The sequence below is a fragment of the Dipteris shenzhenensis genome, chromosome 2, assembly GCF_047967505.1.
Source record: "Dipteris shenzhenensis isolate YYH24624 ecotype China chromosome 2, Dip_SZ_1.0, whole genome shotgun sequence".
NCBI lineage: Eukaryota > Viridiplantae > Streptophyta > Polypodiopsida > Gleicheniales > Dipteridaceae > Dipteris > Dipteris shenzhenensis.
In genome coordinates, this window is record NC_141597.1 from 63,068,844 (window position 1) to 63,140,932 (window position 72,089).

The window sequence follows — 72,089 nt, forward strand, 5'->3', positions numbered from 1 at the left end:
AAGGACAACCCCTGAGAAAGAGTGCTCCCCATCATAGAAAATGTCATACCCACAGAAGTGTCCTGTCTTGCCTGCATAAATATGTTGGTTGTGCTCTTGTAATGCCACTATGTCAAGCTGAAATCTGTTGATGTACAGCCACACAGATTTCCATTTCCTACTGTCACACATGCCCTGGACATTGAGTGTAAAACAGGTGATGTGAGCAGTCATATATACAGATATTTATAGTAATGTAACAACTATGTACAGCAGCAAAAAGTAGAGGTCAACCTTGCATTTCTATCTCAGGGTCGAGGCCTCGCCCCTGAGAAGAAGAAGTCGCCTGAGAAGTAGACAGCAAAGCAGCAACCTCTTCTTCAGGGAAGAGTGTTCTGCTGGCAGTTACTGCAGCCCATGTAATCCCAATTCCTGTATTGATCTCTAGGGTGTTTCCGCTAGAAGATGCACCATTCCAAGTGCCGAGGGGTGGAATTCTTCGAGCAGAAATAACTTTTCTTGGGCTCTGCCAGCCATCAGTTGAAGGTTGCTTTCCTTTGGGCATGGATTGAGTAGCAGGAGGTGAATGTGAAGTGAGATTCGCATTGGTAACTACTGAATCTTTGCCTTTATCCTGACTTCCAGGATGCTGTCTGCTGCTTTTATTTTTGTTGGCAACTGGAGTAGGAGCATCTTTGGTGGGCATGTGGACTGGCAAGGTGACATGAGGCATTTTATGTGGGTTCAGTGGACACTGTGAAGCCATGTGTCCAAACTTTTTGCATTCAAAACAGGCCCCTGCAAATAAACCCCATTTGAGTTTATAAAATGCACTCCCCATGTTCACATTATTCACCGTGACTGAATAAGACTCCGGTGTGGGATTATCAGTATCCCAAAGAATGCAAAATCTGTTTGAATTGCCATTTGGCCGTGGTGGGTAGACCACTTTACCTAAAGAGGCTGCAATTTTAAGCAAAAGTGAGGCCATGCATTGGGGGAAATCAACGACTTCAACCCAAACTGGGCATTTGTGTCTGATTAAAGCCTGAAAGTCCCTTGTGGGAGACCATGGCAAGACATGCACCATTTGCTGCCCAAAAAAGAGAGGTGAATGTTCCAAAAGCATTTGTTTGTGGATCTCATCCACCATGATAACCTCGAAAAAGCCCCTGGCTGCATAGTGTACTTTACGAACAAAAGAGCCAGCCAATGTGCGTGTCAGCCAATTGCCTATCTCTGCAGCAGGTGGCATCCGACCTGGAAAGAATAATATAACTGCATTCTTGGCATACTCTCTGACTGGATCCACAATTTCATCGACCTTTCCATGAGGCCAACTGAGGGAACCGAGTCTTTCCAGTCCTTTCTCGTATCTGCAAATCCTTCATGCATTACATCATATACTAGTTGAGCCTCAAGTGTGTCATGCATCGGGTCATGCTGACCCTCAACCTGCTTTTGCTTCTTCCGGGGAGCCGAGCGCTCCTTTTGAAATGTTTTTTCATATGAATACTCTGCCATGACTTGGTAAGAAAAGGAGCTTGAGGATGATGTACCTGTAAGAGGGTGGCGAAAGCCAAAAAAACAGTCCCAAAGGAAAATTAGAGGAAGCCCACAAGAGAGAAGAGCAATTGTATGACTAGTAAGGAGAGAGCAAAGGGATAGGTAGGAGTTGGCGGAAGACCAGCTAGGGAAAAAAAGCGAAAGGAGACCCCAAAAAGATTCAGACTATACGGGAGGGCTAGGTTTGTACGGAAAAGCACGAAAAACGTACGGTCACCGTACGGTGGCCGTACAGGCGTACGGACGAGGATGGTGCAGAGATTACTAGCGAGAGACGACGATGTTGACGGAAGGCGAACTGATTGAGATGTACGGAAGTGTACGGATGCACAGAGTAAAGGTATGGAAAGAGGAAACGATAGCGACGCACACACACGCAGGGTTGGAGCGAGATCACGCAAAGATGTACAGAAGAAGCAGTATGGTCGTACGGGCTATCCGTACTGACGTACGGTACCTGTACGACAGCCGTATAGGTGTACGGGCAGACGGGGGAGCTGTACGGGGCTCTCACGACCGGATTGCCTCTCTCTCCAAGCACTCACGCTCACGCTCGCTACACGCCTAGAAGGCACTAATACTATAAGTGCTACACTTATGCCTACAAGGCACATACCATGACCTATAGGGCATCACTAGAACCACCAGAAGATGGCCTACAGCAACTAACCACCACACCCTACTCACCTGCACTGCCTAGAGGACACCCTAGCTCTCCTCTAAGTGCACTTCAATTGCATCCCTGTCACAGTTCGGACAGACAATAGCGCTAGCTACCTTTATCACTAAAATTCTTACCTTTCAAGTCCACAGATTCTTTTGTCCTAATGACAGTCTTTTGAAGAATGAGGATTCAGCCTGGAATTTCCATAATCTTTAAACTTACTTGTCTCATGAACCCATAAAAGGTGAAATACTGGAAGGTTTGGGCATTTCATGGATGAAACTTGTTTGTCCTCGTACATGAGAGAACATGTGTGTGTATTACTGTTAAAGAATACACAAAACAATCAGATAAAAGAAATTAATATAAGCAGGTTTCCAAGGTAGACTCAGCCTGGCATCTCCTACACACATACATCCAGTCTTCTGCAGTCTGTGGATCCTAACCTAATGATGATAAACCTCGTGACAAAACTGTGCATTGGTTGTCCTGGTACATGAGAGAACGTGTGTATTTATGTTGAATATAACACAAAACAAGAAAAAAAGATATAAAATATAAGCAAGGTCTATAAAGTCTTCAGGTTACACTCCACCTCAAATCTTCTAGGAACATATCCAGCCTTCTGCAGCCTAACCTAATGATATAGCTCACAACATCCACTGCGCATTTCAGTTAAAAGCATAACTCATGAATGAACGAACCAATCAACACAGGCTTAGCACAGTGCATGCATTAGGAGAGTAGAATAAATTGGGGAAAAAAGACACTTGCATGCCCAAACATTACCAGCAGGCACATGCCAGCACTTGCACAAACACACACACCACTATGCCACGCATGTCTAGATAATGTCAAAAGGATTGTACTATCCAAGCAGTTTTAGACGTGTACACTACAATCTACAGAAAGAAATTGACTTAGTTTGACTACAGAGATGATGAGATTCCATGGCCTGCTCTTTCAACATTGTCCTTGGGGTGTGTTGCTCTTTACCATGTCTAGAAAAGCAATTCATTGAGAGTTTTATATGGCTGTTTTTGAAGTAATAAGCATGCTATGCCCTATCCATCATGCTTAAGCAATAACCCATTGGCTTCTTCAGAAGCTTGCGTTATAAAGGTAAAGATCAATCCCATCTACTCATGTTGAGCTTGAAGGGTAGACACCTGCAATAGACCAATAGAAGGAAGCTACTCCAGCACCAGCAGGAAGCTTCTCTCGGAGGTGGGGTAAACTGCATAATGCAACATTGGGGGCCCAACTCAACTCCATTAGCTGTCACCATGAAGCTTAGCATCTACAGCAACAGCATAACACCATGAGTTGTGTTTTCAAACACATGTACGATTCTCGGGACAAAGGTGAAAAAGATAAATTGATGAGAGTTTTTTGAAGGGTAAATAAATGGTATCGCAACAAGGAGGCGGGCATCACCACAGCCAAGGTCGTACACGAGATCGAAAGAGTGGACACCAGCCAAGTCGAGCATGCAGCAATTGGAGTGAAGGGGACCAAACGCCCAGTAAGGCATCCATAACCACACTAGAACCTCAAACTATCAAGGTGAACCCTTCTTCATTGATACATTATGAGAACCAAGTGGGGACCATCCTATGCTGGTCTTGAATGGTCTCACTTTAAGGGACAACAATCTTGCATGTTCTTATCAAAATATATTCTAGGAAAGCCCTAGGTTTCACTTGGAATATAGCATTTGATTTGTGGTGATGCCATTCTAGCTAGAGAAAGGTAATGACTTTCTTGCACATGGTAGACTTTGAAGGTCTTGCGAATGAAGCACCATGCCAATGACAAGGCTTAGAACCATGCTGATACCCTATTCTCTATATCTATGTGCAATGTTAAGTGCGACATCCGTTAAACAATTTTACTATTAAGAAAGTAGAAAAGAGATATTATCACCTCTAATACAACTCAAAATTTAAATAACAAATGGAAACGTCACATGTTCAAATTCTACACCACCCTACTCTCTTCTATAAGGGAGGGGTAATAGTTGCAGAACAATTTTACATCCACTACCAAAAATTTCCATATGACAGCATGCAGAACTTAAAAACGTCATTACTATGTCCCTTGGTTAAAAGAATCAAAAAATCATGTCACCAAAAAGGGGCAAGTAGCCGCAAGCGTCAGGATACAACCATATGAGACAGTGAAAATTATTGCCTTGAGACATAAAAGGAGTTACGAACCCCACCCTGTGCATTGAGCCAGCCTTCAGGTTACAGCCGCTCAAGGAGGCTCGAGAGGTAGGGGTGTGGGATTCTCTCTCTCTCTCTCTCTCTCTCTCTCTCTCTCTCTCCCCCTGCCTGGTATACGTTCATTTTAGAATAGGAGAACATATTCAGGGCAAAAGGGACATTGAACGTTAAATTCAGCTGTTGGACATAACACAAGTACATACAGACTTCTCAATGCATTACTAATAGTCACAAGACAGCTGCACATATTGTGTTAAAGCTAGCGAAATATTGATGTAAAAACAAACAACGCTTACAATTACTGCATTTGAACACTTCCATTCGCATTTTCAATATCCAATGGCAGAAAATATGGCTCCAAAAAGGGGGCTCTGCAGCAGAACTGCTGAGGGTTTCCACCAGCACTTCCAAAGAACTTCAGATGGAAAAGAAAAAGGGCATACCGTGAAGATTGCATCTCCTTTCGAGTACTTGATATGGAGAAGATATATACAAATGACTCTAAAGCAACCTGCATATACGTATATCTTAGTGAACAGCAGAAGGCAGAGGTCTTGATGCAAAGCTGGAAAACTGTTTCTGCATGTCTTTCAAGCGATCAGTAATTTCTTGAAAAGACGGCCGGCATCCTGGATCACTGCAACAAACAGCCCAATAGAGATATTCATTAACTGTATAACAACCAACTTTAGTATCAACCAATTTTCGCAGTAATCCATAATATTTCAAAGTTGAGAGCAAGAAATGGCGTGCAAAGATTTTTCTAAATACGACTAAGAAACCAAGTCATAGTGTAGTCTTGATGGTGGAGCTGAGAAAGCTGGGAAGGGAACGTGCCACATAAAGGTATCAAGGTTTGCTTGAGAAATGTGAGAAGTAAAAGGAAAAGGACAGGCATACTCTTTTAAAACACTAGTATATGATGCTATTGTAACGTAAAGAAACTTGCTAAATCACATCACTTTTTGAGATTCAATTTCTTTGGGCACATGAAATCATTGTTCATTGTGGTTCAGTAACTGCTCCATCTTGTTCGTACTGTAAAATAGAGATAGAAAGTTCAAGACACGAAGAAGCAGAAACGAAACGAAGGAATAGCATCATGGTTTTGGTGTGGTATTGGCTAATGAAACAAAAAACATGGTAGTGGCATATATAGTCAGCAGGTACCAGGACAGAGAATAGCGCAAAATTGCCTCTATCAGACACGTCAATTACATCAATGCTTAAAGCCGCCTGAACATACACACACACACACATATATAGATATACAGAGAGAAAGAGAGAGAGAAAGAAACACACACACCAGATAGAGATAGATAGATAGATAGAGAGAGAGAGAGAGAGAGACACACACACACACACACACAGAGTGACCATCCTTCTTTGCCACCTCAAAGTTGAATTCTTTTCCCTGTTTTTCACAAAAAAACAATAAAGCATCCCATTTCTAATTTAATTTCATTTATTTTCACAAAAAAAGGGGGAAATAGCTCATGTGCCACATTTGATCCTGACTTGTTTTTTGAAATTGACCATGGATAAGGTTTATTTGATTAATAAACCCCACCAATGCAAAAATCAAGGTACGGACCTGCTCCCCCACTCTCTCCCCCAAAAAATCTCTCTCTCTTTGCCTTATCTCCCTCTTCTCGCCCCCTTCCATCGCGTCCCTTTCTCTGCTTCTCTTGCATTGCTTCCTTTGTCTCCCTTCAGCCCTTTCCTTGCATGAGGCCTCCCTCCCCTTTCACCTCAACCTTCCATCATCCTCCCTCCCTTTTCACTCGTCTCTTGCCCCTCTTGCCTCTCTCTAACCACCTCTCTCCTTGCTCCTCACCCCTCTCTTTTTGCCATCCCCCTTACCTCTGGGTTAGATAAGGTAGCAGTAGATCAAGGCTACGCCTTTAGAGAATCCAGGACAAGAATTATATCGTGAGGCCTAGATTATGCCTATGAGTATCAACAAATTTTCCCTTTGTTAGTAGTACAACTGCAGCTTGTTGGATCGAATCTCCATTAGTTTTAATTTTTTTTGAGTGAAACTGAATTGCAAGACATGGATCCCCCCAAACAATTATTCAACTGCAAGACATAGTTGCAGAAAAATGTTTGCAATGTTTAAATGCTGACCCTGGTTGAAGAAAGCATGGGCATAATAAAATACCTGCAATATATTGAGTTTTATATGATATTTCCCTTCCTGCCTCCGAGTTAAATTCAAACATCACACTCAACACAAAACACAGTAACTACAAACTAGAAAACCAGTGAGTTTTAAGTTTGGACTCTCAAATTAGAACCTGCCACTTGAAAAATACAGGTCAACTGTGAGAGCAACAACATGAGACATTCATGAATTTATGTGTTCTCAGCCTTTGTCACATTATAAAATCCCATACAGCCAAGACTGCTAGGTCTGAAGTAAAGCATAGAAAGAAAACTCAAGCCTAAACACTAATATGATTGCGGAACATCAATAAATGCAAGACATTAGTACCAAACTCTAGGAGACGCAACTCACCAGACGAACAGTAACTCATTGAGCGGCCAATGCTCACGAAGCCCCAAATTTTGCACATTTAAAAATTTACAGGTTTGCAAACACAACTTCAACATTGGCAAACATTTGCCTAAATGAGTTTCTTTGCAACTATGCTGAAAGCTAAGAGGAGTTCTATTATTGAAACTGTCCATGCGTTCTCAGAAACAGAAACCCACAGGAGCAGAAATAGAAAATATCAGCACCATCCCTCATCTCAGGAATTGCTTCCTAGTAGTCATCAGCAATGAATGAAGCTAGACTTTCACACGCTGTCTATCATTCCAGCCATACATATACAAGCCAGCGGCTCTGTGATTGACCTGAGGAGATGCCAGAACTTTCATTCACCAGAGCATGTACACTAATGCGTAAGCATGTGGAGGCCCCAAATATTTGATAGAAAGTGAAGAGCTGAGAAATCTGAGTAGTGGATGTGTCCACAAAGGGTATTATGCTTTGCCTGAGAAATTTGAGAAATAATATATACTAAAAAAGATAGGACAGACAGCTTCTTTAAAGACATTCTAATATGATGTTATTGCAAAGGAGCTTTGATAGGATTGTCCTTGAAGGGAACTGACAAATGGAATAAAGGTGGCCACTTCTGTGTTTCAGCAAAATGCTTTGGCATAAAGTTACAATCCGAAGATCAAAGATCATCCCACAGAACTACCCCTCATGTTTCTATGCAAGCAGCAGCCCTGTACTTTTGCCTCTATGAATGTGCGTTGTTGTAAGTTATTTATTACTATCCAAGGTATGTGTTCTGAGCATGAAACACTAGCCAAAACAGGAAGCCCTTGAATCTATATTGCCTACCCAATGCAAGTCATAAAATCCAAGAGTGTAATCTATGTACTGTACTTAATACCAAGTCCTATGTGCCAGAAATCAAGTCTCACATTTAAAATAATACAGGCGTGCAAGTGAGAAATTATTAAACCTTACAAGGGCGCCAATTCGGATAGGGGCCATCTTGTCCTAGAGAGGAGTCCCTCAACTTATCACCAGGATATAGTACCACCAATTTCATTGCATGGACCTATCTTCTTCTGTGGAAATGGCCTAGAAGATCGTTGCCAGTCTTACTGTATGGCACATATGGACCATCAGATGCACAAAGGCTATAGATGGATCAAACTTTGCCTCTCAGTCACAATATCAAAGGCTATAGTATTCACGGCTTCTCACGCGCTACAGTGGCTAGGAGAAAAGAAAGAAAGAAATTTTATTAGAGTCTTCGGAAGACCGATGGGTCTATGAGACTAAAAGAAAACCTGATACAAATCACAGTAAGGGTGGAGCTACTGAAACGAGCATCATCACCCGTGCTGAACCCTAAGTCTGATCATACATAATCAAATACATCTGGATGTAACAATGAAAAGAAAAGAAAAGGACTGGAGCAGAGCGGAATCCTCTGTATGTCATGTCGCCCTGGCTGGTGCATAGCTGGTGATGGGACGTTGGCGCCCGACGCCCGTCAAGGTGTGCCGTGCGTCTCGGTCTCCTGGACGAGGCTCGACACAAGACTAGAGCCACTGTGACTCCCATGGGACGTATCCCGGGTCTAAACAATGACAGGAGGTCCCCCAGAGTGATCTGTGTCCCCCCTCGATGTCTCGTGTGTCGTGCTACGATCGTCGGGTAAAGGTCTCTGTCACGTCTGCGGCTAGAGACTGGATGATCAATGTCACTCGATGGGAAGAACTCGGTGATCCTGCTCTGAGAGGTGTCTGATGATGTGGCCAAGCCTCGTCGTCGCCTCAGTAAGTACTCTCTATGTCGGACCCCCTCGTGAATAAAGGCCGCGAGGCATCTCTGATCTGGGTAGGCGAGGAATCTAGAAAGGAGCCCAGAGCCGTCTCTGAAGAGGCAGTGGTAGCAACCTCGGATCTCATAGTACACTGGGCACCTGAAAATAAAATGCTCCTCCGACTCAACCTCCTGACAGTCGCACAATATGCATAAGCAATGCTCCCTAGGAATCCCCTCTACTCTGGCGCTCTCTATGCGGAGGCGATGTGATGATACCCGAAACTATTTGATGGAGATCCGTAGTGAGTGAGGCATATGAAGCTCAGTGTATCCTGGTGGTGTGATGAATCCCTCCTCCGGAATACAAAGACAATAATCTCTGTGAAAACTCAGCTTCACTGGGAGCTCCCTCGGCTCCAACCAAGTCCTAAAGGTGTGTAGCTGCTAGAGATCCTCTCGAATGACACATCCTCTAAAAATACAACATAGTGCAGTTTCAATCTCACGATAGTCACTCATAAGATTGAAAACCATAAACTCCATCACGCATAGCAAGGACTAGCTACTATGACATCCCCACTGACGTCATCAACGCCCAACAGTGGGTGTAGACCATAGTATAAAAATATGCTCTCACACATACAAATCCACACACCCACACATACCTAAGCATCCATTTATACAAAGTCTTCATACTGAGTTTCTGTCGGCACTCCGGAGGTGAAGGGCAGACTCAGCCACGACGAAGGCTAGCACTAAAGGAGAAGGCTAATCGAAACGTAGTCCAAAATCTCTTCATTCAAGCTACAACTGCTTGTGAAGTCTAAACAATTTCATTTTAGTCTCTCCCAAACGAGCATCTAAATCTAGTTGATAGGGCAACGCACCATTTAAGATAGAAAGAATTATTGCAATACCAGCAGGCCGCAACTTGGACGAAAACTTCACAAGGTGAAATTTGCATGTCCGCTAATACATGCCCTAGACTAGTCTATATTGTCCAGCAATGCTAGTTCTATTATGTTAAATGATGTTTCCATAATGGAGTATTGTAATTCGAAACATGAATACTTCTCTACTTGGCTAAGGCAATAGGTCTATACTACAATACAATTAGTCGCTATTCATAAATACCTTTCAACTTTTGATGTTGCTATTTGGCTAATAAAATTATGAGGTTATAATAATGTATGTAAAACTTTATGTTACTCTCTAATCCATATCTCTAAATGAATCCAAGAAAATGCCCAAACTCATCCTCTAAAAACACCACACAGTGCAGTTTCAATCTCATGATAGTCACTCATAACATTGAAAACCATAAACTCCATCGGACTAGCTACTATGACATTCCCACTGACATCATCAGAGACCAACAATGGGTGTAGACCATAGTGGGGACATATCTCTTACACATACAAATCCACACCCCCACACATACTTGAGCTGATATCAATCTATACAAAGGTCTTCGTACTGAGTTTCTGTGGCTCTCCAGAGGTGCACAGCAAAGGCTAGCACTAAAGGAGAAGGCTGATCAAAAAGTCATGCCTCCCCTTTGTAAAAACCTTCATGAAATAAACTTCACCATTTTCGTCATTTCTATAGTGAAAAAGCTTCATTATCTCACAAGTGCTTTAAACCAAAGAGCTTCCATTGGAATGCAACTATGTTCAAAGGATTGAGTACAATGTTTTCAAAGTCGGATAAAAACATACACGACTAGATGATTTGTAATACAATATAAATTGATTGAATGATGATTTTTTCACTATATAGGTCATTAGATGTCTGCTTATTCAATAATCCACATAATGAGGTCCTAGGTCCCAAATCCCTAAGAATTAAGGTTAATGGAATTATGGGTTTTCGTGATGGGAGGAATCTTGATGAGATCCTTTTGTCCAATACCATTCATTCTAACAAGTTATCGGATATTGGTTCAGGGTTAATCAAACAAACTCATTGCAATTCGTGTTTAGGGATATCATCATGCAATTCATTTACACTAAGCATAAAAACAGCAGGCATTCATATACAGTCGACGGATACAATTGTAGTACCTATGCCAGCAGCCCTCCATCATGGCAACCCATTGCGAATCCAAAGCCTCAGGTGTATGTAATCTGCGATTCATAAATCCTACAGCTCCAACCACCTGTGCAACAGAAATTGTGGTTAATGTAGGAGTTTTCAACCCACAAGTTGTGTAACAGAACAGGTATAATACCTTTCACCTCAAGTATCAAAGGCTGTTCATTTTATAGCTAAATCTAGAGCTAACTTTAACTACAAAAATCCAATATTCTTAAACCATCATCAGGTAAGATGTTCTCCTCTTGCAAGCCAAAGCTCCAAGATCCAGTCACATGCTAGTAACACTTTCTGCAACCCTTTGTAAACAACCCTGAGTCATATTGACGACAATGTTTGCTTCCATGAACAGTCTACATGTCTCATGCAAAGCAAAATAAAACACCAAAGCTTTAAGCTCATAATAGTCACCCACAAGGTTTAAAGGCATCAACTCCAAGAACTAGCTAGTATGACCTAAAGCAACCACCAGTTGCTGCAGATCTCGCATAAAAAAAAGCTATCGAGTGTCACACATATTCGCACCTACCATGGCTTCCCTTTGTACAGAGGCCTTTGAACTTTGTTTTCATCAATACTTAGGCAATGAAGGACAATGCAGTCATGTGAAGAGCTAGCAAAGAAAAACGCACGATAGTGTACAAAATCTCATCAAGCTACATGTGCTCGTGAAGACACAACCGTGCTTTCAGTATCTCCGAACAAAAATTTCTAAGCAGGAAAGCTTGGAATGGGTAGTACTTCATTAGGCAGCAATGCATCACTGAAATAGAAGCAGGAATCATAGAATCAACACAGTACAACTTGACCCAAAGATCAGATAAAATCTACATCTCTGCTAATATAGCAAGAACATAGATGAGTATTAATGCAAAACATTCCCAAATGCATCTCTCTCCTAGAAACGAACTCTGAAAAAATATAAACTCTGAAAAAAACATATATGTCAGTTGTTCCTCCTAGCACATCTGCTGCTATTTCTTTTTTTCCCTTTCACTACATGTTTTTAACTCTGCTTGCTCGACCAAGCAGCCTCGCCTCTTCCTTTCCCTTTACCTCCTTCCTCCCAAAACATCTCGTTTTCTTCTTTGACAACAAAGAAGACGTTTCTCTCTCACATAGAACTGTTCATCCAATTTTTGCTACCTAAGATAGGCTGCCTACTTTTGGCAGGGGAAATATTTTTAAAATCAAGAAGATGGACCTAAACAGACTTCCCGAATCCCCATATGGCTATGACGGCTACTTCGCTGGCTGAAAGGATGGAAATAGGTGTCAAAGAGTCCGACCATCAGGTAAAGTAATAGCAAGAGAGCTCATACAACAAAGAGTACTAGAATCCTCCAGTAAAGTCTGGAGGAAAAAAATGACTGCCATAGGAAAGAGACAAACACTATGCTGACCCTTCACAACCTTCTCGAGTGGACAAACAAGACAGTTCAAAGGCAATACTGAGAGATGAGGCTGTGCACAAGCTAAGAGACATGAGGGTGTCGGCCGTGGCTATACTCAGAGATGAGGGTGTGTACAAGCTAAGAGAGGCTAGGGGGTCCACATTACTAGAGGAGTGTATAAAGGGCTTAAAAGCATTGTAAGCGCTCCTTAATATTTGTAAGAGCTGAGTGAGACGTACAACACAACCTCAATGGTGTGCAGGTTATAGCCATGTACAAAGAATATATAGCTTCATAAGAGCAGAATATATCCAATCTTACAAAAATTTTATAAACCAAAACAAAAGACAAAGGAAAAAGGGAGTTTGTAAGCGACTTTAAACAGACTTATACATGAGAAAAATAAAAAAATAAAAATAAATTAGTAAGTACATAGCGCTACGCTTATGTTCCCATCAATACCCAAGCATAAGCTGCCATCTAGGTTTTGAGAGATTCCAGAATCTCTTTGCCACTTGGTAAACCCAATGCTTACTAAGCTCTGAAATCCCAACCCAAACAACAAAAACTTATAGCAAAAAGGAAAGAACAAAGATGAAAAAAAGAAAATTGAATATGAATCTAGGTTTTTGAGGGTTTTTATGGATCTAAGCTACACAAATATGAGGAAGACTTGTTTGCAAATGAACCCAAAGGACTTGCAAAAGTTTTGAAGTTCAAAAAAAAAAAAGATTTTGAGGTATAGAACTACTAGCATACGTCTTTGTTGCAGACTTAATCTAAACTAGCGAAGATTGAAAGTAAAACTTTTTACACGTGAAGAAAAAATTATATGAGCAATGTCTGACCATGAAACCAAACAAACAATTCAAGGAGCTTATTCCTAATGAACTTCTAACACACCCTTGATTAGTCATTTTTTGGGAATGTCAAGCTCAAAAAATGGATGAGAGGTAAGACGTGTTCGAGGGACTACAAGGTCAATCTCCATGAAGCCAATCGTGCATGATTGGCAAAAGTCATAGCTATAGAGGTTGCATGGGAAACCATTGCAAGGGGCAACATTGCGATCTTCAATACAGCTTGGGAAGCTAAAGAAATAAATACAATGCCATCTCTGTTATATCTTTGATTTTTATGGTTCTATGCAAGTACTACCTCTGGCTCAGGTATGATGTGAGCACGTGCATGGAATGTAGACTTGTTTCTGTGCGCATTGGTGGCTGACCTAGTTTGTGATTGCTGGTTTGACATACCCTGAATTCTTGAGCTCTAGTATTAACCCTCATTTATAATACTTTGATGCTCAATTTGAATGCTTAGAAACCTACATATTTTTAACGCATACTATAGGGGTTACAAGTTTTCCTTAGGCGGTAACCCCCATTCTTTTGAAAAGTACGTTGGCACCACTATTATTGGTGATTTGACTAAATTGCCCAAGCTTGATCTTTTATTGCTCGAGAGGTATGGTCTGTTTTGTAACAATATAGCCAAGCTTGAGGCTATATAAGTAGTTTGTTTCACTATATGGATGACATTGGTAAACAATATATACCTAGATGAATCCAAGAACATTCCCAAACTCATCCTCTAAAACGATAGTCACTCATAAGATTGAAAACCATAAACTCCATCACGCATAGCAAGGACTAGCTACTATGCAATCCCCACTGACGTTGATAGGTTTTTTTGTGCGACTGGGTTCTTTTTGTATCAGATAAAATAGGCTATGTAAATCACAAATAAAAGCACTCACATGTAGGAGGTAGTAGCACTAATAGGCGCACGTGTAGCTAGCATGGATAGGATAGAAGATAGTAGCTAGAGTATATCACGACATTGGCCCTCTTCATATTTTGGGATGATTTTTGTATTGAACATATATTTTGAAAATAGCCATGAGCTTGTATGAAGAACCTTGATTGCAGGAGATGATGACAAGAACTTTGCCACCAAGTTGATGATTGGATGACCCATGGAGTCGGATGTGGACCTTGGATTTTGCACTCGCACATGGAATGGATGATGGAGGGAGTGGTCACTAAGGCACTGAAGAAGGATTGGTGCTTTTCTCAAAGAAACTACAGATAAGGAGCACTTTGGACAACCACAGATGGAAGGAGTGCGCCACAAGGAAAAGAAAATTAAAGGGATGGCTCCCATTAGTGGTAGAAAAAGGGCCAATCAATGGCCAAGGTTTTGTATGGAAAAGGAAGGACGTGAGTTAATGGAACTACTAGTTGGATCCCTATAAGGAGGATGAATGGCCTTGGTTCAAAGGCATCTTCGCGCTCATCTTGGATTGAAGAGAGCAGTTGATCATTCACTTTCATGAGCTTCTAGCTCATTTCAGTTTGTGGGAGTTGCCCAACTTGTTCATCAGTACTAAGTTGCCTAAGAGATTGTGAGTACGTGAAGAAGGGTGCTGCTGGCACAGTACGCAGTCTTTTGTTTATTCCAGTGGTTGTAAGCTCATGGAAGCTTGTTAGTACGCTACCAACCTTTGTGGGTGGCCTGTGATGGGAAATCTCATTGTTTGTGGTTCATAAGAGGATTCGCGAAAGGTTAAGGGAGCTTGAGGAAGCTCACAACGGTCTATCAGCATCACAAATAATCAAGGGATCTTTGCTCCAGTTTTGTTTTTTAGTACAGGCGGTTAAATTTTTGCTAAGAGGGAGGCTTTGGTCTAGTACTAAAAGGTGGCCGATTTTTCACAGCAGCACGTATGGCGCTGCAGTTAGTCATGCAAGCTTCCGTGTAGATCAGTGGGGTTCATGGGCAACGAACTACAGACAGCTTGTTGCGGTCTGTGATCAAAGCTAAAGCAAGCTCAAGCACATACGGCTGGTTAGCTTCGACTGCAGCTCTTTTGAAGGTAGGTCAGAATAGATTGATCGTAGATATTTTTACCACGAATATATGCTTTCATGGAAGGTTGCAGGCCATTTCCATCTACGACAGAAATCCTTGAGGGTGGCCAAGTTGGTAGAGAAGGTTTTTTGCGCTTGAGAGGCGGTTTAATCGTAAGCATGTATACATTTAGAAGGTCGTGAAGGTCCGGGGATATGGGCGAAGTTCCTGGACGTTCGAAGGGTTCGTGGAGGTCCACAACGACTAATTAAGTACTGCAATAGATCGTGAGGTGAAGAGCGGGAGTTGTGCCTACCTTTTTGCAGAGTCTCTGATAACTATAGTCAGCATTGCGAAGGCTTGAAAATTCTGGGAGATCTTCATACTATAGACCAAGGAAGGTGGTGGTGTTGCGTCAGTATTCTTGGGGTAGCGGCTGATCGTGGGTTTTTAGATCGGAGGGAAACTATGGTGCACAAGTTGCAGGATATGCTGAACATGGATCTAATCAGGAAGCGATAACATGTTTTGAACATATGCAGTTGGATGGCATCTTACCTGATGTTCACATTCGCTTGTGTCTTGAAAGCTTGTGGTAGCATGGCAACTGAAGACAAGGGCCAGCAAATACATGCTGAGCTTGCATAGAAAGGATTTGAAAGAGACCTTTTCGTGGGCAGCACTTTGGTTGACATGTAAGCTAGAATAAAAGACCAAGTGAGAATTGTGAAGGGTAGTGGATTCGCTTAGAGGCTTGCATCCTTGAAGATTTTAAATGTTTCTAAAGCAAAGGAGAAACTCTACAGCCAAGTAAAGAATTGTTGTGAAGGTCCAAGTCCCATCAGAGTTCCAAGGCATCCAGTCGGTCATTTTGGCAAGCAAGGTTCTATCTGATCCTAAAGGGGGTTCTATCTACGAGATTTATGATTTCTAGAAGGTTGTGATCTCTACACATTCCATTGTTGTATTTTCTACAGTTATTGGTGGCTATCAGTATATGGTATTTCTCGGTGTTTTTTTGTTCATGGTGTTTTGAGTTCATCTTGGGATTGTGTTTCATCTCGGTGTGTTTGCAAACGTGACTAGCTATGAAGGCATTTCAGTGTAGCTCTGCCAGTCTCATCACATTTTTGGTGCCTCCACGGAGGATCGGTCTCTGGCTGGACCTTCAGTTTATAAGATCGGAATCATTGGTGGTTGATCATCACAAAGCATGGCTCAGGACTTCTAGTTGTTTCATGGGATACCAAGCGAGGATGCTGAGAAGTTTATGGAACAGTTGGAAATTACTTGTTTGATCAAGAATAGGCAAGATGCAACCTTCATGTTACGGATCTTCACGTACTGTGTGCAAGATGAAGCAAGGAGATGGTTTCATGCTTACGAAGCCGCTCAAGCAGCAAATAATCCACCGGTAGAGGTAACTTTTGAATTGGCAAGGGATGCTTTTTTACAGCATTACAGGAGGGTAGAGGATCCGAATAAGTTGTGGCATGAAATACAAAATTTAGTGCAAAGAGGTCGCCTTGATGCATATATTCAGGACTTCAGCCGCTTGTGGGATCGTTGGTGTGTGCCACGAGAGAATGAGCAGCCACTTGCCATGTTGAAGAAGGAGAAATTCATTTGAGGACTTAGAGGCCCTTTGCGGATGAAGCTTGAACTGAAACCAGTAGCTAATTTCCAAGAAGCTGTGGATCTGGCAAAGGCAAAAGAATGGAAGATGATGAGAATGGAGCAGTTGACCACAGGAGTACAGCAAATGCCGAGGAGGAAGGAACAACCTTCTATAGGCGCTTTGGTTGCACCAGGAGAAACAAAGAATACGGAGAATGACAATTTGCGTAAGGAAATGCATGAGGTGGTTGACATGTTCCAAAACCTTAGTCTCAATCTTTTGGGAGGTGTAGGAAGAGGACAAGGAAGAGGGCCCAGGCCACCGTACCAGAATTTAGGGAACAGGCAGGATCCAAGAGCAAGTAGAGGAGCTAATCAGAGAAGGTTTGAACCCTATAATTGTTATAATTGTGGGGATTAGGGCCATACAAGTCCAAATTGTCATAAGCCTCCACGTAGAGGAGGAGACATGTTTCCTTTGCCAAGCAATTTAAATAATCGTGCAAATGATTATGGAATAGAGATAAAGGGGATGCCTGGAACAAGTGGGATGACACCTGAGGAAAAAGGGAAAGGACAGATAGATGAAAGGCAGCCTAATGTGTCACCGATACACTTAGAGGATCCTAAAGTAATGCCAGTTAAAAGAGCAAGAGAAAAAGAGCCTGAGAATGGACACGGTGATGCAAAGAAGTGAAAACAAAAGGAAGGGGAGTTTGCTTCAAGCAAAAAGAAGTCAAGACCACAAAGACATTTTCAAATAGGGGATTTACCGCTTGGAGGAACTCAAGAAAATTACTCTCTTTAGAAGGATTTGATAGGTAAGAAAGTGGACATTTCATATGGTCAGTTGATGGAGCTTTGCCCTCGGCTAAGGAGAGAATGGAAGCGACTAGTCAAAAGCAGGAGAGGAAGAAGATGGTAAGGGTTCAATCTTTGGAAGAATTGCCCGATATATGTCCTATGATAGATGCTTGGCGTAAGGAAAATTCTATAGGAGAAGCCTATATTGATGGTGGAGCCCAAGTATGCGTAATTACACAGTCTTGTGTTGAAAGGTTAGGCCTCAAACTAAATGGAGTATCGGGGTACAAGATCAGACTAGCAAATCATTCCAAGGTGAAATGCTTGGGGATCCTGAATGATTTGGATGTGAGGGTTTTTGGGGTTGATATGAAGGTCGATTGTCATGTCATGCCAGCCGGAATGGGAGCCTTTCCACTAATTTTGGGTAGGCCATGGTTAAGACTAGTAAAAGCAATCCAAGATTGGGGGAAGGGAACGCTTACTTTGTTGAATAAAGAAGGGTTACATAAAAAGTTCAGCATGGTGGATAGGAAGCTTCTAGAGGAAGAAGAAGAAGAAAGAGAAGATATAGAAACCAGCTCAAGTGAGACTGAAGAAGAGAGTGAGAGTGAAAGTGACATCACAGATTCAAGTGGGGATGAAGTGGGAATGTTGTTGCCAGATGTTGAAGTTGAAGCTGAAGCTAAGGATGGTGAGGATGAGTTGGAAGGTAAAGATGATTCATGGTTTGATTTTATAAAGTTAGTGGAGGAAATAGAGGTAGAACATATGCAAGACGTTCAAGAATGCAATAGTCTTTCAAAAGATGCCAGGAAGGATGACCTTGTAGCAGATAAAGAAAAATATCTTGATGTTGTCAAAAAGGAATACACAAGTGGTTACTCAGTGCAGGAACATATTGAAGATGAAGTGAGGCATAGCAGAATATGGCATCATGAAGACGAAAGCTGGAAACATGAGGGTGTTAAGGCAAGTGAAAAGGTCTTTGATCCTGGAGAATCCATCTCTTCAACAAGCTAAAGCAATGGTCAATTTGATCTTTTCCATTTGATCCAGGATGACGACAGAAGGACATAACATGTGCTGCTGAGCATGTGCATGCTCTAGCAGTTGGGGGGAGGGCAAAATATGATAGGTTTTTTTGTGCGACTGGGTTCTTTTTGTATCAAATGAAATATGCTATGTAAATCACAAATAAAAGCACTCACATGTAGGAGGTAGTAGCACTAATAGGCGCACGTGTAGCTAGCATGGATAGGATAGAAGATAGTAGCTAGAGTATATCACGACATTGGCCCTCTTCATATTTTGGGATGATTTTTGTATTGAACATATATTTTGAAAATAACTATGCGCTTGTATGAAGAACCCTGATTGCAAAAGATGATGACAAGAACTTTGCCACCAAGTTGATGATTGGATGACCCATGGAGTCGGATGTGGACCTTGGATTTTGCACTCGCACATGGAATGGATGATGGAGGGAGTGGTCACTAAGGCACTGAAGAAGGACTGGTGCTTTTCTCAAAGAGACTGCAGATAAGAAGCACTTTGGACAACCACAGACGGAAGGAGTGGGCCACAAGGAAAAGGAAATTAAAGGGATGGCTCCCATTAGTGGTAGAAAAAGGGCCAATCAATGGCCAAGGTTTTGTATGGAAAAGGAAGGACGTGAGTTAATGGAACTACTAGTTGGATCCCTATAAGGAGGATGAATGGCCTTGGTTCAAAGACATCTTCGTGCTCGTCTTGGATTGAAGAGAGCAGTTGATCATTCACTTTCATGAGCTTCTGGCTCATTTCAGTTTGTGGGAGTTGCCCAACTTGTTCATCAGTACTAAGTTGCCTAAGAGATTGTGAGTACGTGAAGAAGGGTGCTGCTGGCACAGTACGCAGTCTTTTGTTTATTCCAGTGGTTGTAAGCTCATGGAAGCTTGTTAGTACGCTACTAACCTTTGTGGCTGGCCTGTGATGGGAAATCTCATTGTTTGGGGTTCATAAGAGGATTCGCAAAAGGTTAAGGGAGCTTGAGGAAGCCCACAACGGTCTATCAGCATCACAAATAATCAAGGGAGCTTTGCTCCAGTATTGTTTTTTAGTACAGGCGGTTAAATTTTTGCTAAGAGGGAGGCTTTGGTCTAGTACTACAAGGTGGCCGATTTTTCACAGCAGCACGTATGGCGCTGCAGTTAGTCATGCAAGCTTCAGTGTAGCTCAGTGGGGTTCATGGGCGACGAACTACAAACAGCTTGCTGCAGTCTGTGACCAAAGCTAAAGCAAGCTCAAGCAGATACGGCTGGTTAGCTTCAAGTGCAGCTCTTTTGAAGGTAGGTCAGAATAGATTGATCGTAGATATTTTTGCCACGAATATATGCTTTCACGGAAGGTTGCAGGCCATTTCCATCTACGACAGAAATCCTTGAGGGTGGCCAAGTTGGTAGAGAAGGTTTTTTGCGCTTGAGAGGCGGTTTAATCGTAAGCATGTATAAATTTAGAAGGTCGTGAAGGTCCGGGGATATGGGCGGAGTTCCTGGACGTTCGAAGGGTTGGTGGAGGTCCACAACGACTAATTAAGTACTGCAATAGATTGTGAGGTGAAGAGTGGGAGTTGTGCCTACCTTTTTGCAGAGTCTCTCATGACTACAGTCAGCATTGCGAAGGCTTGAAAATTCTGGGAGATCTTCATACTATAGACCAAAGAAGGAGGTGGTGTTGCGTTCGTATTCTTGGGGCAGCGGCTGATCGTGGGTTTTTAGATCGGAGGGAAACTGCGGTGCGCAAGTTGCAGGATATGCTGAACATGGATCTAATCAGGAAGCTCTGACATGTTTTGAACATATGCAGTTGGATGGCATCTTACCTGATGTTGTCACATTCGCTTGTGTCTTGAAAGCTTGTGGTAGCATGGTGACTAAAGACAAGGGCCAGCAAATACATGCTGAGCTTGCATAGAAAGGATTTGAAAGAGACCTTTTCGTGGGCAGCACTTTGGTTGACATGTAAGCTAGAATAAAAGACCAAGTGAGAATTGTGAAGGGTGGTGGATTCGCTTAGAGGCTTGCATCCTTGAAGATTTTAAATGTTTCTAAAGCAAAGGAGAAACTCTACAGCCAAGTAAAGAATTGTTGTCAAGGTCCAAGGTCCCATCAGAGTTCCACGGCATCCAGTCGGTCTTTTTGGCAAGCAAGGTTCTATCTGATCCTACAGGGGGTTCTATCTACGAGTTTTTTAATTTCTAGAAGGTTGTGATCTCTACACATTCCATTGTTGTATTTTCTACAGTTATTGGTGGCTATCAGTATATGGTATTTCTCGGTGTTTTCCTATTCATGGTGTTTTGAGTTCATCTTGGGATTGTGTTTCCTCTCAGTGTGTTTGCAAACGTGACTGTTCATCTAGCTATAAGGGCATTTCAGTGTAGCTCTGCCAGTCTCATCAACGTCATCAGCGCCCAAAAGTGGGTGTAGACCATAGTATAAAAATATGCTCTCACACATACACATCCACACATCGACACATACTTGAGCATCCATTTATACAAAGTCTTCGTACTGAGTTTCTGTCGGCACTCCCGAGGTGAAGGGCAAACTCAGCCATGACGAAGGCTAGCACTAAAGGAGAAGGCTAACCAAAAAGTAGTCCAAAAACTCTTCATTCAAGCTACAAATGCTTGTGAAGTCTACACAATTTCATTTTACTCTCTCCCAAACGAGCATCTAAATCTAGCTGATAGGGCAACGCACCATTTAAGATAGAAAGAATTATCGCAATACTAGCAAGCTGCAACTTGGACAAAAACTTCACAAGGTGAAATTGGCATGTCTGCTAATACAACTGAAGCATAAGCTAGATGAATCCAAGAACATTCCCAAACTCATCCTCTAAAAACACAACATAGTGCAGTTTCAATCTCACGATAGTCACTCATAAGATTGAAAACCATAAACTCCATCACGCATATACCTAGATGAATCCACGAATATTCCCAAACTCATCCTCTAAAAACACAACATAGTGCAGTTCCAATCTCACGATAGTCACTCATAAGATTGAAAACCATAAACTCCATCACGTATAGTAGGAACTAGCTACTATGACATCCCCACTGACATCATCAGCGCCCAACAGTGGATGTAAAAGTATGCTCTCACCCACGCATCCACACACCCACGCATACTTGATCATCCATTTATACAAAGTCTTCGTACTGAGTTTCTGTTGGCAATCCGGAGGTGAAAGGCAAACTCAACCATGATGAAGGCTAGCACTAAAGGAGAAGGCTAATCAAAAAGTAGTCCAAAAACTGTTCATTCAAGCTACAACTGCTTGTGAAGTCTAAACAATTTCATTTTAGTCTCTCCCAAACGAGCATCTAAATCTAGCTGATAGGGCAACGCACCATTTAAGATGCAAAGAATTATCGCAATACCAACAGGCCACAACTTGGACGAAAACTTCACAAGGTGAAATAAACAATCTTTAGTGAAACCTCCTTTGGGAGGGTGTTGAAGAGAGACGATACAACTACTAGTAAAAGCAAGGCCATGGTTAAGGCTGCATACAATTCAATACATGTCTCTCATTTTAAGATTTTTTGGGAATAGGTTGAAAAGTACTATATACCTAGATGAATCCAAGAACATTCCCAAACTCAACCTCTAAAAACACAACATAGTGCAGTTTCAATCTCACGATAGTCACTCATAAGATTGAAAACCATAACTCCATCACGCATAGCTGGGACTAGCTACTATGACATCCCCACTGACGTCATCAGCGCCCAACAGTGGGTGTAGACCATAGTATAAAAGTATGATCTCACACATACAAATCCACACACCCACACATACTTGAGCATCCATTTATACAAAGTCTTCGTACATGGGAATAGGTTGAAAAGTACTATGTTGTTAATGCCTATTTTGAGTCTTTTCATACGTGTCTTAGGGAAAAGCAAGATCTCTTTGCTTGCATATGATGTTAAGCCTTCTTTTCTTCCATGTGAGGCTTCCTGGCGCTCCTTGCACTTAGCCCTCCGGAGGATGAGGCGAACCAGGAGGAGCCTTGCTAGAAGCACCTCCACCACCACCAGCCCCGCCATCAAATGCACAAACGACTGCATTGGCTGTGGTAGCAATGATGCAAATCATGAAGGAGATGCAGGCACAACAGTCCAAGAACGTCTGTCCAGATGCTACACCTGCAAACGATGAGAGAAGATCAAGATCACACCAAGAAGGAACAAGACTGGCCTGCCCAAAAGGCCAAGGAAGAGCACATCCAAGAAGCACAAGAAACATGAGACTGCAAGGCTCAAGAAGCAAAAGACGCCTGCATCCAAGACTCAAGAAGCAAAGAAGCCTGTAACTGCAAGACTCGAGGCTGAAGAGGACCGAGAGTGCGAGACTCAGGAGGTGAAGGAAGAAAGGAATCATGCCTACTCCCATGTCTGATCAAACTCAGGCATTAGAGACCATGGAGACGGATCCGCAGCCCACCAAGTTGTCCTTCGGTAGGAAGCTCGACTTACGAGACCAGACGAGAAGCTAAAATGATGGCTTGGTATTCACATTACTGTGGTGAGGGCTACGTTCAGTGTAAGAGACATTAAGCTATACCTAGAGGTCCATAAATGGGCGAGCGAACAAGCTACCACTGTCCATAAATGACGGTTGGCTTGCTCGCGTCAATAGCTAAGCATCACCTCCGACCAGAAATCAGATAAGAAGACCACTTGTGCTGTCTGGCGAGATGCTAACACAATTGTGCTGCTTGATAACTAAGGGAGCGAATCACTAACCCTATAATGCTCGTGCTGCCTAATCCAACAACTATCATGGTCGTGCTTCCTAATAATCGAATTGTCAACAGATTCAAAGTTGAAACCCATAGAGTGAGATGCTTCTAGAAACAACATTCTGGTACCATTCATCTTCACAGCTTAAACGTCCAACCCATACAGCTTCACTGCGGCAGCTAACTCATTCAATTCAATACAGAGCAGCAATATACGCAAATAGCTTCCCAACCACGGCAGCAGGTACGTACAAACACACACAACTCTCTTCTACTCTCTGTCTCTCTATATCTGCATTCATATGCCTCTGCAACTCTACATCTCTGTCTCTGTATATCACTATATGTATCTCAGGAATAGATATTTCGAATATATAGCTGAGACACGTGGATTCAAGATCCAAAGTTTGCAGAGTCAAGCAGCTTCATTAGCTGCTTTCCACTAATCCCTGCTTAAGCAGGTGCTTACTGCAAAATCCCAAATCCTAGATGGCATTGGCCGTCATTGATGTTGGTTACTGGGTCAGGTACTTGGGTACACAGAAGGCACAACATGTCAGCCACCATCTGGGTCCCGTCAAATACTAGGTATGTGCATGCATGCTTTGTGTGCTTTATATATGAAAGCTAGACTGGTTAGCCTGAGCAGTGAGAAGATGAAATACCCAACCTTGCTCAGTGAAAAAACAATTATATGAGAACCTCAATTTACTGTACTCAACAGACTCATACTAAATTCTGTAAATTTTGCTTTCTAAAGACCACACGATTGTATTAACAACTGAACATCAACTTATTATTACAGAAAGAAAAACTGCAAAATCACAAAAATAGATAGCACCACTTGCTAAGGATACCTGCATTGAATTGAGACCATTCCAGGGAACCTGCTCAGTCGCTATCTCCCACATGATGACGCCAAAGCTATACACATCAGCTCTGTGACAACAGCAGGAACTTATAGCTTATAAACACTCCAAACAAACGCAGAAACTTCATAGCCTATGAACTCTCCAAAGAAACATCAACAGCAAAATAGCATACTTTTCATCGGAAGGCTCATTGCGAAGCACTTCTGGTGCCATCCACTGTGGCTGTTTGTAAAACAAGAAGCTGTCAAAACAAGCGAAAACAAAACCTAACAATTGCAATCCAAAAATCAGTCATAACTTCTGAACCACACAAAGGCAAATAAGAGAAACAGAAACCAACGTACCGTCCCCCTTCCTGACTTTGCTGTTAGAAACGTAGCATGCTTCATGCGTGAAAGACCAAAATCTGCAACCTGAATAACTGAATGAATATTCAATCACCATGAGGATTTCCAGAATCACCACATTAAGACAGTAGTGAGACAAACTCTGCAACACAATGTTACAGCACATAAAACCACACCATATGTGAATGTATACCTTCATAAGACTAGAATATATCCAATCTTACAGATTAAAATTTTGTATAGAACAAGTGAAGGAACAAAGGTAGCAAGGGAGATTGTAAGCGACTTTAGAAAATTATGAGTAAATGAGAAAAACAAGAATAATATCTTAGCAAGCAAAGCTACACTTACGTTCTCATCAGTATCCAAGCATAAGCTGCCATCTTGAAAGATATACCTTTGTAAGACTAGAATGTATCCAATTGTACAAATTCAGGTTTTTGTTGTTCTAAAGTCCAAAATTCTACAAAGAAAATAAAAGAGAAAAAGAAAGAAGAGAGAAATGAGGTAACAAAAAATTGTAAGCTGCCGCCTTGAAAGATTATGGGATCTCTTGGGCAAACCCCATGCTTTTACTAAGCTTTGAAATCGCAACCAAACAACAAAAATTCTGATAGCGGGACGGAAGAAACAAAGCAGAAACTTAGAAGAAGAAATGCGAAGAGAGAGCAAGAGAGAAAGAAGAAAAGCAAGAGAGAGAGATGTATTTACGTCTTCGGGAGGCCTCACAGGCCTACGAGACAAAGTACAATCAAAAAGAGTAACCCATACAACCCATTGTGGGCTAAGGCAAAGGGCTCGCTATGGCCCTTAAGAAGGTCAAAAGCTCAAACTCAAGACTCAAAACTAGTACTCAAAATATGAACCAAGTGCCCTATTGGCTCTCGGGTGAGCTACAAAGATATATGGTAAATGTGTCTATCAAGTCATCTCTCATTGTGGCTTGGTCTTCGTGATCTTTGTATCGGTGAGCCATATCAAGAGTGACTCCTCGGCTCTAACCATCCCCTCTGAGAAGAGCTGAGATAGGCTGCGTCATGACAAGAGAAATCACTAATCCGTGATTAGTAGACATTAGACCATTATTACATATTATACACCAATGGTGTAACATGTATTTGTATTTATGATGGACACCGACCAATTTGTTATGGTGGTGGACCATCTCAGTAGATAGAACTAGTCGAGCTGGAGCCACTACTCCAAGCAGCTTCAAATTAGGACATGGACACTTATTTTATTAATAAAAATGTGCACACACGTGTCTAGGTCCTAGGGGCAATAGGAAGGGAAAGGTGCATTGAATGGTAGATGCATGGGTCATAGAATAAGGGTAGGTGTAAATGGGAAGATGGAACTTGAGTGATCTCAAGGGAGGGTATCACCCTTTCATTGTGAACCATGTAGCATTCTCTCCATTCACCTTCCATTCATATGCCATCTCTCTCACACCTTGCATGTAGGTCAAAAAGAGAAACAAGTGCTCTCACAAGGGCGCTCTTCCCCATTGGATGCCCAATCGGCATTCAAATTCTGCATGCATTGCACACATTTGCATTCTCGAGGAATTCGGTTCTTCACATTTGGCATGAGAGCAACCGCAGTCCATGAACAGGACGTGAAGGGTAAGCGAAAAGCAGCATGCGGGTAGCAGTTCGGAAGGCAACGCAGAAAAGAAGTCATGCAAGGGAGGCGCACGGTCAAAGCCGTGACGTGTAGCGAGCTATACGGGCGACCACCAAGGAAGATGGAGGACAGAGGTGCACGGCAGATCAGACATGGCAAGTGCGACATTTGCAATTGTGCCACGAAAGGGAGGACAGGACAGGTAGGTTATCTGGTCTGCACGAAACTGCAGCAGACAGACGCAAAGCCACGTTTCGCCCCAACAAGATTTCACTCTCTGCAAAGGCCCGATTTTTCTCTGAAAATTTTGATCTTTCGACGAAGAACGGGGTGTCCTACCGAGGTGACTCCCCCCATGCGAATGTACCCTTAACCCTTAAATCGTGAGGGAAAGAGACCCCTCCCCTGGTTCTCCGCAACGGAAAGTAAGATCGGAACAAGATTTTAAGGGGGTGATCCACCCACCAAGTCCCCACTATAACGGTATCTAGAGCTCCAATCCACTCAAAACAAGTAGCCCAAACGGAGTGCACCAGTTTACAATAGAAATACAAGAAAAAGCCCAAAAGAGAAGGAAGAAGAGGTCATTTTAAGTGGTTTTTCGACACAAGCGAAGCGAGAGTCAGATAAGTACCACCAACTCTATAAGTACCGCCAATTCTATAACACTTGACTTTTGCTGTAAAATAAACCCCTTTTCTGAAATTACAGCAAGTCATTTTCTCTCTTGTATTACTAAAAGGTAAGAATGGAAGGGAAAGGGATACTTAATAATGAACTTGTCCTTTTCCTCCACTACTAGAAGGAGATAGGGAGAGAACACCATCACCTCCTCTTGAAGAGGATAACTTAGACGAGAGTTACACACATCTTGAGTACGATAATACACACATAGAGTTACCTTCATCTCTCCTTCAAGAATCTCTTGATAGGGAGTTTTCTTTTAAAAATGAAGGGAGAAATGAGTCCATCCAAGACACAGAGTTTACGCCTTTAACTCAAAATCCCATACACATGGATTATAATCCAAGTGCAAGAGGGAGAGAGGAGTCTCCCATTGATAAGCTAGTTTCTCAGCTTAGCCATATGATTGAACAGTCCAATTAGGGATAAAAGAGTGCTGAATTTTGGGGATGACGATTTAAGTACCCCCTGGAAGAGAGCCAGATTCCAACCCCGAGAGAGAATACAATTCCCAAAATATGATGGAGCAAGAGAGGCGGATAAAATCCTCAATTGGATTCGTCATTTAGAGCTATATTTTCCCATCAAGATAAGACCGATCACGAGAAACTTGCTCTTGCCACACTACATCTACAGAAGGATGCTTTGATGTGGTGATCCAGGCAATTCGATAACGAGAGTAACGCTGAATTTACAGCTAGGTTCTGAAAACTCTTTAGAGTTACCTGAGAAGAGTGAGAATGATAAAACTCTCCATCGTGGGTGCTCTAAACAGTCTCCAAGGATTGTCCAGTTCGTTGAAAGTTTTGTAGCTCTATGTCAATGTAATGTGTATAATGTATACCTTTGTAAGACTAGAATAAGTCCAATCATACAAATTTAGATTTTTTGTTGTCCTAAAGATATTTTTTCTAAATGTTTTTGTGTAAAATTAGGGTCACGTATGTTTCATCCCTACGGGCTGAACCATACTCCACTCATACTTCCATACTCGTATGACCTATGCGTATGGTAACGTATGGACAAAACTATGATGAGCCTTTTTACTCGTGATGAGTCGAATTCCCTTCTAAATTAAAACCTCTAGGAAAGAAGGTATGTCCAAAAACGTTTTCAAGGCCTTGGTGCCTTGAAAAGTTCTTTCAAGTCACTATATGCTCAATAGGAAAACAATGAAAGCATTCAAAATCAAATTTTGCCATTGCTGCATATAGATGTTTCAAATCTCCAATCAAAGAATATTTTTTATGAACTTTCCTAGCTTTTCTAACATGCTCTTGAAGACGGATGAAAGCAATACAATAAGTCTGACCTAAATAAAGCATACTACTATGAATAGGACTAAGAGCTAGAAACCTGCAAAGATGTTTACTCCTAAGATATCTTAATTTATTGAGAATCCTTATATTGTTATTGGTACAATGTGTGCTAACCAATATCGACTTTAAAATAGACGATTTGATAGAACCTTCCCCAAAATCATGAAGTTGATTAAAATTTAATCTAAATAATCTACCTCTATACGGGTTTCACACATGTCTAGAAGAGAAACAACGGGTGAAGAGTCAAAAGAACATACTTCGTCAAAGTCAACATTTGTAGAAGGCATCTTTAAAGTTTCAGTCGTTAGGACCAATTTAAGACCAAGCCCGCCGCTTGTGGGCGAATGATCCAAGGTCAAAAAGGGCGCTGCTGACCACACCCCCCCTCTTTTTTAGTAGGGTTGCCACCAAGCAATAGGGCCTAAGAGGCTACTCAATACACTTGAGAGATCATCAACAATAGCGTGAAGTCAAGTGCTCATGGCTTCTTAATAGAATCCCTACTAAGTTCCCTATCACACCAAGAACCTTTCAAGAAACTCCTTGGTCCCAGAAGGGCCCAAATACCTACAACAAAGAACAACAAGATAGACACATAACAAAAAGAAGAAAAAGAAAAATAATACACATCCAAATAAGAAATTCAGTCAAACTAGAGAATCAACTAAGGATAAGAGCATTACAAAAGAGCAAACATCTTTAAATAAGTTAAAATAAAGCAAACAAAAGGAAAAAGAGACTCAGCAAGCATAAGAACTCACACACATATTTGATAAGGTAGCTGCTGGGGCATATGCACCCTCAAAAGATAAATCATTGAAGCACATCAGCTAGCCACCACTGGGATGAAAATTCTTATAGAACTTGCATGTCCACTAAGGCGACAAAAAAATATACTTTCATAAATGATAAGACTAGAATATATGCAATCTTACAAATTAACATTTTTTATAGAACAAGCAAAAGAACAAAGGAAAGAAGTGAGTTTGTAAGCAACTTTAGGCAAAATATGAGTAAATGAGAAAATAAAAAGGAATAATAACTTAGTAAGTAAAGCTACACTTATCTTCTTATCAGTTCCCAAGCATAAGCTGTCATCTGGGTTTCGAAAGATTCCTTGGGTAAACCCCGTGCTTATAAGCTAAGCTTTGAAATCGCAACCAAACAGCAAAAATTTTGATAGCAAAAAGGAAGAAACAAAGCAGAAATTTTAGAAGGAGAAATGCGAAGAGAGAGAGAGAGAGAAAGAGAGAGAGAGAGAGAGAGAGAGTTAAATTAGGTTAAATTTCCATCGCAACCCAACCTAACCAAAAAATATGTACCTTTGTAAGACTAGGATAAGTCCAATCATACAAATTTAGATTTTTTGTTGCTCCAAAGACCATAAATCTACACAAAAAAAAAAAGAAAATGAAAGAGAAGAAAAAAGAGGTAAACGAATACTTTTATGAAAAACAAAAGGAAGACATACTTAGCAAGCAAGCAACACTTATGCCGTCATCAGTGCCCAAGCATAAGCAGCTATACTGGGTTTCTAAAGACCCACGGAGTCTCTTGGGCAAACCCAATGCTTACTAAAATACATCAAAAAAACAAAAGAGAAAGAAAACAAGAAATAAAGAAGAAAGGAAGAAGGTGACTAAGCAAAAATAAACAAGCAAGTCAGGAAACAAAATCTTCCAAAAACTGGAATTCTCTCTCTCTCTCTCTCTCTCTCTCTCTCTTATTTAAAACATAAAAAGCTATGGACCCTTTACACTTATGTATCGCTTCTTACAAAGAGGTAAATTTACATTCCTAACTTAGAAAGCAAAAGCATACTCAATCAAACTCTCTTTTGAAACTAAAAGAAAAACGGACTATTCAGCTCCCGTTGTTTTTAGCTTACGTTCAATCATTCTAAACATACCTAAGGCCGATACACCATAGATAAAAGACTTCATATCTAAGATTGTGCGTACTTTTTTCATTATTTTCCTTGGATTATACCTCTTGTGTAATAGTAAGATGATCAAATTACTACATTGAGTGATAAAAGACTCCTTAGTTATACAAAGGCGGGAAAATCTATGGAATTGGGAAGAAATGAGTCCATATTTTGCCAAATCAAAAATGTTTGAGTCAATGTGAGGCATTTTTATAATGTGTAAACCACTATATTCAGGTTGTTCACGTTTATCGTATATATCAACCTCTAATCCTATGGTAGATTGAGAAAGTCTAAGATCTAAGAACACACAAGAAACCCCTCTTGAAGTACAGTTCAGTTCACAAGAGTCAGGAGCATAGATTCCTTCTCCAAAAGCACAAGCGTCTTTGTACATAAAGTCTCGAAATTTAGGAACATTTGGTACAAATAAATCATCTATAAAACGCCTAACTTGGCTAAGCTTATGTAAAATGATAGGGCAGGTACTGATAGATATAAGACGTTGCATAAACTCAAATTCATAAGTGAAAAGATAAAAGTTTGCTAAAAAGACAGCACAATTAGTACCCATGGGGATTCCTATAATTTGTTGAAACAAAGAATCACCTATTGTGATGTAAAGATTATCTAAAAGAAAATCTATCCAAGAGCAAACATCTTCAACACTTACTACCGTTGTGTATCTTTTCTTTTTAGAACCAATGTCATGATCTTTCTTATTTAGCCACAAAAAGTCAAAGCATAAAGCTGTTTTCTCAACTTTTAGCAATTTGCATCTATCTTTGTCAAATCTCAGCTTGAAAACTTCAGCCACTAGCTTCTTGATTCTAAACTTCAGGTCTTCCAGCTCGATCTTTATGTAAAGCATGGTAAAATCATAGGTTTGAAGGGGAATAGGAGACTCTTTTTCCTGAATGCTTCGAGAGGAATTAAAAAATTATACACCAGTCATAACTCCTGCAGAGTCGTTTAAAATCCAGCTTGAGTGCGAGGGGACATCTGCCTCCTTTAATAAGTCCCTCCAAAGTTCATGGACACTAGGCAACATGGCTTTGAAGCAGTAGCTTAGCCATTTAGAGACATCCGTCAAAGTAGGCCCACAAGCAGCTGCAATAAATCTTGGCTTTTCTGGAGTTTTGACTTCCAAGCAGCACAAAGAAAAGGGATACTTGGATTGCAAACAAACTAATTTGTAAAAGAAGAAGAAAGAAACAACAACTAGTGTGCGAACACATGGGAACAAAGATAAACCAACATACATATAAGAAAACAAATTAAACAACCAACGCAAACACAAGGAAACAATTTGTATCATTATTTTTTAATTTGTTCGTTTTTTTTTTGCTTATTTCAAATTTAAAATAATTATAAATAACAAAATAAGAGACTGGAAGGAAAAATATTTAAAAAAAACAAACACGCACGCACGCACGCATATAGCTGAATTGAACTATACTATACAGGTACCTCAGAGTAGATGAACACCAAAAAGATGAACAAATATAAGGACTAAATAACTCCAAAAACATGAACTCCACACCATATATGAATCTGAATAAGCGCAATCACAAACCTTGACAGTCCAATTCTTGTCCACAAGGAGATTTGACGATTTTAGATCGCGATGAACAATGGGTGGGTTGCAGTGATGAAGATAGTTCATCCCTCGAGCCTGAAAAACATAGAAAAACCAATCAATTTTCTCAACCACTAGATCCTTAGGTCTTCGAAGCTGTTTGTTCCACTGCAAAGCAAGCATGACACTGATTACTTGCTTTGAGTCAGATTCACTGGCAGAAAAAGCTTATTCAACAATGGAAATAATGGCAGGAAAAGCTCATTCAACATTGGAAATAAGAACAAAATATGCCGCCGAAATTCACGAGTCATACAATATCCAAAGCCATGTGCAACCGACGTTTCCAATCAATTCCCTGAGTGTTTCTATGAAGCAGACGAAATAGACTGCCCCTGTCAATTCAGAACTTAATCAGAGGGGGAGGTAAACAGCTTCTTGAGAAAAATCTTCAACAAAATGCTCTAACAAAACCAGAATGGAAACAAGATGAAGGTGCAAGTACCAACCGTGGTAAAAACTCTGTTACAATCGCAAGATGGAGAGGTGAGGTCACAGCTCCCATAAAAAGAACAATGTTTGGATGCCTCAGTCTTTTCATAAGAGCTACCTTCTCCCAGCAGCAAAGCAAAATGGAGACATTATATACATTCATGAGACTAGAATATATCCAATCTTACAAATTAAAATATTTATCAAACTATAAAATGGAGACATTGTCAGACTCGACCAAAGGCAAAAATTATTCAGACACTTATGTTTGCTCGTTGCCAAAAAAAGAAAATACCAAATATCTTCCTTACCTCCTTTCTGAAGTCATAAAGAAGCTCCTCCGAGTATTCTTGTTCCGTAAACAATTTGATAGCTACATCCTGCCAGCACAGTAGTTAAAATGTCAGCTTCTCATCCAAAGGACAATAGTGACAATCCACAGAGCAACAAACAACAATGCCAGGAAAAGTAAGCAGTTGTGGCATACCGAGCCATACCACAGACCATGGTATACAGTACCACAGGAACCTGCACCAATCCCAAGTATTAGGTCAGTTTTGGCAAATCCATATGGAAACCAAATTCCCTTAAGATCAGATCTGCTCCTAGTCTTGCTATACATTGTAGCAAGACTATGAAGCAGCCTTCAGGACCACTCAAAGCCATGTGTTTGCTTTTTCCATAGTTGAAAATACGCTTTATATTACCCATCGTCTTTGTTAATGTCAGCCACTCTCAGCAGTGCTACATGTACAGGCAGAAATAATAAAGATTGTACAGTATTGACAACGGCAACCCCTTTTGCTAATCTCAACCACACTGCACATCATAACTTATAAATGTGAGGATTCACCCAAAATTACCAAATGACACATGCAATGAAAGTACCTTGTCCAATCTGCTCCCCTAGTGTTAGCTCCTCCCATGCAATCTCACATTCCAATGCTTCATAGTCAGCCTCGATTCTCTGTAGTGAACTGCAATTTGTACTGCCTGTGCTACTGTTGCTACCGGGGGTACCGATATGGCCCGAATTGCTTGAACCCGGAGCATTAGCTAAATTGAGCCTACTGAGATCGGGTAAACCCTCATTTTCTGATTCTTCCATGTTGTCTAGCCTGTCTTCACTTTGCTGCAACTGATCCAGGCTGTCACGATTGTTACTCTTCCATGGCCAAGCGTGTCCTTTCTGCTCTGCGCTTTCACAATCTGGTGCAGTCCACAGCCTGGGCACTCCTTTCTTTGCCATCCATGCCTCTGCCTTCATGCCCAATGTTTTTAGTCCTCCAGGCATTTTGCCTTCAATTTCATCTCCATTCTGAGCTTCGTTGTCAAACCCATCATCTCTCTTCTTGGTAAGGGGTATAGGAGGCGAGACATTCGATTGAGACAGCCCCTTCTTTCCAATCCATCCTTCAGCCTTCGAACTTAGGGCCTTGAATAGTCCAGCTTTCCACCCATTATGTTCCTCCCCAGATTCACCTTCTGGGTCTGGTATAAAATCATCTTTGGAAGCGGGTGTCACAGGGGGTGAGCTACTTTTGAGAAACGATGTCGGAGTACTGGCGCCACTGGAGGTGGCATCCCCGGCCATTTTCTGTTCATCCCGACTCAAGTCTAGATTTCCAGAATCTGACCCCTGGCTGCCTCCGCTACCACCTTCACGTTCAACTGTGCTGCCATCTGTCCACATCCAGGAAACTTTGGAAGAAACTTTGGAAGAGACTTTGGAAGACACCTTTGACGCCTGTGTTCAAAACTTCAATGGAACAATTAGCATGCGATATCACCCTAATCAGAAATATGAACTGCCTCAAAGGCTCAAGAATTCTCAGAATGCGTACCAAGTTCGAGATGTTGGCTGCGAAAGATAATTGCTTTGGCTCATGAGAATCTGCCTTGAAGTTGCTTGGACCACCAAAAGAATCTTCGCTAGAAGAACTAATAAAAGAGCGTGAATCGTTTGAAACTTCGATAATTCCCAAAAGTGTACCATCATCATCGTAGAACGGTGTATCTGTAACCACGGCTGTAAAGACTTCCCCAGATTTTTTTTTGAGCGGAACTTGACCAGCCCAACTCTTTCCCTTCCTCAGACGTTCCACTAAACCTTCAGCAACATGGTGTGCACTTCCATCTACCAATAACTCCACGATGTTGTGCCCTAAAGTCTCTGATTCAGCATACCCATACAGCAATTCTGCAGTGCGATTCCTGCACACACAAGCTGTGACAGGATCAGACACATATAATCCACACGTGCATTCTCTTGATATCGCGCCCATTAACTCGAAACGTATTAGTAGGTCATGCCGACAATTCAATAGGTGGAACGTCTATATGGGTTCGTAAAGGCATGCAATTCCTTCTCTAGAATCGGGGATTGACTACCCGACAGCAAGGTCGAGTCGTCCGATTCTTTCCCGCGTGGGGCAGTCCAAGAACGAACTTTAACAATATTACTAGGAAGCCTACTTAGTTTTTGGGAGACGAGAGGCATCTATGCGTAGCAATTAACATGGTCAGGTTGAAACGAATTACAAGACACATCAACTTCGTAAATTTCCAAGCAACACCTGGCCGTTCATAACCTGATTGCAATGAAATTTTAAGATCGTGAGAAGACGCAATCGCATGTACCAGTAGGTCACCTCTCCAGAAGGACGCAGTACATATACGGCCTGTCCAACAGACTGTAGAATGTTCCCGTAGTGCTTATCGGTGAGTTGATGAGGAAATCCTTCCGCTCTATCCTCGGCTCCCTGTCTTGAAGAAGACGACGAAAGGCAATGCTGAGATGAAACCGCAGGAGAAGGAAGCGGGGAATTGTTGGAAGAAGCCTGGGTGGCGTTCTTCTTTCTTGGGCGAAACCTCGCAAAAGAAAGGCCACGAAAAGCACCTGTTGCTCCGGCAGGAGAGAAGTTAGATGGCCCTCTTCGAAAAAGCTGAGGGGATACAGACCGAGCTCTTTCCTGAGATCGAAAGCTTCCCTTGAGATCCAGAGAGAACTCGGGCTGATCGTCCGTATTCGCCCCGGATTGATGCTCAGCCATATGGTTGTCGACCAATCTGGACATCTCCGACTTGAGATGGGCGTGGCTAGCTTCCAGCTCTGCGATTCTTTCCAGCAGAACCTCGGATTGAGGTAGTGGGGAAAGAGCCTGATCTGAGGGGGACATAGAATCCAACACCATAGCTTCCGAAACAAAAGCAGAGACAAGCGGCGCGAGACAAGAAATCTAAGCCCAAGCAAGACGATTCATAGTTGGAATGAGGGCTTGAGACTCTTGAAAGGTAAGCAATGGAAACCCCCAGCGCCCATTACAAAGCTTGACAATGAGAGGAAGAAAAGGAAGTTCAAACTCCACAAGCTAAAGCAAGCATCTGGGTAAAAAACTCAAAAAAGAGTTCTTGAAAAACAATCTAGAGGTTACAAGATTCACAGTAAGAGTACGTACTATTTAATGCTGGTTTGACGCCGACCACCAAAACAAGCATCATCTCAGTGTTAAGAACTTGGGATCAATGCAATCTAAGTTAGCTAGTAGGCTCGAAAAATACTACTCGATGCTCAATTACTTGTGACATCCACTTACTTTGACATATGATGAGAGTAAGTATGGGATGCTTTTTAGCGGATCCAGTGCCCGATCACATGCTCCAGGACGTAAATATGGGAGCCTTTTCCTTCACATAGACATACATCAGCAAAACACAAAAGCATTACCCTTCTTATTGTTCTTAGATAAGTCGGTCATCTGCTGAGCAATGCCGTACCCCACAACATATCACAGCTGTTGTTGTTGCAGGGCACGGCTGCATGCTGTATGCATGGGCTCATGGCTGTCATGCTAGATGCTAGCATATTCAGCTTTTACCACTGTTTCCGTGGCAGAGATGCTTGCTCAGCTTGTCTGCGTGTCTCTGTGTGTGTCTGTTGTTGTGCATGTGCCTTGTGCATACTCAATGCATCCAACCCACATCCCAAAGTCGCATTCTCAGGACCTTCCTTTCTCACGCCACCTAAAAATAGTCGGAGACCCTGCCATGACCCTCACTAAAACTCCATGGGTTCTCATTGCTCAAATCAAAAGAGGCATGAGGTCCAGCCAACGTGGCTCCTACAAATTGATATGAAACGCAGCTAATCTTTAAGCTCTCCACTCAATGTAATCTCTCTCTCTCTCTCTCTCTCTCTCTCTCTCTCCTCTTGTTTTCAACTCACTTCAAGCCCCTCCCCTATGTCCCTCATTAAGTGTAGTGGAGAGTCTTGCACAAAACTTTGGAGGGCCCCCTAGTCCAAGCAACACAACTTCCAACCATCAAGCAATGTCAATCAACTACATGTGTCAAGATTTTGATAACGCGTATAGTCTTTGTTAGCTTTAGGCATTAAGAGTGAGTGAGCATGTGAGAAGATTGTGCAATTAGCTGCTAGGTTCGATTTCAATGTGTGAACACTTAGGTGTTACAATGATCAGCCCTTAGGCATGTGCACCACTAGATACCAGCATACATTCAAAATCCATTGCGACACTAAGAACGTATATCTTAGTGGGATTGCCTTTTAAAAATGCATTAATTCAAAGTATAGCATCCATTCAAAGATTTACAATGCAATGTTTTCCCCATAAAATGTATATGCTAGTGGGTACAATGCCAAAAATATGTAAAGTCAATAGGTTTATTCCCCAATCGTTCTCACCCCTTACTTTACTTATTTTGCCTAGTGTGTTGGAATTTGATATCCCAACATGTAAAGTCCCTATTCGGTTATTAAAAGTAATCATGTATCCCAATATCTATTAAGTATTTTCAACTCCCCAAGAAAGTAGGAGAGGAGGGAACGGGAGGGGTGGGTTGGAACGGGAGGGGTGGGTTGGGGGGTCGGAAAGTAGGAATAATTATTCCATATCCCAGAATACCCGAATCTTTATGCCTAAAATCCCATAGATGGTTTGAGCTGGGTGGTATGTAATGTCCTTGTTGGTATCTTTGACATCCATGTCTTTCGGAGTCCAAGTGTAAATTCCTGTTTTGCAGGTGAGTCACTAAGTCTAAGATCCGATATTCCTCTATGGAGTGCTACCAAGTTGGTATATGGCATTTTGTTTATTCTTTTGTGTAATCAAAGACTATGATAAATGACAGTTACCCCTAAGAATGGGTGATTAGATTTGAGTGCAAGGAACAATTAGATAGTAAGACAATATCGAATGTGAATAAAGTTATAAGGTTGCATTTTAGGCCAATCAAACAGCCTAACCAACTAAACTTGTGCTAGGAAGCAAACGGTCTAACAAAATAAATTCCAAGGCGTTTGTCTCAAGCCTTATATACTTAAAAGCTATGGTGACATCAAAGTGTTAACAAGTATGGAGCCTTATCTAATCGAGATACTAGCTGGAGTAGAGTTGGTTAAAGAAGCACTAGTCGAGAGGGACTAAGAAGGGTGTGTTTCTTTATACACCATGGTTGTTTGTTCGAGTGCATATGTGGGTCTCCTTATATAGATTTGTCATGTTTCTAGGCTCCTTGTCACTTTTTACCCCATGACAATATATTTTCCCTACATTATGGAAACAATCTAATGTCACATTTATAGCTTGGCTGATGAGATAAACCTTAGGGGTTATGCATGTCTTGTCAAGGATACTTGCATTTAGGAAATCCACTCTTTGAATTTGTTTGTGCTTTTGTGAGTCGATGCTTTAAAGACAACGCAGGAGAAAATATATTTGCACGATATTGTCCCTCATCCAATTGCCACCATTTTTATGCAATGTACACCAAATTCTTGATTTCATTGAAATAATATATATTCTTAACAAATGTCCAACTTAATATTTTCATTGGGAGATTCACCGGCTTGTTAATTGAATGAACCACAATCAAAATTGAGATGAACAACTCACAATTGGATGGCTTTCAATTTAAACAACTTACAAAAACGATTACTTAAACACTAATAGCTACTTGCACATTGATAATCCTTCTTGGGGACTATTATAGCTTGTTTGTTAGGATCTCACGAAGCATTCACTACTAGCAATGTTATCATTTTGCAATAGGGATTTGGGAAGAATGACACATATAAGCAAAATATTTAACACGTGCCATATCTAACGCTTCGTTTTATTATTATGGTAAATGTTTATTGCAACAATAGCAACAGTGCTCTAAAATATTGCTAGCACAAATGTTCACTCTATTTGCTCTCTTGAAGGTGGGAGCAAGGTGAAGATTCTCATATTGTAGGGCATTCATTGAGGGTTAGGTATTTTGTCAATTTGTGGCATGCGAGTAGAAGAAATGGCAGATTATTCTCCATCTCAATATCCAATTCTAGAGAGACCTTATTTCTAGGTCCAAACTTATTCTCCAACTAGATAGATGGAACTTGGCATCCTTGAGGAGGAATGGCTGGGGATAAAAACCTCAAATTTCGGCGTTGAAGGGCTAGAGAGGGTTATGACCTTTGTAAAGATGGCAATAGGAGCAAAAGCAAAGAGAGGCCAACAAGAAAGTAAGATGGTTGTGGAGGTCAAGCAAAAGAGTTTCTGAACTCACAATCCAACTCTTTTATCATTACATTTCTACCTCCTTCTATTGTGTATTTGGAAAGATTGTTAATGTTAATATCTTTAAGGCCTTCTTACTACTAGTTTTGCAAAGGGCATAGCATGCATACAAAAAGGAAAATAGATAGGATGAGCACAAACAATGTTTTTGGATTCTCTTCAAATGTGTACAAGATGAAAATTACTAGTCAAATCTTCCCTAAGCTCACTCAAGGGGTCAATCCATTGAAACACATATAACTTGTGCTAGTTCTCTTGTACTTAAGATATTCTCAATACTTTAAATTTTGCTTTTTTTTAAATAGTTTGCCCTCCACTTTATGCGTTACACATGCGCGGATTGAATTTGAACTTCCCTCTATGCATTCTCATAAATCAATTACATTGTAAATAGTTATAATTAAGCCTTGCATGTATTAAACACCATGTAAATCCCCCATTAACTGAGTTGCAATGTTAGATGTTTACAAGGTGACCCCCTTAGGTAAGCTTAGAGGACAAAGGTCTAAGAAATTTTGGAGGAAAAATCATATAGGTATGGCCATAATCTTACAGCATTGACTTTTGGAATATCATTTTCTATTTTTTTGGATGGCCTATCCAGGTTTTCTCAATAGCCCTTTAAGGTGAGAAGGCAATGCAAGCAATTGATACCCCTTAGAAGAGGCTAAATCTATCTCTTGTATGCATATTTGGCCGAGGTTTGGCAGTCATATAAGGTCAGGATGAAGTCACAAAGTATCACCTTCAAGTTTATGAGCTCATTATTTTTGGACGTTCTTATTATTTTGTGTTGAATTGGGAGACACCACCATGAGAAAGAAATCTTCAACAAAGTGATTCCCCTATAAGAGATATTTAAATTGATCTCCTCTAATCATGTTTTGCATTAATGTGACATACGGATAAACTCACAAATCATCATTTTCGAGCTAGTGATAGGAGCTTGATGGTAATATATATTGAAATTATTTTCTGTTACTACATAAGCTTTTGCAAAGGTTTGTTGATAAATTATCCATCACAAAGCTCTGAATAAGGATTTAATCATCAACACTACACTCATCTACATCCATTATCACCTCCACAAATTGAGTTAACCCTTTCCTAACAAAAACTTATGATCCAAGGTGTTCATGTGAAAGATCAACCTCCCATTTTGGACTTACAAGAATCTTGATGGTAATATATATTCAAATGACTTTCTTTTACTACATAAGCTTTTACAAAGGTTTGTTGATAGATTGTCCATCACAACGCTCTCAATAAGGATTTTATAATCGACACGACACCCATATACATCCATTATTACCTCCACAAATTGAGCTATTGGACAATTGTTTTCACCCTTGCTTAACACAAAATTTTGATCCAACGTATTTGTGTTGAATATCAACCTTCCACTTTGGACCTATAAGAACAATTAGAATACATTATCTCGATTTCTCATCTTGTTTTGGATTTTGGAACAATTGCCCATCATTTGAGAACTATTATAGGAATTTGTAGCTTCCAAATGATCCCCCAAAGACCTAAAGGATCTTTCTCCCTCCCATTTTCAAGGGTCAAAATACAACACACATGCATCTATACCTGCAGCACAGCTAAGAAACAAGGTTCACGCATAGAGAAGAAACTTGGTCATGTATGTGAAGCTAGTAGCCATCGTGCCGAAAACATTACAAATAACAATATTACAAAGCACCAAATGGACCCTTACAAAATGAACCAAAGAACAGTTAGTCCTCAATGGATATAGCAAACTTCCAAGAGTAGGCACTTGGCCCATCTTTACATATCATGCTCTCTAAGAAGCTCTCAAGGGTTCTTATGCTTCTGTTCTGTTAGAATAGCCTCACTCATATATATGAAATATTAGGTATAAATATTTATGTGTGGGTAGAATGGTGTAAACTAGGTTATGGAGATCAACCCATTGCCTTATCTCCCTTAGTCAGTATGTAAAAAAAAGCAAGACTCTTCCCTCAATCCCTTACCAACTCCACCCACTGCAACAATAAGGGTTCCCTTTCTTGGTTCATGGAAGTGACATATATTCCAATAACAATGCTCTTATAAAAGCTCTATAAAGTGTAATTTTTTTCCTATGAATCACAATATGTAAAACAAATTATGGAAGATCCAAAAATAATTGCTAGCGCTAAATGATCAAACATAACATCAACCATCAATTAACTTGAATCTAGTATCCATACAAAGGGTTTAATTGAGACAAAATTGTAAAATCTTTAATGCCATGTTAGAATAGTCAGTTTACAAAGTTTCACGTGTTGTAATTAGTGCACATAGTTTAGTGTGTGGTTAGGGTGGTAAACATATGGATAGGGGGATCAACCCCACCTGTTTTAGATTTCTATATACTGTTTTTATGATAATGCTAGGTGTACATTTGTAGGTTACACATTTGTTGCTCTCAAGTGTCTTCTCCCTCTCTTTGTAGTTTCTTGCACGGTGTTTGATCTTCCTTTGAGCTCCTCTTACTTTTGAATGGCTTGTAGGACTCACGTTGTTTTTAGAGGATATTGTTGAAGGTCACAAAGACCTTGCTGGGCTGCAAAATCCTATGCTAGATCTTGTAATGTCATCTTGGAATGTCAAACAGAAGAAAATTTCATGATTTAGGCTCCACGGCAACCATATTTGATGTTCTTACACATATGATATCCTCAAAAGGCCCTTTGACTATGTCATGCAAATAGATGCTTACCTTACCTATAAGGCCTCAAAGACCGTAAATGAACCATCTACAATATATCATTTATAATTTGAGGAGGAATTACACATTGATGTCTTATTTCTTTTGCCACTGCCAATGTTGCTTCACCTCCATATTGCATCTCCCCATATATATTTTTTCCATCCCACATACCACCACAACCAATTTTGAAATCATTGCCATAGAGACATGAAGATGAAGGTGATGTGTGTACCTCTCCTCTAGATGAAATATACATTCAAAAGATGATTCTAGGACTTCCCCTAGATGTTGGCTGAAGTGGAGGAGGAATTGGGATATACAAAGGCATGGAAGTGAGTCCTTGCAATTGTAGGTCTTCAACAATGAGTTGTTGCCAAAAAATCATTAATGTGTAAGTCCCTTGACTCTTTGCCACTAAGGCTTATAATTCTAGCATGTAATAAGACCCAAAAATGGCTGGATGTGCATAGAAGTCTTGAATGTATAGGAACCTAAACCATCTTTCATACAAGTATAGAACCTTTAGGATGCACAAGAGACCTATAAAAGACTAGCCAATCCGTGATTTTTATTTTACAATAAAGGTATTATAGGGAAAACCCATAGATCACAATATAGGCTTAGTAGTATGGGTTGAAGGATGTTGGGACTTGAATTTGCAGACCATCTATTTTTAGGAAATCTTTTATACCATATGCTAGGTATTATCTACAACAACTTGTAAGTTATGAAGACTGTGTTAAAATCTTTTATATGAGTTTGCATTGTAATATGGTGATGGTTACACTAGTTGTTGATTGGCCATAAAAATGGCTACAATACCATCCTTTTATGATGGCACGAATAGCATATGCAATGTCTGGGAAGACTTCTTAATAATACCATCCTTTTATGATGACATGATTAGCATATGCAATGTCTTGGAAGATTTCTTAATAGCATGGAGTTTACTCTGCTAATGCCTTGCATCGTGCCCTTTCTATACACTCCACCCTCTTTACTGTCCTCTTTTCTTACTTGAATCTCTGAATGGGGTTACTATATACTCCGCATTATTATGCTTGAATAAGTAAGGATGGCTAACATCTCACCTCTGGCTCCCTTTGCACTAATCTTCTACTAGTCTTCCATGGCTTCTTCACTCAATGTCTCATCACTATTGCACTGTCCTACAAACATCTTTAACTAGGTTTACATGTTTTTTAAAATTCCAAGAAATGGCAAAAAAGGTCACGAATATATTGGATATGGTTTATATATAAATTATTGTCCCATTGTAGAATTCCATTATTGTAGTTTACATGTATGCTCTAGAGATTTCCTACACAACGTAGGCTAGTAGTCATTGATCAAATAAAAGTCAAACGATTGCATTTCTTCTTGTTATTTGAACAACTACTCTAACACTATAGTGAAATTCTTCCTACCTCAAATTGTAGTTAAATCAAAAGAATGAAAATCATTGGTTATTTATGTTGTAATTAAAATTTTTAATTTCTAAAACTTAACATATGTTTGCTAAAATTAATTTTTACGAGTCATATATGTAGTAGATACATCGGTAGACTCTTTCAAAGTGTAAAAAATGGGAACCCCTTTACACTTGATACATCTATTTTCTTGTTATAAATTTGTATAGATTTTTCAAATTTATAATAAACGTGGCCAAAGGACATGTTTCACCTTGGCATGATTCCCTTGTATAAAGCTATTGTCCTTGGCCATTGTAGCATACCTTGTATAATATATTGATATTCTTTTTGTAATTCTCCCATAGTGCTCTTATAAACTTAATGTTTCTCTTTAAATATTTGATTACTTTAAAAATCAATAATCCGTAGCTAGGACCCATGACCTCCGCCTTTACTTCATAAACTAACTCTTTGTTGTTCGCATTGGATGGTGGCAAGTACTAGGTCCTAACTTTGAAATAACTTAAAGTTGGGTGCAACTTTTTTTATAAAGCATGAAATTGGTACACGAAGGTTTTTTTTCATACTTCTTAAAGTGCTAAGTGCAATCCTTTCAAACTAGATATGCATTTATTGCATTTTTAAAACTAGCTTCACCTAGTTTCCAAGGGTGATTCCACAATATTTGAACATAGACACACATGCTTTGCCACTTGCTACTACTTCTAATATCATAGCTTGCCTTATATGTTTTAAGTGCTAATCCTTTTCTCTTCTTATCCAATCCGATTGGATTCCATCTCTAGTAGACAAATGGTATGATCAAACAACCCAAGCTCCTTCTTTGATTGTGCAATCTTTATTGTCATGCATCACTGACTACAAAATCATGGTGTAACTAAATCTACTAAGATGGAGAAATTTTTGATAGCAAGTCCTCTACATTAATTATTTAGTTTTAATTATTGGATAAAATTGGTGGCTATTACTTCTACCTCACCTAGTGATGCCTTTCTTTTATCAAGGCACTTTTGAATAAAAGTGGGCTCATTGTGGCACAAGGCACTAAGGATTTATCCAATAGGGTGCATAGCTTTTCAATTTCTTACAACCAAGACATTTATTCTAATAATTCCTTGTGACAAAAGTCAATGTCACACCTAATAACATCTTTGGCACTAGAGAAGAAGTGAAGAGAAAAAATAGGCTCCCATAATCTTCTACCTTGGATCTCATGGGGGGTCATGTTAATTCTAAGCCATCTCTAACCAAACATTGAGGCTCCCTCCCCCATTGCCACTTTTTCTTTGAAAAGACTCATGGAGGGATCTCTATCCTTGGTAGAGTTTCGCATAGTCTACATCTATAAGATTAAGAAGTGGAAGATTTGCTTGCTTTTGCTTTGACCGTGGTTCTTCCTTTAAAGACAAGAAACGAAGAGGTCATAAAACCTTGTGGTAGGGATGATTACACAAATGCACAGATTCTCATTGTTACCGGAATGAGTGAGACTCTTATATAGTTTCAAATACTATTTGTTTAATGAATTATTATGTTGGAAATCTTTGCTTTCAAATGGACCTCATCACTTCCCATCCTAATAGAAGAGGAGCTTTCACAAAATGATAAGTACTTTGTCAATTTTTATATGTTGATCATTTTTCCTTCCAAAATCATGTTTATGAAAGCAGGGGCTATTTTTAGGTAGCGGATTCTCTAAAGAGAAAAGCAAAGTATGTTTTATTGGGAAATACTATCCTAACATAGAACTAAACCTTGTGAAATTTTGTGTGATAGCTTTGATCAAAACTATTTTTGTAATTTAAAAAGCTACAAAATATTTTTCAAGAATTTTGTTTCCCATGGTCAACATGTGTGTATTATTGATTTAAACCTCGTTTTTTGACGCAAGAATGATAATATTTTTGTCCTTGGGACTGAATCACATAAGTTGTAACCCATTGAATAATAATATAGCCTTACCAAAATTGTGAGATTGTGGGAGTCATGTTCTAGGTATCTTGATGTTTTATATGCAAGGCTAATTCTCTTAAAAGGTTAAAGATCTTGGTTTTGAATTTTAGACACTGGAGGCTTGATTCTCCCCAACAAAAAAGATGTTTGTTGCAAGAGGATGGGGAGATGTGCTTTTGTAAAGCCTCTCTACATTTGCTTGATCAACGTTAGGTTCATAATTTACTTTTATTCAAGCAAAATGATAGCAGTCCTAGTGCACTTTCACACACTCTGAAGCACTTTTAGGTGGTACTTTCAATAGCTTTGAAGCACTTGGTGGTAATTTTAATGGCTCTAAACCACTTAAAAGTGGTAACTTTAATAGCTCTGTAGCACTTTTAGGTGGACTTTCAATGGCATAGAAGAACTTCCAATAATTTTAAAGTGATACTGAAGTACTCCCAAGTACTTTAGTACCACTTGGAGCAATTGCAGTCACTTGAAAATACTTAAAAGTACACTTGGAAACACTTAAATTTCACTTGAAAATACTTGAAAGTATTTTTATGGCAATTTATAGTTTTGAAGGCCACCTAAAAGTGCTTCAGATCTTTTAAAAAGGAATTTAGGTAAATTACTTGAGGAGCATGTATAAGTACTTTAAATAATTCCTAGTGGAGTACTGAAATTACTTGAGGACCTAGTGGAGTACTGAAATTTGATGATGTTATGGGTAGCTTATTGGCTGAGGAGATTAGACGCAAGTCTATGGATGGCAACAAGCAGGATGCAGCCTTAAATGTGTAAAGGGGCAGACCACAGTTCAGGGGGAAGTCCCAAGAAAGAGGGAAGTCTCGTAGCAAATCCAGGGCACGGAACATTGAGTGTTACCATTGTGGCAAGAAGGGCCATATGAAAAAGGATTGCTACAAGCTGAAAAGAGAGCAAAAGGATAAGAAAAAGAATGCAAATTGGGTGCAAATCAAAAGGAAGAGAGTCCAAGGGAGGACAAAGGAAAAGTGAAGATCGAGGAGATCAATGTAGCCACACATGATAGTGACAATGACGTTCTCTTCATGTCTAGTTTATCTGCAGAGTTGCTTACCACTTCAGATGATGCATATTCCCAGGATTGGATTTTGGATTCTGGTGCTTCATTCCATGTTACTCCCCATAGGGAATGGTTCTCCACTTATGACAGTGGAAAGACAGGTTGTGTGCATCTTGGAAATGACTATGCATGTGACATAGTGGGAGCAGGTGACATAAAGTTTTCTTTTGCAAATGGGTCTGCATTTGTTTTGAAACATGTGAGACATGTGCCTAAGCTGACCAAGAGTCTTATTTCAGTGGGTCAGCTAGATGATGCTGGTTTTCACACCACTTTTGGCTTTCAGAGTTGGAAAATTCAGAAGGGCTCTATGCTTTTGGCTAGGGGTGCCAAGTGTGGGACTTTGTATCCCTTACATGTATCAGGGGTATTTGATCATGTTGTTGCAATAACCGAGCAGCCAAGCACTTCTTTGTGGCATTGCAGGTTGGGGCACATGAGCCAGAATGGAATGAAACTCTTATGCCGTTTGGGTTATGTACCGCATTTGAGTTTCTCTGATTTTGAATTTTGTGAGCATTGTCTCTATGGGAAGCAGACTAAATCAGCCCATAAAGGAAGGGGAAAGAAAGAGTTTGAAAAGCTTGATTTGGTGCATTCAGATATATGTGGTCCCATGCCTACACGGTCATTAGGCGGGGCTGAATACTATGTGACATTCATTGATGATGCAACTAGGAAAGTGTGGGCTTATGCTATAGCTCGGAAGAGTGATGTGTTCCAAGTATTTCAAAAATGGCTGGCCTTCGTTGAGAATTAGTCAGGTAGAACGCTTAAATGCCTACGGATTGACAATGGTGGAGAGTATCTCTCTCATGACTTTCAGCATTTCTGTGATACACGTGGGATTAAGAGGGAGCTCACATCCCCTCGTACTCCAGAGCAAAATCCAGTTGCAGAAAAGATGAACCGTACCATTCAAGAAAGGTTGCAATGCATGCTTTCCAATGCAAGTCTTTCTGGTGGTTTTTGGGCTGAGGCAATGAAGACTGCAGTGCATGTGATCAATAGATCACCTAGTAAGAGTTTGGATGGTGGTATTCCTTAAGAGGCATGGAGTGGCAAGAAGCCCTCTTACTCTCATTTACGTATATTTGGGTGTGAGGCATATGCACATGTGCCAAAAGAGCTTTGAAAGAAGCTAAATCCTAAGTCTAGGAAATGCATCTTTCTGGGTTATGGTGAAAGTGGAGAGATGGGCTATCGTCTCTGGGATCCAGAAGCAAAGAAGATCATATGTAGCCATGATGTAGCCTTCAATGAGAAGAAGATGCATAAGGCACCCATGAGGGATGTGGAAATGAGGAGAATCACTTTCCAGGATGTGAATCCACCTGCATATGTTGATAGACAGCAAGCTGTCCATGCACCAAATGTGCAAGAAATGGTAACACCAAGTACTCTCACAGGTATACAATCAAGGGTAGATGATGGATCATCTATTGGTGGAAATGATGAGCCAAATGTGGCTGATATGCAGGTGGGACAACAAGCTGAAATGCCCTTGAGAAGATCATCTAGAGTGTCTAGACCACCTGATAGGTTTGTTCCAGGGGTAGACTATGTGATGCTTACTGATTGCGGAGAGCCTTCTTGCTACAGAGAGGCTATGATGCACGAGGATCAATGCAAGTGGGAGTATGCTATGCAATCAGAGATGAGTTCACTTATGAAGAATAAGACTTGGGACTTGGTTTCTTTGCCACATGGAAAGAAAGCATTGCCATGTAAATGGGTCTACAAGATGAAGGTCACAGGTCATGATGTGCCTAGGTACAAGGCCCGTTTGGTCGCTAAAGGGTTCAAGCAAGAGAAGGGTGTGGACTTTGATGAGATATTCTCTCCGGTTGTGAAGATGACCACACTTAGATGCATGCTTGGACTAGTGGCAGCAGAGGATATGGAGCTTATGCAGATGGATGTCAAGACAACATTCTTGCATGGGGATCTGCATGAGGAAATTTACATGGTGCAGCCGGAAGGCTTTGAAGAAAAGGGCAAAGAGCATTTAGTTTGCAAGCTGAAGAAGAGTCTTTATGGTCTTAAGCAAGCACCTAGAGAATGGTATCAGAAGTTTGATGCTTTCATTCGGTCCTAGGGTTTTAGAAGGAGTGAAATTGATCACTGCCTCTACACTAAAAGGGCTAAGGATAATAGCCTGATACTCCTGGCACTATATGTGGATGATATGCTATTGGCTAGCAAGAATACTTATGAGCTAGATGCATTAAAGGCCAAGTTTCATGAGGCCTTTGATATGAAGGATTTGGGACTTGCAGGTCATATTCTTGGTATGTGCATCACGCGTGATCGGAGTAGGAAACTCTTTTGGCTTTCACAAAAGGAGTATGTTACAAAAGTATTGCAGCGTTTCAATATGGAGAGGGGGAAGGCAGTGAGTACTCCATTGCCTCCATATGTGAAACTAAGTCATACAGATAGTCCCAAATCAAATGAGGAGAGGGCCATGATGGCCAAGGTTCCTTATGCATGAGTGGTTGGGTCTTATGTATGCTATGATAGCTACTAGACCAGATATTGCATTTGTAGTGGGAGTTATTAGCCAGTATATGGCTAATCCAGGAAAGAGACATTGGGAGGAAGTTAAGTGCATCATGAGGTACATGAAGGGTACCAAGGAGATGTGCATCTACTTTGGATACACAGATTCAGACTATGCAGGGCACGTGGATAGTAGGAGATCCACTTCTGGTTATGTGTTCACCTTTGTAGCTGGTGCAGTGTCGTGGATGTCTCGCGCACAGAAGTGCTACTTTGTCTACCATAGAGGTTGAGTATGTTGTAGCCACAGAGGGTTGCAAGGAGGCTATATGGCTTGATCAGCTAGTGGGAGATTTGGGGATTCATACAGGTGTACCGACATTGCATAGTGATTCTATAAGTGCTATTCAGCTAGCACGGAATCCAGTCTTTCATGCAAAGACCAAACACATTGAGGTCAAGTAACATTTCATGTGCATACAGCTTGTCAAGGTTCATATAGATGATAACCTTGCAGATATGCTGATGAAGAGTCTACCTAGTCAATGGTTTGAGTATTGTCGTGTGTTGATGGGCATAGGATAGTATGCCCACTGGTTGTTCCCCCTTAAAGGCACATTGTCCTTTAAGTGGGAGGTTGTGGGGGTTAAAGGTCACTATGCCTTTACCCCGGTTATGTACAATACTCAAACACATATATAAATGAATGAAAAAAGAAGATTAGGGTGTTCTGCACTCATTAAAAACTTGTGTGGCTCTCTGTTTCTCTCTCTCTCTCCCGCTTCCATTCTTGCTTCCATTGAGAGCACTCTCAAGGGTAAGATGATGTCCCCTTTTGCTTCCTCATCACAGGCAACCGGTCCATTCAGGGAGGGAACCAGGGGGACGGGGCTTGTCCTCTCGGTCAGCATCTCCCAACCTCCAACTTGGGCGTCCCCTACCATAGGACTTTTGGACGTTAGTGTGGGGGTTAAAGGTCAGTGTGCCTTTACCCCAGTTATGTACAATACTCAAACACATATATAAATGAATGAAAAAGAAGATTAGGGTGGTTCTGCACCCACCAAAACTTGTGTGGCTCTCTGTTTCTCTCTCTCCCTACCGTGGGACTATGATTTTTTGAGCATACCTTATGCAGATCACTCTGGTTGCAGTTTGAGCAGTGTGCGCTCATTTATGGTGTGCATTGGGTTGCAATGGATGATTTATAGGCCATTTGGATGCATTGCGGTCCTTATTGGATGCGCTGATAGGCCCAAATTACCTTGTGGGATGCTATTTTTATGGACGCTTTGCACATGGATGCTATTTTATGCTAAGGGATAGCTTTGACACATTGCAGGTGATGCACTGATAGTGCTATGCTCTCTTGGATGAGATATTATTAATGCATATGCCCGTGGACAGTGTTTATGCTTGAGTCATTTGGCACTTATTGGCATTTTGGATTGCCATTGTAGTTGGCATTTTCTTTTGGGCCAGATTTGCTCATATGGATGCATAGTATATGCACATGAGTCAGATGCATCTTTTGATGCTTTGAGCTTTGAGTTTTGGTGATATTTCACTCTATTGTGGCATACACATTTGGGTGCACCTAGTATTTGGTGTGATTCTCTCTTGCAGGTACTAGCATTTGGAATTTTGTTTCATTTGCATCATGGCATCCTCTTCCATGTCTGAAAAGGAGTTTTTTAGCATTAAAAAGTTTGATGGGACAAACTTTTCTTTGTGGAAAGAACAAATAAGGGATGTGCTTATTCAAAAGAAGCAGATTAAACCCTTGGCAGGTATTGAAGCGAAGCCTGCAGATATGTCTCAGGATGATTGGAATGAGTTGGATGCATTAGCAAAGTCTACTATTAGACTTCATCTTGCAGAGTCAGTTTATTTCACAGTAGTAAATGAGCAGACTACAGAAGATTTGTGGAAGAAACTGTGTGCCACTTATGAGAAGGAAACTGCCTCTAATAAGGTTTACCTCATGAAGAGGTTGTTTGAGCTATAGATGAAGGAAGGGGTCTCCATTGCTTCTCACTTAAATGAATTCAATATTATTTTTAGCTAGCTTTAGGCTCAAAAAATGAATTTTGATGCGGAGACTAAGGCAATATTTCTCTTATGTTCATTGCCATCCTCATGGGATACCTTCCGTACAGTTGTCAGTAACTCTGCACCTAGTGGAGTACTGAAATTTGATGATGTTATGGGTAGCTTATTGGCTGAGGAGATTAGACGCAAGTCTATGGATGGCAACAAGCAGGATGCAGCCTTAAATGTGTAAAGGGGCAGACCACAGTTCAGGGGGAAGTCCCAAGAAAGAGGGAAGTCTCGTAGCAAATCCAGGGCACGGAACATTGAGTGTTACCATTGTGGCAAGAAGGGCCATATGAAAAAGGATTGCTACAAGCTGAAAAGAGAGCAAAAGGATAAGAAAAAGAATGCAAATTGGGTGCAAATCAAAAGGAAGAGAGTCCAAGGGAGGACAAAGGAAAAGTGAAGATCGAGGAGATCAATGTAGCCACACATGATAGTGACAATGACGTTCTCTTCATGTCTAGTTTATCTGCAGAGTTGCTTACCACTTCAGATGATGCATATTCCCAGGATTGGATTTTGGATTCTGGTGCTTCATTCCATGTTACTCCCCATAGGGAATGGTTCTCCACTTATGACAGTGGAAAGACAGGTTGTGTGCATCTTGGAAATGACTATGCATGTGACATAGTGGGAGCAGGTGACATAAAGTTTTCTTTTGCAAATGGGTCTGCATTTGTTTTGAAACATGTGAGACATGTGCCTAAGCTGACCAAGAGTCTTATTTCAGTGGGTCAGCTAGATGATGCTGGTTTTCACACCACTTTTGGCTTTCAGAGTTGGAAAATTCAGAAGGGCTCTATGCTTTTGGCTAGGGGTGCCAAGTGTGGGACTTTGTATCCCTTACATGTATCAGGGGTATTTGATCATGTTGTTGCAATAACCGAGCAGCCAAGCACTTCTTTGTGGCATTGCAGGTTGGGGCACATGAGCCAGAATGGAATGAAACTCTTATGCCGTTTGGGTTATGTACCGCATTTGAGTTTCTCTGATTTTGAATTTTGTGAGCATTGTCTCTATGGGAAGCAGACTAAATCAGCCCATAAAGGAAGGGGAAAGAAAGAGTTTGAAAAGCTTGATTTGGTGCATTCAGATATATGTGGTCCCATGCCTACACGGTCATTAGGCGGGGCTGAATACTATGTGACATTCATTGATGATGCAACTAGGAAAGTGTGGGCTTATGCTATAGCTCGGAAGAGTGATGTGTTCCAAGTATTTCAAAAATGGCTGGCCTTCGTTGAGAATTAGTCAGGTAGAACGCTTAAATGCCTACGGATTGACAATGGTGGAGAGTATCTCTCTCATGACTTTCAGCATTTCTGTGATACACGTGGGATTAAGAGGGAGCTCACATCCCCTCGTACTCCAGAGCAAAATCCAGTTGCAGAAAAGATGAACCGTACCATTCAAGAAAGGTTGCAATGCATGCTTTCCAATGCAAGTCTTTTTGGTGGTTTTTGGGCTGAGGCAATGAAGACTGCAGTGCATGTGATCAATAGATCACCTAGTAAGAGTTTGGATGGTGGTATTCCTGAAGAGGCATGGAGTGGCAAGAAGCCCTCTTACTCTCATTTACATATATTTGGGTGTGAGGCATATGCACATGTGCCAAAAGAGCTTCAAAAGAAGCTAGATCCTAAGTCTAGAAAATGCATCTTTCTGGGTCATGGTGAAAGTGGAGAGATGGGCTATCGTCTCTGGGATCCAGAAGTAAAGAAGATCATACGCAGCCATGATGTGGTCTTCAATGAGAAGAAGATGCATAAGCCACCCATGAGGGATGTGGAAATGAGGAGAATCACTTTCCAGGATGTGAATCCACTTGCATATGTTGATAGACAGCAAGCTATCCATGCACCAAATGTGCAAGAAATGGTACCACCAAGTACTCCCACAGGTATACAATCAAGGGTAGATGATGAATCATCTATTGATGGAAATAATGAGCCAAATGTGGCTGATATGCAAATGGGACATCAAGCTGAAATGCCCTTGAGAAGATCTTCTAGAGTGTCTAGACCCCCTGATAAGTTTGTTCTAGGGGTAGACTATGTGATGCTTACTGATTGCGGGGAGCCTTCTTGCTACAGAGAGGCTATGATGCGTGAAGATCAACGCAAGTGGGAGTATGCTATGCAATCAGAGATGAGTTCACTTATGAAGAATAAGACTTGGGACTTGGTTTCTTTGCCACATTGAAAGAAAGCATTGCCATGTAAATGGGTCTACAAAATGAAGGTCACAGGTGATGATGTGCCTAGGTATAAGGCCCGTTTGGTTGTTAAAGGGTTCAAGCAAGAGAAGGGTGTGGACTTTGATGAGATATTCTCTCCGGTTGTGAAGATGACCACACTTAGATGCATGCTTGGACTAGTGGCATCAGAGGATATGGAGCTTATGCAAATGGATGTCAAGACAGCTTTCTTGCATGGGGATTTGCATGAGGAAATTTACATGGTGCAGCCCGAAGGCTTTGAAGAAAAGGACAAAGAGCATTTAGTTTGCAAGCTGAAGAAGAGTCTCTATGGTCTTAAGCAAGCGCCTAGAGAATGGTATCAGAAGTTTGATGCTTTCATTCGGTCCCAGGGTTCTAGAAGGAGTGAAATTGATCACTGCCTCTACACTAAAAGGGCTAAGGATAATAGCCTGATAATCCTGGCATTATATGTGGATGATATGCTATTGGCTAGCAAGAATACTTATGAGCTAGATGCATTAAAGGCCAAGTTGCATGAGGCCTTTGATATGAAGGATTTGGGACTTGCAGGTCATATTCTTGGTATGCGCATCACGTGTGATCGGAGTAGGAAACTCCTTTGGCTTTCACAAAAAGAGTATGTTACAAAAGTATTGCAGCGTTTCAATATGGAGGGGGGGAAGGGAGTAAGTACTCCATTGCCTCCATATGTGAAACTGAGTCATACAGATAGTCCCAAATCAGATGAGGAGAGGGCCATGATGGTCAAGGTTCCTTATGCATCAGCAATTGGGAGTCTTATGTATGCTATGATAGCTACTAGACCAGACATTGCATTTGCAGTGGGAGTTGTTAGCCGGTATATGGCTAATCCAGGAAAGAGGCATTGGGAGGCAGTTAAGTGCATCATGAGGTACATGAAGGGTACCAAGGAGATGTGCATCTGCTTTGGTAAAGGAGACATGCGTGTACTTGGGTACACAGATTCAGACTATGCAGGGCATGTGGATAGTAGGAGATCCACTTCTGGTTATGTGTTCACCTTTGCAGGTGGTGCAGTGTCGTGGATGTCTCGCGCACAGAAGTACGTTGCTTTGTCTACCACAGAGGCTGAGTATGTTGTAGCCACAGAGGGTTGCAAGGAGGCTATATGGCTTGATCGGCTAGTGGGAGATTTGGGGATTCATACAGGTGTACCGACATTGCATAGTGATTCCATGAGTGCTATTCAGCTAGCATGGAATCCAGTCTTTCATGCAAAGACCAAACACATTGAGGTTAGGTACCATTTCATTAGGGAGGTACTTGAGGACAAGCGCATAGAGCTTGTCAAGGTTCATACAGATGATAACCCTGCAGATATGCTGACGACGAATCTACCTAGTCGGTGGTTTGAGTATTGTCATGTATTGATGGGCATTGGATAGTATGCTCACTGGTTGTTCTCCCTTAAAGGCACATTGTCCTTTAAGTGGGAGGTTGTGGGGGTTAAAGGTCAGTGTGCCTTTACCCCAGTTATGTACAATACTCAAACACATATATAAATGAATGAAAAAGAAGATTAGGGTGGTTTTGCACCCACCAAAGCTTGTGTGGCTCTATGTTTCTCTCTCTCCCTCTTCCGTTCTTGCTTCCGTTGAGAGCACTCTCAGTTAGGACCTTGGAACTATCTAGAGATTCCAAACTCTTATCTTCTACCACCGGAGGTCACGCTTATGGTCTTGCAGCCCCATAAGGGGGGTTTGATCTGCATAGTGGGCTCTTAGACACACTCCGTTTGGGTGACCCACAGAGTGCCCCGGGATGTCTCTTCCAGGTTTTGGATGTGGTTATGGTTTAGTTTGTAGCGGAGGAAGATATCCTACTTCTTCTTGCTGGCCGCCCACGGAGGCTTGCCCATTGGACCGTGGTTGGGGCAGATGCGAGTGGAGGGGTAGTGCCATTGTTGCTCCGATGGTCTCCGTGAGACTATTCCGCACTGCCTTTGGAGCTGTCGTAGCACTGCGAGGATTGAGCTCTTAGGATCATGACCCATATGTAGAGTCTTTAGAGAGACTACACCTGGGGGATGGTGGCTTGGTTGACTGAGGGAGGATATGCATTCCAGATTGATGAGATCTCCCCAGCCTACCGGATATAGGGTCAGAGCATTCAGAGGATAGCACTCCATGAGGCAGTCTCCCTCCTAACAGCCTAGCTCCTCCTCCTTCAGAGGACAATGTTTGGGAGGTGGTAGCCACCAACGTCATTGCGTGGAACATTTGGGTGGCTCGTTGTAGTCTCGTGATGGGTGAGCACCTGGTTCCACCCTCGACTACCTTGGTCACCATCTAGTAGGATATCATCTACACACTACACTCCAGCTGGGAGCATGGGACTCTAGGCTCTAGGGCAACTATTGAGAGGCGTGCTCGATTCTGCAAGGCTTAGCCTGCAAGAGTTTTCTATATCTTCACTTCGCGAGGGATTCACTGGTTGTATAGTCCCCCTATGTGGCTATTAGCCCTAGTACCAAAGATCCCCTAGGCAGTGAGCTAGGTTTCTCTAGAACTAATCGGTTTTTTCTTTTAGCCTTTTCCCATTTTTTCCATACTCAGCACCTTTAGGGTTGTTGTTTTGTATGAAGTCTTTCAAGCATTAATAGAAGGTTCCTTTCTTTGAAAAAAAAAAGAAAATAAAAGGAGACCTAGATCATGGGTGAGAAGGGGAAGCCATAGTTTAAAGGGAGGGAGAAGTACTATCCTCCTCCTTGCCCAAGGTCTAGGGAGCCGGGACCGCCGACCTAGGGGAAAGAAAGAGAGGTAGAACAAGCAAAAGAAGTTGGACCTACTATAGGGGGGGAGTGGGAGGATGTAGATGTGAAGAGAGTGGGAGAGAAGGAAGGAGTCTCACTTGTGGCTTTCTCACATACACAATGGGGGAATACACACAAAGGTGGAGGCTAAAAATAGTTTTCCTCTTCTTAGTTGTGTAAGCCAAAAGAACTCTAAGTACAAAACAATAGGTGAACCCTATTTGTGGGTCTCAAACCAAACTCAGCTAACTAAGGTGGCATACTAACTGAGCCACTAACTAGAGTACATAAAGATAGCTATCATCCAGCTATTATTCATGGGCGGTGTACCAACCGCATCTGTAGCTAACAAGTCGGTGACATAAATGCACAACGGTCACCGTGGCATATCATGAGTGGAGCTCGATATATCAACACTCCCCCTTGAGCTCAATCCCAATTCCTGCACACCAAGCAGGTCTCTAAACTTGCATAGCTTCTCTGCACCCAATGCCTTTGTGAATATGCCAGCTACATGATCCTCTATGCTGACATAAACTAGATCAATAAAACCTACTAGAACCTTCTCCCGCACATAGTGATAATGCACCTCAATGTGCTTTGTTCTAGCATGATAGATTGGGTTATTTGCCAAGTGTATACTTCTCATGTTGTAACAATAAATGACAACTGGCCCCTGATGCATATCATAAAGTAGCTTATGCAACCAAGATGCCTCACATGCAGCCATTGCTCCACCCCTGTACTCAGCCTCTGTGCTCGACAAGGCAACTGTAGGCTATTTCTTGCTGCTCCAAGTGACTGCAACACTCCCAAAAGAGAACACATATCCACTGGTAGATCATCTATCAGAAATACTACCAGCCCAATCAGCATCAGTGTATCCATGCAACTGTATTTGAACCCAAGTCTCATAAAATAGTCCATACTACAATGTGGACTTTACATACCTCAGTATGCATCTAGCCGCATCCAAAAGCGGTTTCCTTGGAGCCTGCATAAATTGACTTACCAACCCAACAGCATAGCTCAAATCTGGCCTGTAATAGTCATATAAATCAAACTTCCTACTATGCGTCTATACATAGTAGGGTCTTCCAGAAGCTCACCTGCATCTGTGCTCAACTTCACATTCTGCTCCAAAGGAACTGAAATAGGCTTACAGCCTATCATCCCATATTTGGACAGCATGTCCAATCCATACTGCCTCTGCAAGAGCCATATCCCACTTGTGGATCTAATCACCTCAATGCCCAAGAAGTAATGCAGCTCTCCCAAACCCTTCATCTCAAACTTTTGCTTCAATAGCATTTTCACATGAAGGATATCTTCATCACTATCACCTGTGATGATCAAATCATCAACATAAATGACAAGCAACATAATGCCTTTCTCTATTTTTCTCACATAAAGTGAGAAATCTGCCTTGGAAATCTGAAAGCCAATAGTGACAAGATACTATCCTATCTTGTCAGACCATGCTCTGGGTGCTTACTTCAAACCATACAAGGCCTTCTTCAACCTTCAAACAAACTCAGGATGAACAACATGAACATAACCTGGTGGCTGCTCCATATAGACCTCTTCTTGCAAATCACCATCATGCAAGAAAGCATTCTTTACATCCATCTGATGTAGAGAGCATCCCTTTGATGCAGCCATAGCAATGACTGCTCTTACGGTTGCCATCCTTGCAACCGGACTGAATGTTTCTTCATAATCAATGCCATATGTCTGTGCATACCCCTTGACAACTAATCTTGCCTTGTATCTATTCACAGAACCATCTGCATTGTGCTTCACCTTATAAACCCACTTGCAGCCAATTGCATTCTTGTCTTTAGGCAAAGGCACCAATTTCCATGTAGCATTTGCTTCCAAGGCATCCATTTCTTCATCCATGGCTTTCTCCCATTTTTCTTTTCCCATGGCTTGCTCAAAAGAAGTGGGTTCTGGTTCATGTATCACTTTGACCATATAGGCATAGTGAATGGCTGTAAATCCATCATATTTCAACCTATCCACAAGATACCTAACTATGGTAGACCTATGCAAAATAGGCTCACTACTAGGTGCTCTCAAAACATCTCTTGTCTTCCTTACTCTAGGTGTAACAACAGAAGGAAAACCCAACTCATCATCAAGGCTATGTTCTGGAGCCACTGGATTCACCATCCACATAAGAGTGACCTGCATTCACATCAACCATGGGCTGATCTACTTTCTCTTTTCCTTTTCGTGATACTTGCTACCCACTATCTGCATTGCTTTGAGGAGATTCTCCTGATCTCAATCTGCCTGTCCATGGTGAAGTATGTGAACCATTGCTAGAGGACACTACATGTCCACTAATATGTTGTAATTGCTGCTGTGAATTCTATGTAGCATTACCATTTTGTGCATATACATCATCAATCACATTTACTGGTTTATACCAGCTGCTCATCTCATAAAAAACAACATCTCTGCTCACTATAAACTTACGAGTAGAAGGGTTATAGCATCTATACCCTTTCTGCTGCAGAGAATAACCAATAAAGATGCACTTCTCAGCTTTTGGATCCAACTTGGATCTCAACTGATATGGCACATGAACATAGGCAATGCAACCAAAAACTTTCAAATGAGAAATATCTAGTTTCCTACTAGTATACATCTCCTCTGGCATCATGCCATGTATTGTTGCAGTGGGAGTCCTGTTCATTATGTAGAATGCTGTAGCAACTGCTTCAGCCCAATAATAATATGGCAGGTCTTTTTCGTTGAGCATGGCACGAGATACCTCTCCAATATGCCTGTTTTTCCTTTCTGCAAGTCCATTTTGCTGTGGGGTATGACTGCATGAATATTGCTGCTTTATGCCATGCTCCTGTAGGTACCTTACAAACTCATTTGAGAAGTACTCTCCCCCTCCATCTGACCTTAGGCATTTTATTTGCAAGCCTGTTTCTTTTTCAACCATAGCTTTAAAAGCTTTGAAATGCCCAAACACTTCACTTTTCTTTTTCATAAAATACACCCAAACTTTTCTGCTATAGTCATCAATAAAAGTGACAAAATAATGACATCCTCCAAATAGATGCAGCTTTAGTAGTCCACACATCAGAGTGGATTAATTCCAATGGCCTCTTACTCTCTTGAACATGTCTAGGAAATGGTTTTCTTGTCTGTTTTCCAAATTGACAGGCTTCACATACCTTATGCATTTCTGCAACCTTTAACTTAGGCAATCCTACAACAATATTTTGGGCCTGCATTAATTTTAGTCACTGTACATTAACATGACCAATGCGTTTATGCCAGATATCAATATCTGCAACTACACCGGTCCCATGTGCAAACATTGTTGCACTCAATTCAGGCATGTCCACATCCAATGTAAACATCGTGCCCTTCTTCTTCCCTTTTGCTATCAAGCGACCTTTATTTTTCATATCGTCAACAAAGCATCCATGAGGATTAAATCTGACCTGCAAGCCCTGCTCAACCATTTGACCAACAGAAACTAGGTTCTTGGTGATATTCGGGACATGAAATACATCAAACAGGTATTTCCTTTTCCCATCCTGCATAGACAAAGAAAATTTACCAATCTGCACAATAGGATGTGCAGTATCATCACCAGTCTCCACAAATCTTGGTCTTTCCATTTTCCTTGCATCCTGCATCCATTGTGCATGACCTGTCATATGGTTTGATGCACCTGAGTCAACATACCACACATCATTGCTTTCTTCTGCACTTGTCACAAAATTGGTCATGTGTTGCACCATAAACAGATGCTCATTTCTGTCATCACCCTGTCTACTAGAGGATGCATAATTGCCTTGCTGCAAGTTTACAGTCATGATGTCATTCTGCTTTTTATAGCAGTCTTTAACCATATGACCCATTTTACCACAATAGTAGCATTCAACATTGCTGTTTGCATTTTGGCCTCTTTGCCATCCACCACGACCTCTTTGACTCCCCCCATCCACCACGACCTCTTTGACTCCCCCTGCCTCTAAGGTTACCACGTCCTCCTCCATAGGACTGGTTTTCTTGAATTTGCTGCATATTCTTATTTCTGCCATGGCCTCCAAATTGGCCTACTCTACCTCTGCCTCTACCTCTTCCAGCATTTGAGTAGAAGATAGTTTCTTTTGAAGTTCCTCCTGAAGAAGATGCACCACCATTTCTCTGCTCTTCAAAAATTAGAAGAGTAATCAACTCCCCAAAATCAGGAAAATTCTCACGAATGGCAATGGATGTCCGGAACTGTGCATAATCCTTTCCTAGACCAATCAAGGTCACAGAAACTAAATCATCATCTTCCATTGGCGACCCAATGGAAGTAAGTGCATCAGCAATCTTCTTCACCTTCATGTGGTAGTCATTGATGCTCATATTTTCTCTCTGCACATTATGCAACTCGTGCTTGAGCTATGTTTTCCTGGCTTGCATATTTGTGCTATACATTTTTGTCAAAGTATCCCATGCCTCCTTCGGCGTGCTTGCATCCTGAATATGCACAATCATAGAATCTGAAATACTGATAGATAGCCAATACATAACTTTTCTGGCTCTCTCATTCTAGCCTTTAAATGCCTGCAACTCCTATTGATTGGGAACATTAGGAATAACTGGTTCTTATTCAGCTCCAGTAATGAACTCCCAATAGCCTTTTCCCTTAAGGAAATTTGTCATTCTAAACTTCCATGCTTGGAAGTTGTTCTTGTCAAGCTTTTCAGTGACTATCTGTGAAAGAGCATCAGACGCCATTATAGAACACTGTAAAAATATTCTGTCACTGCAAAAAACACAACTTCTACCTCACAAGGGCAAATCTGCAAAACTGATGAAAGTGGTATTTGACCACACAGTCACTTCCTAGTGATGATTATGCATCAACAGGCAATAAGAACGATTCTGTCACTCCCAATATCTCTGCGCATAGGCATATGATCCAATTTTTGTAGCAACTTTTCATCGACCTGCAGAACAGTGGTCACACAACAAAAACAGGGCACTTTCCTGAGTGCCTGCGGAAAACTTCCGCCACCAAAACGGGCCCCGAAATGGCCTAAAAAAAAAAAAAAGTCACCAAGGGCTTCGCCCCTGTCCCGCAACATATACTGCCCTCTTATCACACTGTGAAGAGTGCCCCAATCTAAGACAGTGCACTCTTGCACTTTCTGGCTGTGCTACCTGCAGAGATTTGCTCCCAAACTCAAAAAAGGAAAGCAACACTGATCCTCTTACCAAGACACTGTGAACTTGGTTTGATTTCTTGATCTCCTTACCATGAACCGGGCTCTGATACCATGTGAGGAGAGTGGGAGAGAAGGAAGGAGTCTCACTTGTGGCTTTCTCACATACACAATGGGGGAATACACACAAAGGTGGAGGCTGAAAACAGTTTTCTTCTTCTTAGTTATGTAAGCTAAAAGAACTCTAAGTACAAAAGAATAGGTGAAACCTATATGTGGGTCTCAAACCAAACCTAGCTAGCTAAGGTGGCATACTAACTGAGCCACTAACTAGAGTACATAAAGATAGCTGTCATCCAGCTATTATTCATGGGCGGTGTACCAACCGCATCTGTAGCTAACAAGTCGGTGACATAAATGCACAACGGTCACCCTGGCATATCATGAGTGGAGCTTGATATCTCAACAATAGAGAGGAGGGTGGAGGGGGGTGGGTAGTGATGGTCACTATCGCTGAGGGAGCGAGAAAAGGAGGGAGAGGGGAAGGAGACTACAGGGAGGGGAGGGCAAACAAGTGGGGCATCAATTGAAAGTGCCAATAGCTCTAGTGCTTTGCTACTGATTAGGTGTCTTAGAGATCTGGACTCTTGCCTTAGAGTGTAAGGTAGGTTTGGTACAAGGTCACCCTAGCACCTCAAGAGTTCTTGCAACCTGCTGTGGAGCCGATGAAGGTGCAATCTAGACACCCACCATTGGGGGATCTGTCAAAAGGTCAAAGGTCTACTCCTTTGATGTGTGAGGGTGATCTAAGGGGCTGCCCCTCACTGTCCTCCATAAGTTTGGGAAGCTTCCTCATGCTCTACTTGCATCTTTCCCTTAAGTCTAGCATGCCTTCTACAATTCTTTGGGACTTGTTTTCTTTGTTTCTTCTTTTTTCCAGCTTTGGTCCACTTTCCTTTGGAGGGCGTCACCTAGGGGGTCTTGAACTCCTATTGCTACTAGTGCCTATCATACCTATCGATCCGAGGATCCCTCTATTGTCTTGCATGAGCATACGATGAGGGAAGGGGTGTGTCTTTGTCCTCTAGGGCAATCTCATGCAAGGTGGCCCATTTGTTTACAATGCAAGCACTACCATGGAAGCCCTAAGATCTCTACCCTCATCTAGAGATCTATTCTATCTAGGGTCTCAAGGTATATCTTCTCCAGTAGCGATTCTGAGCTCCCGACTACCAACCTAAGTAGAAACCCCATTATCCACTACAACCAAAGCTAGTATGACAAGTGGAGCCCCCAAAACTATGCTAAAAGCATGATAACGGATGGAAGAATAGCCTTGTACTCCCTTGAGATCCCCCAGAAGCAAAGCATCACCAAGATGCAGGGAACATGATGGGTCGTGTCCATGTCCTTAACTATGAAACCATGGTACCAGGGAAGGAGATACACCAGAAGCAAAGCATCCAAGAAGTAGGGAACATGATGGGTTGTGTCCATGTCCTTAACTATGAAACTACGGTACCAAGGAAGAAGATACACCAGGTGACGGCCAAGGAAAATGGGACTCTGCTCCATGAGTGCTTGGGTGATGTTTTGTGTATGTAGTTAGAGAAGAAAGTCTTATCTCTCATAGATGGTGGTGTCTTATATGTAGTCACCTTCTAAGGCTAGGCTTGCTTGGATCCACCAATCATGCATCTAGCATCTTGTAGGATTGAGGCCCACAATCCTACTAACCACAGCTTGTCTTGTATAGATTGAGCTACTTTCTTGACCTCTTTCTTGTCTTCCACCGAGAGAAGAACCTTAATAGGATGGAGAGTCAAGGGTGCTACCATTTGAGCCCCTCTGGGTAGATCAAGGGTCCCACTAAAACACTTTATCTCTAAGGTGAAGCAAAAGAAACATTATTGCCACGAGGGGATGGCGGGGTGGAAGAAAGGAAGGTTAAAGGAAGGAAAAAATGAGAGAAGGATAGTTGTAGTCTTGGGTAGGGAAGCTGAAGCGCCATACCAAGAAAGGAGTCATGAGCTACAAAGGGCCTAAGGAAGCTCTGCATAAAGTGCCACAAGGGGCCAGGCTCAAGTGACAGCCTAGCCTCAAGTCTAGGGGAAAGCTCTAGGAAGCTTGGGTTGAGATCCAAACCAATAGAGTAGCCCACAAAGCCACCCAAAGGCCCAAAAACACACTCGCACCACCAAGTCAATTCCAAGATCTTGTTACAAATAATGTGGAGTGTCAACATCAAGGCACAATAGCCAAGCATCTAGAAGAGACCTAAAATGACTGACTCAAAGAAAGAGCAAGCCACAAGATGAGTTACAACCTAAGGGTGCCTCCAAGAAGATGTACAAGCCTTAAAACCAATGATAGCTGCCTCCATGGGTGCCCACAAGCTACAAGAATACTCTAGTGACTAGTGCACTAAGGCTTGGAAGATAAATGGGCCCCTCAATTGCTCAAACAATAGCTAGGTGCTTGCTAATTGGTCTTGACCAAAGGGGAGGCCTCTTAAAATAACACGATAGGCTGGGAGGGAAAAAATGACTAATAGCACAACAAAAGGGAGGGAATTGGCTAAAGGGAAGGAGCATGAAGGGGAGGAAAGCTGGAAGAAGGTGGAGAGGGAGGGAGAAGGAATTGAGGGGAGAAGAGTGAGGCAACATGAGCACTCAAGATCTTATAGTTGGTTTGAGGGTTATTGAAAAAAAAATCATTGGTTGTGTTAAATAATAATTATTCTTAATTGATCGTAAAGCTGACATTAGAGTTTGTTGGTTTTGGACATTCAATGGAACAAGTGTTTGTTTGTCAATTCAATGGCAAGAGCTTTCATGGCACTATGCTATAGTAAGTGTACATTACAAATGTGCTTACTTCCATTGTATAATATGCAATGCACACATTCAGGTCAATTATATGTTGTGAGGCAGGACAAAAACAAAGGGCTATCAACACAGTTACATAGTAGGAAGGTGATAGAATATAGTATGAAAGATGCAAAGTAGTGTAGCAAAAGGATAGCCACAACTGTGGGTGGGCAGTCTACTACAACTGCTTCTTAATTGTTAGTAAGATTTTTAGAGTGGGATTCAAACCCCCAATCTTAGCATATATAGACATGTAGCTACATTCATTCATGACTTATGCTTCTTACTCCCTAGTAAAATCTTTGTAGTAGACTCAAAACCCTCAATGTTAGTATATATAAACATGCAAGTATATGCATTTATGACTTATACGATTAAAAAATTAATTGCTACCATTGTGGAGTGCCCTCTAATTGAAATAGAGGAGATGCAATCTTCTAGATAACCCCTACTACTCTAATCAATACTATACAAGCTATAGAGGATACGAATCTAGAACCAATCCCTACAACTCTAATAACTACCATGGAGGAGTTAACAATGTGCCTATGCCTCTTGCAAACTCCAAGGAAGAAGTCCACATTGAAGTATGGACTATTTTATGAGACTGGGGTTTAGATACAGTTGCATGGATACACTGATGCTGATTGGGCTGGTAGTATTTCTGATAAACGATCTACAAGTGGATATATGTTCTCTTTTGGGAGTGCTGCAGTCACTTGGAGCAGCAAGAAATAGCCTATAGTTGCCTTGTCAAGCACAGAGGCTGAGTACAGGGGTGCAGCAATGGCTGCATGTGAGGTAGCTTGGTTGCATAAGCTACTTTATGATATGCATTAGTGGGCTAGTTGTCATTTATTGTGACAACATGAGCAGTATACACTTGGCAAATAACCCAGTCTATCATGCTATGTGGGAGAAGGTTCTAGTAGGTTTTATTGATCTAGTTTATGTCAGCACAGAGGATCAAGTAGCTGACATATTCACAAAGGCATTGGGTGTAGAGAAGCTGCGCAAGTTTAGAAACCTGCTTGGTGTGCAAGAATTGGGATTGAGCTCAAGGGGGAGTGTTGAGATATTGAGCTCCACTCATGATATGCCAAGGTGACTGTTGTGCATTTATGTCACCAACTTGTTAGCTGCAGATGTGGTTGGTACACCGCCCATAAATAATAGCTGGATGACAGCTATCTTTATGTACTCTAGTTAGTGGCTCAGTTAGTATGCCACCTTAGTTAGCTGAGTTTGGTTTGAGACCCACATATAGGGTTCACCTATTCTTTTGTACTTAGAGTTCTTTTGGCTTTCACAACTAAGAAGAGGAAAACTGTTTTCAGCCTCCACCTTTGTGTATATTCCCCCATTGTGTATGTGAGAAAGCTGCAAGTGAGACTCCTTCCTTCTCTCCCACTCTCTTCACACCCATATCATCATCTTTATCCTCTTCCCTAGATCCATTGACATCATTATTTGGATCTTCTACCGGCATCTCCGTGTCCACATTCCCATCTTCAAAAATCTGTTTTCTTTGAGGAGCAACTTGGACCACGTACCACGATCTTGGATCCAAATGATTCGACTGAAAGACCACCTACGTTGAAGATACAAATTAGGTGCTAGTATTTATATTCATTTATGCTTAAGTTGACAAAACATGTGTGCCTCAGGATCTATGGAGCACTCTAGGGTGGATGAAACCTATGTGGAAACATGATGAAGAAAGTGCTCATGACATGTATCTCAAGTCAATTAGGTTCCAAGATAGATTAGCTTGGACTCATAAAGAGAATCTTGAGATAGTGCAAAGTGCTTGATTGATATTACTTCAAATGAACCTCCCTTTTATAGGTGAGGGTACTTACATCCATTTGCTTGCTCACATATGGGATATCTCCTCCATGCCATGTGGCAGCTTTCCCTTTACTCATACCTTTGCTCTATATGTGCTCATGGCACCACAACTCTCAGCACCTCCCCTTGGTGCCATGATTCTTTGGCTACTGCAAGGTGGTCAGATGTGTTACATTCCATCACCTCCCCTTAGTGCATGCATTGCTACTTAAGGTGGTAAAGTGTGGTTTTTACATGTCAATACCTCCCCTGGGTGCTTTCATAGCTACTCTCAGGTGGTCAGGTTTGATTTACAAAACATAGGCAAGGTTGGCAAGGTTTTTGCTTTTCAATGCTTCATGTCGATGGCATTTGCTGCTTCGTCTGACGTAGTTTGATGCATGATGCTTTGTTCTTCCATGTGCCTTGATGCTTTATGTGTGGATGCCATGCTTTTTGCTATGGTCATCTCATGCACTTGTGCTTTTGGCATGCTTTCTACATTCATGCGTTGCTTTTTCATTTGTTGCAAAGGTCTTACCAATTGATTTCTTTCAATATTGGCAGTGTCTAATTGCATACAATGATTTTGATCTGACAGGTGCGTAGAGCTCAAAAAGACGATCACTTTTCCTTTTTGGAGCATGTCCGAATTCTTTCTGGATTGCAAGTTACGCCTTGTTGAAGGTTTTGTGAAGAAGAGGGGCCTTTGATGATGTGGCACAGGGATTCACATGCTGAATTCCATACTGTGCTTAACAAGAGGCTGTGTGCTTAGAAGGCACTGCTGACTGTGCATGCTTATGTGGCACAACTTTGACCAAATTGAAACTTAACCAACCTGTAACTGAACCAAACCCTATGTAACCTAACCAAAGTCTTTGAACTCAAGGTTAGCTAAATTCAACCATTGTGTTAACCAAGGTTAGAATCTATCTGCCACGTGGCCTAATGCTAGAACCTTAGGAGAAATTGGACGATGGATGAGCGGCTTCAACGGAGGGAGTCGTTCGCTGTTTGCTTCCGTCGCTGGAGTCGCCACGTTTGGAGACGGAGGAGAGTTGCTGCGTTCTGCGTCAAGTCGCCTTGTCTACTGGTTGAAGGGCTTTTTGGAGGCTGAGTGCTGTGGAGGCTACCGGTCCATTGTTGGAGTTGGATGCGCTTGAGCTTTAGAGCCCGTGGAGTTTTTATTGCAGGTCATTGCTCGTGTCGTCGAAGGAGGCTTGGAGACTGGTCGCTGTAGGATCGCTACTGTCGGTGCTGGTCGTATAGCTCGTGAGACTTTGGAGACAATGAGTCGTAGCTGGAGCGTGAAGTGCTGGCCATGTAGGAGGTTATGAGTCTGGAAGCTTGGCCTTGCCAGAGTTTTCTGGTTGTAGTTTGAGGATGGTTGATAGCGGTCGATAAAGCTTGGCGTAGGCAGATCTGGCGGCTTCAACTAGCAAAGCTCGACTACATGCTAGAGACTTAGCTGGATATCCTTGGAGCTGGCTTGTCGTGACTGTGTAGGAGGGTGTGTCGATTGTCGTGCAGGTTGCTTGAATCATTGGCAACTATGGAGCTACGAGCAAGGTGGGTTGTGAGAAGCGTCGGCTGGCTGGAGCCGTATTACGAGATGCTCAAAGGAGCCACTTTGTGCCTTGCTTGCTTGTTGAAGTCGCCTTTGAGTGGCGTTGGTCGTGTTTGAATCTCCCTCTTTGATGGAAAGGTCCAAGCCGCCCTTGAAGCTGAGCGTTGGAGCTTCATTCTGGCTAGCAGCCTCCTTAAGGATACACAATGGTCACAAAACTCTATCTATGTTCCATATATCTTTCCGAGAATAGATAGGATGATTCTCTTTCTCACAAATCTCAAAGAAAACCTTTCGTTCTCAAACAGCATGAAAGAATGCTCTCTCAACCAAATCTCTCTCTCATCAAGAATGACGGAAATATCTCAAAGCAATGAACGGAATTTTCCTTTAATGGACGGAATTCTCTCAATCTCAAACTAAAACTAACCTAGGAGAAAAACATGAGCTCCTAAGACATGCCTACAACTAATCTAGGAATGGAAGCAATCTTAGTGAACTACTAATGAGCTAAACTAGGAGAGCTAAACCTATGCTCTGATACCATGACAAAACATGTGTGCCTCAGGATCTATGGAGCACTCTAGGGTGGATGAAACCTATGTGGAAACATGATGAAGAAAGTGCTCATGACATGTATCTCAGGTCAATTAGGTTCCAAGATAGATTAGCTTGGACTCATAAAGAGAATCTTGAGATAGTGCAAAGTGCTTGATTGATATTACTTCAAATGAACCTCCCTTTTATAGGTGAGGGTACTTACATCCATTTGCTTGCTCACATATGGGATATCTCCTCCATGCCATGTGGTAGCTTTCCCTTTACTCATACCTTTGCTCTATATGTGCTCATGGCACCACAACTCTCAACATAAGTATAAAAATAAATACTTATGAACACCTACCAACATTTGTTTGAAAACGAGGATATTAGTTTTTAATCAATTCATTTGTCTCCCGCACACGTCGCATTACTCAAGCCATCTATGTGATGAGCCTACATGGGGATATTAGCATCCTCTTCATCATTAGATCTATCATTTAACCTTCACCATCACGCATGGGGAAAATAGTATGATACTCCCAACTTTCTACACACGCCTTATTCTTGCATCATCTCCATTTTTCTTGCATACTTAGATCCCAAAAGCAAGAGAGGCTCCTACATCTCAAGGCACATTTATCTGTAGTAGTTGAGTATTCGTTAACAAAATGCATGGACCTTGAATGTGCCACACACTTGCATTCCCACTTATTATCTCTCTATACTTCATCCTCTTTGATTTCCCAAAAGACTCTATTAACTTCACTACCACAAAACCTGGCCCTTAGAAAATCATAACATCAACCACATACTTTAAAGTCCATCCATTTGGTTTGAGTTGCTCATGTGTAAGCTCTCTCTTTATGACAGCTCCATCTCCATCATGTTCTCCTTTCCCATGGCCTAAAGCTAGAAAGCTCCATCCATTTGGTTTCAATTGTTCATGTGTAAGCTCTCTCTTCATGACAACTCTAGCTCCATCATGTTCTCCTTTCCCATGGCCTAAAGCTGGAAAGCTCCATAAATTTATAGTCTACTTAGGCCGAAGTTCTTGGCAACAAAGTAGAAAGGGCACTTCAATTTGAAATGGGTTGCACATCCATCCAACCATGCCCACTGACATTTTAGTGCAAGGCCCTAATGTTTAAGACATTGATCATGTAAAAGAAAGCAATGTTGCACAAAGAGGGTGTCATGTGTCTTGCCATTTGAAATATAGAAATGGAAAGTTTTCCTAACCTCACTTGAATCAATGTGCACATATATCATGTGCACTAAGATGCTAACCTGATAATTATACCAATGCATGACACCTACAAATGAAGTTGTGTTTGAATAAAGCTCTTGATGTGCTTTGAAAATAAGGATTAAAAAACCAAGAGATTTTCTCTGTTGCACTATAATATCATTTCTCTTTTTCTTTCCACCATCTTCATCAAGTCTTCATGTCTCTATATCTTGAAGACCTAGGGAGGAGCAACTAATTATCTATTATCTCATTACGACATAGCACAATTCTTGCTGTGCCACATTCACCACACAGTCCCATTAAGCATTCATAACTATGGAGTAATGCATCTACTCATTTTGGGCATAGTAATGATTCATGAAGAATTGTAGGCACAAATTGCACCATGTGTGCACCGGGTATGGAAATTTCGAAGCCCTGCCCTCTAGCCATGCAAAGAGACTCTCTTTCCTCCCAAAAAATCACTGGAGGGATGATAGAGGGGGAAAGTGATGCCTTTATATCCAAGGTCCCCCCAAAACACACATTTGCTTATGGGATTACTCCCAAAACCTTATGCCAAGTGTTAACTACGCATGGGATCCCTCCACTAAACTACATACTCTACTAACCAAATGAGGGGTGAAGGCCACCACCTCCAACACCCCTCTATGGACAAACCCCAAGGTACAATTGACCAAACCAAAGGGGACCCTCAACCAAATCAAAAGGGGGCCTAACCAAATACCCATGTGGGACAAACCAAGTAGTCATCGCCAAATAACATAGGGAGTTGCATAGGTAGAGCAATGAATACACAACCATGGCCACCAAAACATGAGGTCCACCAAGTCACACTTATAGCTACCAAATGGATTGTGACATCTCTGCCAGTCTAGTCCAAAAAATCCACTAGAGCCACCACATGTTAATAGCGTAGTAGCCCATATGTGCATAGGTTTGCAATTCTTCCCTACTCTGATACCATGTAGACATAGATTGTGCAACGTGTGCATTGGGTACAAGGGGTCCCAAGCCCCACCCCTTAGCCAATGAAAATATCCTCTCTCTCCTCCCAAAAAATCCCAGGAGGGATGATCGAGAGAGGGAAAATGAGGCCTTTATATCCAAGGTCCCCCAATACACACATTTGCTTATGGGATTACTCCCAAATCCTTATTTCACTCGTCAACTATGCGAGGGCTCCCTCCAACAAACTACATGCTCTACTAACCAAATGAGGGGTGAGGGACACCACCTTTAACAAGGGTTGTGATGCTGTTGTAGATAGAATTTGTAGCTTCACACATAAAATTGCTCTTGCCCTCATCACAAATGCCACATGCACATGTGCATAGTGTCCCATGCATTCCAAATTATTTTTGCTGCATGTAGCTAAATGATTCTTTTAAAAAGACCCTTTGCATGCATGAAACATAGCAGCAAGTGTATCGATCCTTCAACTTGCACACAAAGAAGGGATTGAGGCCCTTGAAGCATCTTTGAAAAATCTTGATATGTGGGTAGCAGGCCTTGAATCTTTTAAATACCACAAAACAAATATCAAATAAGAGTATCTTTGGACCATTAAGAACCACTTAAGAGTCTTAATAGTACCACTTAGAAGGACTTAATAGTACTTCTAGACTACTTAATAGTACTTTAGAGCTATTTAATAGTACTACAAATTTCACTTAATAGTGCTTCAAAACCACTTAATAGTGCTTCAAGGCCACTTAATAGTACTTATGGACCACTTAGAAGCACTTAATAGTACTTTTAGATGACTTAATAGTACTACAAAACTATTTAATAGGACTAAAATCCCACTTAATAGTGCTTTAAGACCACTTAATAGTACTTCTAAAACACTTACAAGTACCTCAGTACCACTTCATAGGAATTCTGAACCACTTAATAATACTTCAACACGATTTAATAGTACTGCAGAACCACTTAATAGTACTTCTAGACCACTAAGAAGCACTTAAGGGCCATTTATAAGTGCTTTAGGACCTCTAAGAAGTGCTTATAACCACTCAATAGTACCTCTAGACCACTTAGAAGTGCATGGGGACCATTTTGAAGTACCTAAGGACCTATAAGAAGTAATTCTAAAAGTAGTTTAGAATTATTTAAAGTACTTATATATGCTCCTCAAGTAATTTACCTAAAGTCCTTTTTAAAAGATCTAAAGCACTTTTAGGTGGCCTTCAAAACTATAAATTGCCATAAAAATACTTTCAAGTATTTTCAAGTGAAATTTAAGTGTTTCCAAGTGTACTTTTAAGTATTTTCAAGTGACACTGCAGTTGCTCCAAGTGGTACTTAAGTACTTGAGAGTACTTCAGTATCACTTTAAAATTATTGGAAGCTCTTCTGTGCCATTGAAAGTCCACCTAAAAGTGCTACAGAGCTATTAAAGTTACCACTTTTAAGTGGTTTAGAGCTATTAAAATTACCACCAAGTGCTTCAAAGCTATTGAAAGTACCACCTAAAAGTGCTTCAGAGTGTGTGAAAGTGCTCTAAGACTGCTATCATTTTGCTTGAATAAAAGTAAATTATGAGCCTAAGGCTGATCAAGCAAATGTATGAGATGCTTTACAAAAGCACATCTCCCCATCCTCTTGCAATAAACATCTTTTTTGTTGGGGGAGAATCAAGCCTCCAATGTCTAAAATTCAAAACCAAGATCTTTAATCTTGTGCATGATGATGGTACTTATAGGTTTTTGTCTATGTCATGTTTGCACAGGCAAGACTCCATCCTCTCTCATTATAGGTGAGCATTGGCTACATAGAGGTTTCTCTTGTGGATACCTAGAACCTTTGCTAGCTTTACCAAGCTGATAGGTTTGTTATTACCACCTTGTCCATTGAAACTATTACTATCATTAGAGATGACCTCTTCAAGAAAAGTTCAAATTTTGATTAAAGCACTTTGACTTGTGCCAAAGTGTTGTAAATGTTGGCCAACACAACTCGTTTGCAACCCATTTCTTCAAGTCAAGCATCCCTAAAACTTGGATGGAGAAGGAGTTCTAGAAATATCTTCTTGCTTTGATGAATGCTCATGAGGTAGGTGAGGAGAATTTGTAAGAGCTTGCTTCCATGTCACCTACTATGACATTTTGCATCTCTTTCCTAACATCCTCATCTACACACACACACATAGACGTGCATGCATGTGTGCGTATGCACATGCATGCACACACATACACACACACACACATGCATGCATGCGTGCATGTGTTCTTATGCATGGATGCACACATGCACATACACATGCACACACACGCACGCATGCATACACACACACACACACACACGTGCGTGC

At 41.3% G+C, this 72,089-nt stretch overlaps 1 protein-coding gene across 2 annotated transcripts; it reads right to left on the minus strand.

Annotated features, from left to right (window-relative positions):
* Positions 1-4,297: 4,297 nt before the first annotated feature.
* LOC147905143 (uncharacterized) lies at positions 4,298-35,557 on the minus strand. 2 transcript variants are annotated; one of them, XM_087390444.1, is made up of 13 exons: positions 34,788-35,556; positions 33,992-34,361; positions 33,036-33,894; positions 32,635-32,675; positions 32,459-32,527; positions 32,165-32,265; positions 31,972-32,050; positions 31,653-31,751; positions 24,515-24,583; positions 24,343-24,392; positions 24,156-24,237; positions 10,801-10,895; positions 4,298-5,074 (listed from the first exon to the last, which is right to left on the minus strand). In XM_087390444.1, the coding sequence occupies exons 1-13, from the start codon at positions 35,339-35,341 to the stop codon at positions 4,966-4,968; spliced, it is 2,577 nt and encodes an 858-aa protein (XP_087246570.1). In that variant the 5' UTR covers positions 35,342-35,556; the 3' UTR covers positions 4,298-4,965. The 2 variants fall into 2 exon arrangements, 1 of the variants encoding a protein (XP_087246570.1); XR_015542721.1 differs by lacking the exons at positions 4,298-5,074; positions 10,801-10,895 and having other exon boundaries at positions 24,157-24,237; positions 24,515-24,591; positions 34,788-35,557.
* Between the last annotated feature and the right edge of the window lie 36,532 nt (positions 35,558-72,089).

What these genes read in the sequence shown, in the direction of transcription:
- LOC147905143 (XM_087390444.1), bottom strand. Translation starts at nt 35,341, where the DNA reads ATGGTGTTGGATTCTATGTCCCCCTCAGATCAGGCTCTTTCCCCACTA. An exon ending in AGGGGAGCAGATTGGACAAG is followed by an intron (nt 32,676 to 33,035) that starts GTACTTTCATTG and finishes GGATTGGTGCAG; the next exon opens with GTTCCTGTGGTACTGTATAC. An exon ending in ATGGAGGGCTGCTGGCATAG is followed by an intron (nt 5,075 to 10,800) that starts GTACTACAATTG and finishes TGTTTGTTGCAG; the next exon opens with TGATCCAGGATGCCGGCCGT.